The sequence below is a fragment of the Chlorocebus sabaeus genome, chromosome 7 (assembly GCF_047675955.1).
Source record: "Chlorocebus sabaeus isolate Y175 chromosome 7, mChlSab1.0.hap1, whole genome shotgun sequence".
NCBI lineage: Eukaryota > Metazoa > Chordata > Mammalia > Primates > Cercopithecidae > Chlorocebus > Chlorocebus sabaeus.
The window spans coordinates 26,070,647-26,142,735 of record NC_132910.1 but is presented as its reverse complement, the minus strand read 5'-3'; the positions used below and the strand labels follow the sequence as shown (position 1 = coordinate 26,142,735).

Below are 72,089 nucleotides of genomic sequence, written 5' to 3'. Positions count from 1 at the left end.
TAAGGGGGAGACTTCTTGAGAAAAAGTTTGAGGATGATTTTGAAAGAGAAGAAAATTGTTTAAAGAAAAGTAATGAGGATACAATATGCCCAGATAACAAACCTGCACACGTACCCCTGAATCTAAAATAAAACTTGATTTTTTTTTTTAAGTGGCAAGGAATTATGTCTGCCCTGAATGTCTTCCCAGAAGTCCTTCCTGCTTAGGCAAACTCCTCCCTTGTGATGTCCTCTGTAATCCTGATCACAGATACATGTCTACTTGCTGCCCTCTGCCTCTTTTCTACCTTATTTATACCTTTCTTTATGGACAAAGTGCACCATTTTAGTATTATGTCTTTACCTGACTCTCTACTCCCCTTCAACTATGAATGTGTTAGGCAGGCTTTGTGTGTGGCACACAGTGAGTAGTTTGTGTGCCACAGAAGTGATTGCCAACAAGTCAAGAGCAGAGGTTGCCGGATAGATCTATCAATCTAGGGTAGAATTAAGGAATGGAGTCCTGGGTCACTCAGTCTAATTTAAATGCCCAGGATATGAGTAAGATTGTCTGGGTTCAAATCAGGGCTTGAGTTAATACATAAACCAGAATGCCTGACTACTATGTAGTAAAAATTCAAAAAATTTTAGTGACTCTAATCATTCTTGTTATTATTACTATCATTCTGTTTGTCAGATCTTACGAAAACCTTTGTTTTACTCTTCTGTTCTTTCATTACACTGCCTTTCTGAGAGCAGAGGCTAGTCTTATTTAATACAAGATGCCCAGAACCTTTCAATATACTGTCACATAGTGGGTGCCTTCCTCTGACTGTTGAGTAATTTAATTAAATGTATCCAGGTGTGAAAGAGGTACCATGGGATGAGAGGTCAGAGGCCTCTTTTGGACCGTTTGCTCCAGATGTGTATTTTGCTAGAAGAGTTTGGGCAGAGGAAGCAGAGCTCGGTTGGGTATGTTATAACATGTCTGGCAAGATAAACTGAGGGTACAACTGGATCACATTTGGGAGAAATTTTTCAGCAGTAGAACTCATAGTACTTTTATTATTCCTTGTCTCTTGGCATACAGTTTGAAGTTAATTGACCTTCACACACAAAATCCTAGTAAAGAATTCAACTCATTTTTGAACAGAAGGTGATAAAAGTAATACTGTGCATCAGGAAAGTAAGAGAATTAATGAGGTAATTAACCTTAGTCAGCATGTTATATGTCCCTGGCCCAAGAAACAGATAACAAAACAAGGAAAAGTGCCTGAGCCAAGAACTTAGTTTATGATCAGCAGAAAAAAAAAAGAGATACTTGAAAACCATTCTAAAAGGGCACTGACAGAGAAAAAGCCTTATGGGATTAGTACTCAGCAACTGTTCCCATTGAAAGGAAGTGGTTTGAAATTTGAGCTAATAACAACCAGAGCATTGCAAGGGCAGTTCTGGTAGAAAAACCATGCCCCAACCCCCAACTTCAAACCCAATAATTCTTTTTTTTCTTCTCTTCTTCTTTTTCTTTCCTCTCTCTGGTTTTTCTGCTTGTTCCAGCTTGAATATTTTATCTAGCATACAATATTGGAAGCTCTGTGGAGTCATCCTCTTATGCGTGATCACCCTTCCCTGGCTTCTACACCTCTGCTGGCATGAGTCAAGAGAGACTCGCTGACGTTATTGTAATTCAGGAAATACCCAGAAATCTGGGTGGTCCAGATATGACCCTCCTTCAACTTCCATGTTCCCATCAATGGACAGGAAGACAGTACCGCTGGGCTCTGTGTGTTCCTAGCTAGACCCCTGACCTTTCTCTACCTGTCTCTTTCTGCCTTACCTCTGTTATCTTCCTTAAGAGCATCATCAGTAGTCTTGGGTTCATTTGAACCACATAGGCAGAATATTTGACCTGGAAGAGCTTTGACTTTCTAAACTTTCTGCTGTTATTAGGTAGTATGGGAATCAGCATATCCAATAGACATCTTTCAGGCATTCCTATGACTATTCAACAATACAGATTGAGTATCTATGATCCATATGGTCTATTTTGCACAGAACATAGTGCTGGGTATATGAGTAAGTTCTCTGCTCACATGTTGCCTACAATGTAGTCAAGAGAGATAGGCATGGAAACAAATGAAATCAATACAGTGACTTTATTGCTGAGCTAGAAATCGCTTCAGGATATACCAGGGGCACAGAGGAGGGAGAAATACCTTCTACAAGGAATTGGAAGGTTAAGAAAAGCTTCTCAAGTGAGGTGATATTCTGAAAACTAGGAGTTGTTTACCAGCTGAAAAGCAGAGCACAGGCATTCAGGTCAGCAGGAGATGTTTGGCTGCATGGCCGGGAAACTTCAAGTAGCTCAAATAGTTCAGTGTGTTTTGAGAGTGCACTGTGTGTGAGTCACCACTAGAGATCAGGGTAAGGGATGGGCAGGGGCTGGATCATTAGATGTAGCTGGCTAAGAAGTCTGGACTTAATTTGGCAGTGGGGAGATACTGAAGGGTATTCAGCAGAATGGCAACATGTTCATTAACTTGTTTATTCATTGCTTTATAGGATAAATGTATATTAAATATGTTACATGCCCAGGATTCTTCTAAGCATTAAGGATACATCAATAAACAAACAGATAACAATCTCTGCCCCTGTGGAGCTTACTTTTTACTGGGGATGGGGGATATATGTTATCAACAAGTAAATTATATAGCACATCAGAAGGCCATATGTGCTATGGAAAAATATAGAGCAGTTTAAGGGGTATCAGCACTACTGGGGTAGAGGAAGAGTTGCAGTTCTAAACAGGGCAGCCAAAGATTGGAAAGAGATAAAGGAGTAAATGATGGAAATTGTAGGGGAGAGGGGAGAAGATGCCACAGGAAGAGGGAACTGCTGGTCCAAAGGATCTACAGTAGGAACAGACTTGGCATATGTGGAGTATCCTGAAGAGGCTTGAGAGGCTGAGTTAAGTAAACTGCAAGAAGTGGAGGTGGAGGTGATGTCAGGAAAGTAAGGGAAAAAAGGTCATGGACTGTTCAGGACCTTGGAGACCACTGTAAGGACTTTAACATGTACTTGTGATGACATGAAGAGTTGAGAGAAAGAGGGAAAGAGAGCACAGAGAAGTGACATAATCCAACTTGAAATTGAAAAGGATCACTTGGCTACTGGGTTAACAGACCAATTTGGAGTCTGTTGTAATAATCCAGGGCAGGTGATGATGGTGGCTTGGACAAGAATGGTAGCAGCAGAAGAGAGGGGAAATGGTGGATTCTGGATACATCCAGATTTTCACTGTAGAATGTTCAGCCTTGGAGAAGCACAGAAGATAAAATGTCATATGGGGTTAACATTTATTGAGTGCTTACTATGTGCCAGACACTAGTCTAACCAGTTTCTATGAAGTCACTCATTTATTTTTCATAGCAATTTATAAAAGAAGGTGCCATTATTATTCTCTACTTCACATACAAAGGAAATGAAGCAGAGAAATAATATTGGAGTCAGGAAAATCAGCTAGCAGACTATTCCATGCATGAGATGATAAGGGTCTGAGTTATTGCAATAGCATTGGAAATGAAGTGGGAAGTCAGGCTGCGAGGGGGTCGGGGCGGGGGACATCATCTTTTCCATCTTTAGTTATTTCTTTCTTTCTGAGCAGGACATTTCATAAGTCCCTATTAAGATGGTGCAGACAGCTTGAATCTCTTCCCTGGACAGAAGGGTTTTGGAAACACTTTTTCTGAAAAGTCATGAGAGATATTTATTGTTGGCAGAGCTATCATTTTGATTCATAAGGGAAAGTATTTTAGCTGTTAATAAAGGAGATAGTTGAAAATAACTGCAGCATAAATAATACCCTTAAACTGAGAGAAATGATGAGGGAAGTTTTTTTAAATAATAAATGATTTAATTTCTTTACAACACTATCTTCTGATAAGTAAATTTCTAAAGAAGGGCATAATTTTTTTCTTATCCCTGAGATGTTAGGCAATGACAATCTGCAAGTCTGGATTGACTTGAAGGGTTTTATTAATGAAGTTGTCAACCTAAGGTAGGAGAATATTATAGTGTGCTACATTATATATTGGTTTCGGTCACAAAAGACCTTGATTCTGGTTCTAATACTGAGACTTTGGTTATAAAACTTATTTGTGTCTTATTTATAAAGCAAAAGCCAAAGACAGCAATAGAGATGAATGCTTCCCAAGGCTTATTGAGGATGAAGAAGATGTGAAATGAATAAAAGGTATATAATGAAAAATTAAAAACTCAAATTATAAATATTTGAGGGTAGAGAATTAAGGTTATTTAGTCACTTGTGTATTTTCTGCTGAATTTACCATTTTGACAAGGGATATAGCAGTTAGACGTTATTTAGAAAAAAGGGATATAGCAGTTAGAAGTTACTGAGATCTATAAATGCCATTTGTCATCACAGCTGGAAGTCTCTCTCAGTAACAGCTTTTCAGTGTAGACTACATTTAAAATCTCATCCTTCATCTTCCTAGGGCATTGATTGAAGTTATCATAGAAAGAATCCTTCCTTTAGATTCCTTTGTTTATGGCCATATTTACTCTGCTTAAATGCAGTCTTATGTTCTTATTATGGTTTCAAATCTCCATGTTGTGCCCTCAGCCATACATTTAAAAATATATTCTAGATGGCTTAAAGATGTTGATATGGACTGTATCAAAATTTAATGTGATCTAACTCACATTTAAGTGCTTTAATAATTGATATTAACCTGTAATTGTTGATAGGTTACAGAATGCAGAAATTGTTAAATTGTGTCCTTTATGAGACCAATAGACCACAATTTGAAATAAAAACACTTTAGAATTTATTTTATATTCCTTTAGGAGCAGATGAGCATATGAATATTACAGAATATTACAGACCATAAATCAAAAGTGCTAGTTTTAAAAAAAGTTGCAGTTAGAGAATAGTTTAGAACACAGGAAATTATCAGCCATTAGTATGTTAATGAATTTGAAAAATTATTATTATTTTCCTTTATTTTTAAAATTTGTGTAAGTTTAAGGTATTCAAGTGCAATTTTGTCACATGATTATCTGGTGTAAACTGGTGAAGTCTGGGCTTTTAGTGTATCTGTCATCTGAATAATGTACATTATACCCATTAAGTAATTTCTCATCATTCATTCCCCCAGTCCCCAAAATTATTTTTTCAGTGGCTGGTTTCATGGGATATTTAAGCAGAAATAATTTATTAATGACCATTTGGTCAGTTTAAAACTATGTTGAAGGAAGAAATCTTGACATGCATTAGCATTTTAGGACTGAAAAGGCTGTTTGAGGTCCTGTAGTCTTGGAGCATCCTAATGTCCAGTTTAGGAGGGAGATGAAATTATTTGAATTTCCTTTACAACACACAGCATGTGCACTTCCAGTGCCAGGGAACTTACTATTTCCCAAGGGAGTCTATTCTTTCATTAAAATTTTAGACAACTTTCTTATATTGAATCCAAACTCATCTGCCTCTAAGCGCTAGGTCCTTGTTATAACCACTGGGACTCAGCAGTTACGAATATAATTCATTTTCCATGTGACAACTCTTCAAATATTTGAAGACATCTGTCATGCAAGCCACTTTCCCTCCCTCTTTGCCCCGTCCTCTCTGCTTAAGGCTAAACAACCCAGAAAGAGCTGTTACTTGTGAAACAGAGGCAAGAATCTACCCCAGTCTGGTTAAGTTTAGCAACCTATCATTTATAAGATACATGTTCTTCCCTTTTGGGATCACTAAAAATATATTTCCTTATCTTCAGTCTTTTGGAACTGATTTCATATAGATTACTAAGAGCTTCTCACCAGCACCCCCTTCCCCAAGTGTCTTTGGAATGTATCCATAGGAATAAAAATTACTTGAATTCATTAAGGGAGTTGAGAACAATTTTAAAATCTCTACATGCATCGTGATGTTTCATACCACTTCAGGTGGTTTTTTCCTGCCCCTTTTTTTCTCCTTGGTAGAAAAAATAAAATCACAATACAGGTGAAAAGTTAAAAAATGTATGTGATTCACATATGTTGTGCCATTGGCATAAAACAGTAGGGTTAGGCCTTTTTTGGATTTTTTCATTATGAACATAATTAGGACAACCTTTCTCTGGTCCTGAATCATTTTCACACACCTCAGCCCCTTTCGATGCTATTTTTAGAGGTCTGTGACAGCCTCTAACTGAAATTGTTAATAATTACATAATTGGAATCATGTTTTCTTGAGCATTTTTAACTCTTGAAACATTCATTTACCTCTTTTAGCTTTGTGTGCCCTATTAATTTAACATGCCTGTTTTTCCCTGATATGCTTTCGAAAATCTGCCTTCTTTCAACTGAAGCTGCAGAGTGGACTCCAGCTTTACCCTATGTGGCCATCACTAACTCTAGGATTGTATAGTCATTTTTGTTCTATGATTTATTTCACCTTCACTGTACAACCAGTTCCTCTTGTGAGTTAGAATTACATCCAAAGCAGTAATCGTCCCATCTCTTCTCTACATTTTGAAAAGATACGATTTGTCAGGAAGGAAAGTGAAGAATTCATTAGATACACTGTTGTTCCCAAATGCGGCTTCCAGTGGGTCGTCAGAAGACTGACCTCACCCCACACTATTATTTGAGGTCTTCAAAGCCAGAGTCAGTGATTTACTACTAGGTCATTGGATTTGAAGTGTGTGTTCAGGGTTCAGAACTTGCACATATGTAGCACATATAGCAAAGCTCTACCGCATTTTACCCACGTAATCTTGGGCGAGTTATTCAACTTCTGTTTTAGTTTTCTCAATGGTGAAATGAGGATAACAATAGTATATAATTCACAATATACGTGGTGAACATTTAAAAAAGTTAATGTACATAATGTGCTTAGAACAGTGCCTGGTACACAGTAAGTGTTCATTGTTGTTATTATTCTAGCAGAGGAATAAGGCATTCACATACTCTTAACTGAAATAATTCCTCCCCTACCTGTTAAGGTGACATTCTATGGAATAGCTAGGTGGGCAGGAGCATCCCGTTTGTTCAGAATAAGTGTGTCTACAGTCTAGTGAAAGATGCTACAGGCAGAGGGCCCTCATATAGGATGTTTTCATTTGAGTACTAACAGAACTTCCTAACATAAAACCTAGTACAAGGTACTCAGTATATATTTGATAAGCTGGAATAGGGGAAAAGTAGAAAAGTTTCTTTCTAACAACTTTGCCATTATATAGGTTAGGAAACTATTTTTTATCTGGCCAATAATTTGCAAGATATTTTCACAACAGTGTTACTTCTGATTTCTATCCCCCACCACGTCTCCCAGCCCAGCTTTTTTTTGTCTTCACACTGATGCTTTCCACTAGCCTTCATAAGGTCTGCTTTCAGGACCTGAGAGTCTCATACAGCTGTAAATCTCTACAGCTTCTAACAAGACTGCTTCTTTCTAATATACTATTCCAGTGATTGCTATAATTGCACCAAATCTTGGGATAACTTTGAGGCTATCTTGAGCATCATTATAATAATGAATAGTGAATGTTTGTTATGTAACAGGCACCATGCTACAAGCCTTTAATTTCCCATTTGAATCTTACAAGAACCCTATGAGTAGTTCTGCTATAATTTTCAATTTAGAGCTGTGAAAATTTGGGTTTGAAAAACCTAAGTAACTTGCTTAAGGTCACATAGCTGGCAAAGAACAATGCTAAGTTTTGAACCAAGGTTGTGTCCTTACTTAAGATTTAAATTTTAAGACTATACTGTCCTCCTTGTTTAACTTGTTAGCTTACTTTTCTTATGATATTAGCACATATAAAGTAGTATTTTCTAAAAACTCCTCCCAATTATTTTTTTCCTCATGGGATTTATTATAATGCTTATGAATCAATTGTTGGTCACTTACATTACTCTCTAGGGGGTGCTCTGTGCATTCTTTCTTACATCATTCCAAAGGAGGAATGCTAACATGAGTCAAGGTTGTAATGGAATCCTCAGAGATCCACAGTTGGACCACTGTGCTAAGGAAAGGAGCGAATAGGGCAATGTTCAGAGGAGCAAATAGGGCAATATTTTCTTCATAGTACTGTGTATTTGCTTGGAGAAGACTCTGAGGCATTACAGAACCAGAATATTATATGGGATAAATGAGGCAGACAGGATAGGCTAGCTTTGCCCTATGTCTAGAGAATGTGGCTCTCTTGTCCCTGGGCTTTGTCTTCTTACCTCCTCTCAAAACCTGATAAAATCCAGAGAACAGGATCAGGATATGACCTGGAGGAAAGGCACCAGGGGCAGGTATGCCATTTTTTAGTGTCACTCTACTTGGCTCATTGTAGGTTCTCCAGGAAAATTTGCCAAATAGAATAATGAAATGATGAACTAATTGTTCTGACAATTCAGGTGAACAGGAGTTTAGTGATACTCAGTGTTTTACTTCTGTGTCTATGTGTTCAAAGTACTCTTCTTTTTCTTGATAATGAATCTAGAAGCTGGGATGGGTAATAAACTTTCTATTTTTTTTATAGGTTTTTCAGAAGTTTTGGTTCTTAATGGAAGAAGAATCAGTCATTGAGATTATTCTTGGTAAGTTCTCTAGATTTCAGTTGTCTTGATTTAGAATATCTCAAGCACAGACGCCTCCAGTTTTGTAGAGTCCTACCCTTTTTGTTGTAGTCTGTAAAGTTGGTCTAAGATTTCCAAGAAGGTTAAATATTTTTCTATCATGATTGCAGTGGTAGGATGCCATATCACCAATGTAGACTCCTGCACTCAGGCTCAGGTGAGCAAGCAAAACATATCATGGGCCTGGAGGATTCCATTGTCACAATGTTTGTCACCCCCTTCCAGAATGCAGAACTGGTTATTGCACGTATGTGGTTACCTATAATACCTCCCCTACAATTTTATTTGACCTGCGCAGCTTAACATCTCAAAAGAGAAACCTGGCATTGTGTTAGAAAATTCTACAGTTCTAAATCATAGGATTTGAGAGTGAGACCAAGTTATATCATGTACTCTCTATCTGTCCTTAAGCAAGTAATTTAACTTACTTTAGCCTTAGTTTTTTTATCTTTAAGATGGGAGAAATAACATTTCACAAGGTTATGATGAAAATTAAATAAGAAAATACAGAAATAGACGTTTTGTATATTATTTCCACAGAGGTGCTTTGTGAAATTGTTTAGTAGAAGATATAAGCACAATTGCAATGCGAATCAGATTTTGCCTTCACAAATATGAGGCAGAGAAAAAAGGCAGGGTTTGCTTTCTTGAGGTTCACTTCTACCCAGGTCCCCAGACCAGTGTTAGATCATTGAGATTTGTATTTCTAATGAAATTCTACAGATCTTTCTGCAAGAATAGACGAGCAGAAAGAAATACTATAATGAAGGCCAAAGTAGACAACACAATGGAGGGTAAGCAAAAATTGTCTCACTTTTCCCTCCTTTGCCTTTTGCTGTGATTTTTTCCCCCTTCTTCCTACTCAGTACATTTGCCTATGGTAAGCAGACCCAGCTTTGAGTTTGATATCCCAGCCTGTAGTCTTTAATGATACTTTATGCAGCAGTCAGAAATTTCCTGTCATGTCTCACTAAGTGACTGCCTATCTCTTACACTAAATTAGTTCATCTACTATTTAAAGGATGTTAATGTCTTAATGAGTTAGCTCTCTTGGATAACAACTTTACATTTTTTATGAGCTTCTCTAGGAAATGTACTTAAGGGAGAAAAGAATTTTAGTGAGAATTTTAGCAAACCAAAGAAGGGGATTTAAGCATATATTTTGGGCCACAGCTTGTGTTGCTCTTGAAATAACATAACTGAGGCATCAGCCAGCAATACCAAGAGTGCCGGCCCAGACTAGAGAATGTCAAGGAGTTTATAATTTTGAGTGCCAAATGCCATACTTTGTCTAATATAAAATACTATTTTTTATGATGTATCATTACATTATGAATGCTAAGGAAACAATTTTTTAATGAAAAAATTAAACAATGACCAACACTTTCTTATTACTTGGAATTTTAATTTTATCCTAATAGACAGAAATGTTTTAGATTAATACATAGATTATTATATATTGGTATTATGTGTGCATAAAAGGAAATAAATAGGCAAATATTAAATACCAAGTCTTACTTTTCCTAACCACTTTTTACTTTGAATTATTGCTATTTTTGTTATTTCACACAATTTTTTAATGCTTTTAAAGGTAATGGTGATACACCATTACTTAAAAGGATGTTCCATTTTGATCTGCAGGATTGTCTTCTAAGCCTTTGAGAGTATGCTCAAGCAATAACAACTTTATTGTAACTGCTGCCTGACAACATGGAGAGATGCATACTGATGTCAATGATGGTAAAGCATCAAAAAGTGTGCATCTTCGAATGAATAAATTCTAAGTTAGTTATGATTGTTGGGGCCACCACATTTTCAATATGTATTTTTTTCAATGCATGAAGCTAAAATGAAAAATAATTACAACACTTCACACTTGTTTACAACTTTACAGCCTCCAAAGCATTTCCCTACACATTATCTGATTAAAATTTCAGCCTAGAACCAACACGAGCAGCAGCATCATTATCTCTGGTAGTAGATGACATTTTTAAAACCATGTCAATGATATTATTTTGCAAATATGTTTTCACACACTTCTTTTCATTTCCTTTACTAGTTGTGGCAGACTGTGGTGTCCACCAAAATCCATTCTCCCTTTTTTCCTGGTACAACTAGACTGTATTTTCCAGCTTCCCTGAAAAGTGGTGGCTGTGTGACTGAGTTCTAGTCAATGGAATGTGAACACACAAGGTATGTACTACTTTAAGGCCTGACCCATACAATTATTCAGTACATGCTGTCTCCTCCATTTAAACAATGGAGACATTTTACTGGGAGACAAATGTGAAGATGGTATAGCTCCATCACTCTAGGTCTTTAAATGACTCTGTAGTTCCTGTTATCCCCACCCTAAGCAGATATGTAAAAAAGTAATAAACATTGTTCTTTAAATCACTGAATTCTGAAATTTATATGTAATCATATCTTAGCTTACTTTTTTTAACTAAATTTTTTACAACTTTTATTTTAGCTTCAGGAGTACATATGCAGGTTTGTTATAGAGGTAAATTGCATGTCATGGGGGTTTAGAGTACAGATTATTTTATCACCCAGGTAGTAAGCATAATTCCCAATATGTAGTTTTTTGATCCTCACCCTCCTCCCACCTTCCACCCTCAATTAGGCCTTGGTGTCTATTGTTCTCTTCTTTGTGTCCATGTGTACTCAATGTTTAGCTCCCACTTATAAGTGACAACATGCAGGATTTGGTTTTCTGTTTCTGTGTTAGTTTGCTTAGGTTAATGACTTCCAGCTCCATCATGTTGCTGCAAAGGACATAATCTCATTCTTTATTATGGCTGTGTGGTATTCGATGCTGTATATGTACCACATTTTCTTTATCCAGTCTACCATTGATGGGCATTTAGTCTACCACTGATAGGCATTGATGTCTTTGCTAGAGTGAGTAGTGCTGCAATGAACATACGTGTGCATGTGTCTTTATGGTAGAATTATTTATATTCTTCTGGGTATACACCCGGTAATGGGATTGCTGGGTCGAGTGGTAGTTCTCTTTTAAGTTCTTTGAGAAACCTCCAAGCTGCTTTCCACAATGACTGAACTAATTTACATTCCCAGCAGCAGTATATGTGTTCCCTTTTCTCCACAACCTTGCCAGTGTCTGTTATTTTTTGACCTATTAATAATAGCAATTATGACTGGTATAAGGTGGTATATCATTGTGGTTTTGATTTGCATTTCTCTAATTACTAGTGACATTGAGCATCTTTTTATATGCTTGTTGGCTGCTTGTAAGTCTTCTCTTGAAAAGTGTCTGTTCATGTCCTTTGCCCACTTTTTAATGGGTTGTTGGTTTTTTGCTTGTTAATTTGTTTAAGCTCCTTATAGATTCTATACATTAGACATTTGTCGAATGCATAGTTTGCAAATATTTTCTCCCATTCTGTAGGTTGTCTATTTACTCTGTTGGTACTTTCTTTTGTTGTGCAGAAGCTCTTTAGTTTAATTAGGTCCAATTTGTCAATTTGTGTTTTTGTTGTCATAAAATCTTTACCAGAGCCTATGTCCTGTCTTATCATAGATCCAGTTGCATGTTTTCCTCCAATGTAACCTGTATTCCATACACGACTGCAATGAAGAGCAAAGGAAAAATAACTTGTGCTCTATTAAAATGTGTATTCAGCAGGTGGTAACAGAGATACAAGTTGTTTTGTATTATAGAGCAAATATAAAATAATTCAATTAATTCACAACAATATAAATGAATGATTGAATAAATAAATATAAGAGAAGAGAAAAATCTTTGAAAAAAATGCCAAATAATTTATGTTGATACTCCTCCCTCAGAAAGGTAGAGCATAACTCTCCACCAGTAAGTATGGGCTGCACTTAGTGATTTCCCTCCAGAACGCAGTATGGTGAGTGGGAGGAGGTAAAGAATAACCTGCTATGGAGAAACTTGACAAAGTGAACTTGACCAGGTGGCCAAGGTTAATATCAAGAATAGTTATCATGTTGACATTATTCACCCTTCATAAAATCAGTAGAAATGATACTTTGTAATTGTGGTCTTCTTCCCCCGAGCCAGAAAACCTAACCATGAGAAAAACATCAGAAAAGACACAATTGTAGAACATACTATAACATACCTGATGAGTACTCTTCAGAACTTTCAAAGCCAGCAAAAACAAAGTCTGAAAAACTGTCACAGCCAGAAGGATCCTTAGGACAAATGACGACTAAAGGTAATGTAGTATCCAAGACGGGACACTGGAATAGAAAAAAAAAATTAGACAAAAACTAAGAAAATGTAAGTAAAATATGGACTTTAGTTAATAGCAATGCACTAATGTTTGCTCCTTAGTTTCAACAAATGAACCATATTAAGGTAAGCTATTAACAATAGGAGAAACTACATGCAAGATGTACAGAAACTCTCTGTAATATTTTTGAATTTTTCTTTAAATCTAAATGTTTTAAACATAAAAAGCTTTATTAAAAAGAAAAAGTGGAAGAGCTAAACCTGTTTAATTCCCAAACCCAAACTCTATGTTTTGAACTGAATGTTTGTATTCCCTCAAAATTCATACATCGAAGCCCTAACCCCCAGGGTGACTTGGGGATAGGATTTTTAGGAGGTAATTAAAGTTAAATGAGATTATAATAATGGAGTCCTAACCTTATAGGATTGGTGACCTCATAAGAAGAGAAAGAGCGAGATCTCCCTATCTCTTTTCATGTGCACATGATGAAAAAAGGCCATGTGAGCTCACAGTGAGAAGGTGGCCATCTGCAAGCCAGGAAAAGAGCCCTCACCAGGACTGAATCACCTGATCTCATACTTCCCAGCTTCCAGAACTGTAAGAAAATAAAATTTTTGTTGTTTATGCCACCCAGTCTATGGCATTTTGTTATGATAGCTTGAGCCTTACTGCCTTTAGACCTTGATTCTAGGAGTTACTTTGAATGTTGGACCAATCACTTGACTATACAGATGTCTATTTCCTCTCATTAAGATGAGAATTATAATACAGCCTGCCTATCTCAGCAGCTACTTTAAATTCAAATGGTTAATATATGGGAAAGTATTGTACAAATGTAGATAATTAATTCTTATTAAATTAAATAGATACTAGTTTTTCTTACCTCCCAAAAGCCTAAACATAGTAAATTTAGAGAGTAATGCTGGTTTTATTTTCTATGGTTTAAACTTCTTTACATTTGTGGATCATACTCCTTTGATCTCAAAACTAACTAGTTATTAGGTGGTAATCCTGGGGACAAAATTATTAAAAGTATCTTATAGAGATTAATAGGGACAATAATAAGAACTTTCAATATACCTTAAAGACAAAGGACAGTAACTTCAGAATATTTTGTAAGCATGATATCATATTTTCTGCTAAGTCATTTCTGAAGCATTTACATGAGCTTTAGCATTTTAAAAATACTGTATTTATGGACAAATGGTAGGGATATATTATAGGGCTAAAGAAATACTTCTGAAAAATTTACACTATAAGAAATATAAAAGTAATTTAAATGTATCATTAAAGGAAGACATGTAGTTATCTCTGAAAAAATCTTAAATTCCGAGGATTGTTAGATTAAAGATATAACTGAATTGTTTGGGGGAGTCATAAGGATGATTAAATTATTCTGAGGTTAATAATATGTATGTTGATGTCAACTTAAAACAAAGGAAGGGTGAGAAATGAAGATGACACAAAGGTAGATTTCAGCTTTTTTTTTTTTTAAGTCCTTTAAGATATCATTCTGCATCTATCAAAGATTTTTTGAAGAATTATTTTAAGCTCAACCTCCCTCTCTTCTCCAGGTTTGTTGCTTCTCATTTCTTACTCTTTCCTGTCTCCATTTCCCCTTACCAAGAAGTTGGGGGAAAGAGGGAAAATGACCACGTAAAGCCTTGTTAGTTTGCTGTAAACTCATTAAACATTCATTATTTAGCTGGGCACGGTGGCTCATGCCTGTAATCCCAGCACTTTGGGAGGCCCAGGTGGGTAGATCACCAGAGGTCGGGAGTTCGAGACCAGCATGGCCAACATGGGGAAACCGTGTATCTACTAAAAATACAAAAATTAGCTTGGCGTAGTGATGAATGTCTGCAATCTCACTTACTTGGGAGACTGAGGCAGGAGGATCACTTGAACCCGGGAGGCAGAGTTTGCAGTGAGCCACGTTGCACCATTGCACTCCAGCCTGGGCGACAGAGTGAGACTCTGTCTCAAAAACAACAACAACGACAACAAACATTCATTTTTTGACTTAATTGTTGAATTTATTTCTTTGCATTCTGGGAAACTAGGTAACTCATTTATTTAGGCCTTCAAATCACAGTACTTTGTTTATATTCAACACGTTTTTGTATCCTGGATTGCATGCTATCTTGGTCTCTAAAGAGAGTTGAAGGAGGAAGGAGAAATAAAAAGGATGGAGAATGTGGTCAGAGAGGTTTAAGGGCATATGAAGAGGCAAAATTGTACCGAAATCCATGGAATTTTAGCTCAGTGTTACTTTCCCAGCAGAGCCTTGCTCTGTGCTTTTCCTTCTCTCTACCACAACTATTAGTAAGAGAGGGTTAGTAAGGATGCCTGTTCCTACTGGTTCTGTGTACCATGTAAAATTTTATAATGACATAACAACTATTAGTGGAACATGGTGGCTCATGCTTGTAATACTAGCATTTTGGGAGGCCGAGGAGGAAAGATTACTTGAGGCCAGGAGTTCGAGACTAGCCACATAGTGAGACACCCGTCTCTACCAATACTACTACTACTATGACTCCTACTCCTGCTACTATCAACTATAATTCACTGAACAGTTTCTAATGTACCAGATTTTTTCCTTGAAGATATGTATTATTGGGGATCATAAAAACTGTGTAAGTCATTACCATCACATTTTATCAATGAGGAAATTGAGGTTCAGAGAGGTAAGTAGTTGTCATTTGGTCACTGGGTGACACAGATCCAAATTGAACAGACTGAACAGATTCCAAAACCAACTGTACATAATATTCCAGCTCTGTTGTCCCACCTAGAGGAGTGTCTACCTTGATGGGAGTCTGGGACCAAGTAGGAAGATATGAAGCCACTGTGGCAAGTACGTTAGGAAGAGATGTCTAGAGCCACATAGGTGTTTTCTCACTTAGCCTACAACTAGGGTCAGCACAAAAGCCCAGATAAATCAGAAATTACTTTTTGAAGTGTGTTTCAATATGGCCAAAGAAAAGGATCATCATGGTGAACTGAAACTAACAGGTATAAAGTCACGGAGACAATTATTTTTGAGGTTTATCAACACATGTTAAGCTGCCATTTAAAAGAGATAGCAAGTTGACTGGGTGCGGTGGCTATTGCCTGTAATCCCAGCATTTTGCGAGGCCGAGGTGGATCACCTGAGGTCAGGAGTTTGTGACCAGTCTAGCCAATGTGGCGAAACTCCGTCTCAAAAAAAAAAACCACAAAAAATTAGCCAGGTGTGGTGGCAGGTGCCTGTAATCCCCAGCTACTTGGGAGGCTGAGGCAGGAGAATCACTTGAACCCGGAGGTGGAGGTTGTAGTGAGCCAAGATCGTGCCAATGCACTCCAACCTGGGGGAAAAGAGCGAGACTTTGTCTCAAAAAAAAAAAAAAAAAAAAAAAAAAAGAGAGAGATACAAGTCAAACACATTGAGAAATACATATAAAAATGGATCCCCTAGACTGAAGAGGAAGACACAAGAAAGTAGGCAGGAAAAAAGAAAACAACAACCTCCCTCAGAACAACTAGATTACAAAATAAAATTACCTGAATACAACATTTGAGCAGTGATTTTTCATTGATATTTTCCTAGAGACCAATTTAGTAGTTTTAAATAAAATATTTGAAAGTTCTCTCTATATAACTGTATCACTAATAATCTACAATGCATGATGCTTATCATTACTATAAAAATTACAATTTTAAAAATGTCTTTCTTCATTTTCATTTGCCCACTCTTATTAAATTAAATAAAGTTAATGGTCATCAGGAAATCTTCCTATACTACTGAATGCCTTAAAGTCTTAATTTGGAGAATACATGTTGACCTAGAAGGAATGCATTCCAAAATTTTCCTTTCCATCACAGCGTGTGTCTTTTTATGTGTTGTGCCAGATAAGTAACTACAAGTTTATTTTGTCCTGTACAGAAGACAGGGAGGACTGTCCCAGCTGCAGGCTGTTCTGTGTGGGAAGAGAAAAGACTGATGCTTAAAGGCCCTCCAAAGGAATCTACTTAAGCCTCATACCAGATATGGGAGGACTGGTTATACCTGCCTAAACCCGGCACAGGAAAAACAGCACTCAAGCAATTCCTAGCTTGGGGTTACTAGGAATACAAGTTTTACCTTGTGACTCTGGTGTAACTTTGGTCTATTTTTCTCTTAGCAACAGCTCAGCTTGCAAACTAAAACATTGAGACACAACTCAGTTACATCATTGAGGCCCCAGGAAAATCGATTGTTACCTTCCACTCTTCCATACTTAATGGTTGTATTCCAGATGCCTCATAAGCAAATGACTTGAGAGAGACAGGTGGTTGGAGGGCAGGGGACGGGGGGTGGGGGGAGAAAAAGAAGGAGGAGAAGGAGAGGGAAGAAGGGGAGGAAGAACAGAGAGAAAGAGAGATAGAAAAAAGAAACAAGCAAGCAAAAAAGACAGGAAAAGTCTCCTAACCTTGAAGAGACTGGATATCCAGTGTCAGAAAATTTGGAAGGCATAGTCTTGGGATTACTTATTTTATTTATGGTGATAAATAAAGCCCTCAGGGAAGGTTATTAATTTATCTGTCCTATTTAGTATATTAAATTATACTACTTCACATTCTAGTGGCCTGAAAAAGTTAATTTACCACTTGAATGGCATGAATGATGAATACTTACACCAAGTCCTGGAATTTTCCAATGCTCAACAAACATTTAGTAGTTTTTGTTTAGGTCTCACTTTTTTGTTTTTATTGGTGTCTATGAAAAAGGAAAATAAAATTGTAACATTCTGTTGGGGCTAACAGGGCAGCTGTTGGCTAGGCTAAATGTCATCTTGGAGTAAGAAATACTTTAACTTAGGGCACTGATGCTGGGAGATGGAGAGAATATCAGCAAGGATAAAGGCAGGGCGGAAGTGTTGGGAGGGAGGGAGATGATGTCAAAATCCGTTGGCTTCCAGTGTTTCTGCTCTTTTTAGCCGGGGTGCAGTAACCTTCCATCTTACAACTTTGGGTTTCTCTAAACTTCATGCCTGCCTTCTCTACCAATGTTTTATGAGCTGTCACGTGGGACTAGAATAGGATTCTGAAAATTAAGAGCTGCTTTTTATTCCACTGGATATATCAGTTGCCTGGGGCAGTAAAATGATTTGAATTAGTTTTGAAATGAAATGTCATTCGTGGGAGAAAAATACACAACAATTTATTTAAACAACAGGATGGCGAGGAAGAAGCAGACACCCAAGCTACATTTCATATGTAAAATAAGACTTATGTGACTTTTGGATGCTATAGAAATAAAATTTCTGTACTGAGGGGCATAATTATCCACATAAATCTTATATGAGGAACACAGATCAGTACAAAAACAGCTGTACCTTTTGGTTATCTTGGAGGCAATATCTAACCACATAAGGTTAAATTGGATGCTGTTTGCTTTCTCAAACAGCTGTGAGGATGTCTTTCTGTTCCAGAAAGTGCTTAGTGCAATTAAATGAAAATATACTGAATACATGAGTAAATTCATAAATAGAAATACAAATGAAATTTCTAAAGTAGGTCCTGGTGAGTACAAATTTTACAAATTATTAGAAGACAATGCACCTAGAAACTAAGACACTAGCTTGAAGACTTTTTTCATTTCTTTTCTTTCTATTTTGTTCCTTTTTTTTTTCTTTTTTCTTTTTTTGGTTGTCATTGTTTTGAGACAGTGTCTCACCCTTGCGCCTAGGCTGGAGTGAAGTGGCTCGATCTCCGCTCATTGCAGCCTCCATCTCCCAGGCTTAAGCGATCCTCCCGCCTCAGCCTCAGGGAATAGATGGGACTGCGGGTGCACATCACCATGCCCGGCTATTAATTTACCTTTGTATTTTTTGTAGAGACGAGGTTTCGCTATGGCTTCAAGACTTTAAAAGGCAACAATGACTTTTGAAATTGCCTGCATTATCAAATGCCTGAAGTCAACCACAATGAATGGTGGCTATGGTTTCTCCATGACACTAGCAATACTCTGAAATAAAAGAAGTTAGAATTCCAGAACACCTTTGGGTCTCTGACTCTTCCTCAGTGGCTTCCAGGAGTTTAGGTCAGCCTGCAGGCCCGACGGGCACCCCCGACACCCCTCCACACGGATTCTTTACATCTCCCTCCCTACCTTGTTTACGCTCTAAGGGGGAGGGAAATGAGCAGTCAGTCAGGTGAGACCCAGCAGGGGGAGTGGTGAGCTGGTCCGAGGGCAGCCCGAATATGTCCCTGGGTGTGGGTATGGGTGTGGGGCAATTTGGGTGGGAGCAGCGTGGAGGCTCCCAGGACCAAGTCCTGCGCCTCTTTGGCGGGGTGTGTGCAGGAGGAGCGGGGATAAATAGGAGGCTCCCTCCTCCCGACGACATTCACGGAGCCGGCCGCCCGCCCTGGGTGTTTCCCTGCCCTGTAGCCAGGGTGCCAGCCTGGGAAGTAGTTTCGTTTCCTTCTGGCTCCGGGATTAGTTTCCAGGCACCCTCTCAGGCGCCCGAGGCCCGGGAAGGGGGCGAAGAAGGAGGGAGACTTGTCTAGGGACTGCCCGGCCCCGCAGAGCGGGTTTGATGGACCGGGCCGCCCCGGGCAGCGGCGCCAGCTCCCTGCCACTGCTCCTGGCCCTTGCCCTGGGTAAGTGGCCGTGCTGGGCACTGGAAACCATCAGGAAAGTCTGGGGCTGGAGTCGCGGGGAGGGTGAACCCTGAACCGAGCTGGCATCTGGACAAGAGGGCGCGCTCGGGCTGGCAGGCGCGGGTTGGAGAACTTTGAAGGCTGGGAGAGCGCGAGGTTAAAGATCTGGCAATTGGGCACCTGGGGCTGCACCTGTTGGAGGCAGTCCCTAGACGCATGAGGAGGCCCGAGGGCGGAAGCGATTCCGAGGTCCTCGCTGCCAGTGCTGCTAGTAGGCCGCCAGCTGTTGCCTTGTGCACACAGCAGAGGGCCTGGCGGTGCCGGCGGGGTATTCACCGCGGTGAGGCGCTGTGCCCACGAGTGAGGGCGGGGTGGGGGCGAGCAGGGAAACCCACTAAATAAGCTCACGTGGGAGTATAGACCAAGAAGCATATCCTGCAGGAGGCAGAAGAACGGGAACTCTTTGACTGGAGGTGTATCACCTGGCGTTAGGGAACAGTGCCAGCAGGAGGAGAAGTAGCAGGATGCCTAGAGCCCTCCAGAGGGTCTCTCCTGCCTTCTTAGGAGTCAGAACTCACAAAGCAGAGCTAGAACTTCAGATGCCAGTGGAAGCAGGCCTCCGCTTCCCCTCCCCCGAGGAAAGGTAATGAGAAGGCTTCTAGGTAGGAAAAATCCCAACTCCTCAAAGTATACTCTGCATCATGGTCATTTTGCGGGGCAGGGAAGGGAACCCAGTGACATTTTCTAATCTTAGCTGGGCTGTAGACATATCTGGGTTTGGAGTATTTATGTGGTAGGAGGAGAGTCTCCACAGCTGTAGTGTCACCACGATATCACTCCTACCCTCAAGCCTGGGAAGGGGACACCACAAATGAAAAAGAATGGGAATTCCTCTTATGGAGGAAAAAGAGGGGGAGCCTAAATGAAAACTTTCATTTGACTGTGTCCTTAGAGTAAGAGAGGTGGCTAAAAAGGTACAGTGAACTTGGTTGGAGGTGGATCAGACTTAGGACCAAGGTTAGAGAAAATAAACTTATTTAACAAACCCTGAAGGGGAAGGAGTCAGTAGCAATTTAGTGGTAGAGTGAATGTGTACATTCATGAAGAAGAGCAATGGGGCTGAAACTTAACCGCAGAAATCGTCCTGATGCTTTTGCCAGCATTGCTTGCATGTAGCTGACATTCTCTTCCTCCACCATGTCTAAACTGTACAACAATCAAAGTATTCCCTGAGAATCTGTCATAGTCAGCGTGGTGCTGAGGTATGTAGGAATGGATGTGGGGAAAGGGCTCATGAGATTCCTAAAATAAAACATGATTCCTGCCCTAGAACTTACACTGAATTTGGAAATGCAAGCCCAGCAGTGTAACCTGTGGAAAAATTCATGAAATCAGAAAAGGGAGAGAAAGGTCAGCAGTGGGGCCTGAAATAGTGGGGAAAGGCTGAATGGAGGGCACCAATGCGTGCCTTGAGGCTTGGGTAGAGTTTGCAATAGTAGAGAGGAAAGAGGGAACAGAGACCAGGGAGAAAGCATTAGTGAAGGGTTGGTGATGTGAATGAGTGTGCTTTACTGGAAAGAGTAGAATTTTTGAGAGGCAGACACGTTATGAAGAACTGAAAAAGCCAGATTAGAATATTTGGAAAAGAATCAATAAGCTATTACACACACACACCATCACAGGGCTTGACTAGGGAGTGATATGATGCAAACAATGATTTAAAGGTGATAAATCTGGCAGTGAGGTGCAGTATAGGAAGGGGGTGGTGCCTGTGGGCCAGAGGACCTAATTGTCTCATAGGTGTAATATGGGCATGAGCTAATTGGGGCCTAAATTAGGGTGATGTTTTAGCAGAAGTGTCATAGCAGAAATGACTATTTAAAGTCGATGGACATTCTTTCCCCTTTAATATCACACAATATTTTCTTCTCAAAACTTGTCAAAAGACAGAAATGAAAAACAAAAAGCAAAACTCTAATTTAGTGTTCTTGTACACTCAGGGTAACCTAAATGTACAACCCTCCTGTTAAATGATTGGCTTGGGAAATTGAATTTGGTCTCTAGATCCCCTTAAAGCTCTACTTCTTGCAGAATGCCAAAGGATGTAATTTGTTGGCATCACTGTTTCCATTAAGTGGTCCTATTTCTGTCACACACACTTTACTTTGAAGTCCCTTTCCTAAATTATGTCACGTGTTGTTCCATTGACTTTTTGAAAACAATGTGAGCAATAAGATGCATGAGGCACTGGTGTGTATGTGTGTGTGTATGTGTGTGAGAGAGAGATGGTGGAAATGCGATGAGAGTGGCCATTGAGCAGACATGAGCCCTGGTTCCAGTTCTGCCATTTCATGACTCTAAGATGTCTGTAAGTTACAACTTTCTGGGCATTGTTTTTCTCATTTGTAAAATGAAGAGGTTTCATTAGATGGTGTTGCCCTTTCTATGTCACATTCTTTTCAAAAAGTAAACAAAACAACATGTGATGTAAATTAGAAATGGCTTATGTTTATTATAAATGTAGATGCTCCTTAAATACATCTGGCATTTAGTAGACGGATCTTTACAGGATAACTTCCATTCTAACATATGCAAATTGTGTACTACTTTCTTTGGGAAATTTTATAAAGACAGAAGTGGGTTTGGAGATATAAAAAGAAGGTATACCATAAGCAGATTAGATGGTACAAATACATTTAATATAAATATAAATTATATGTTTATGTGTTATTGATATTCTTTATATGCATTAATTTGGTTTTATTTTCTAAAACTATTTAAAGGTGTTTTCTAAGTCAGTAGAAATCCTGAGCCATTTAATCTTACTTTCTCAAAAAATGAGATTTTCCAAAAAGGGCTCATATTTCTCTACCATATTTTCTCTTTCTTTCTTTCTTTCTTTCTTTCTTTCTTTCTTTCTTTCTTTCTTTCTTTCTTTCTTTCTTTCTTTCTTTTTTAATTTTTTTATTTTTTTGAGACAGAGTCTTACTCTTTTGCTCAGGCTCGGGTACAGTGGCATGATCTCTCAGCTCACTGCAACCTCTGCCTCCAGGGCTCAAGTGACCCTCCTGTCTCAGTCTCTCCAGTAGCTGGGAAAACAGGCACTCACCACCACACCCGGCTAATTTTTGTATTTTTTGAAGAGATGGGATTTTGCCATGTTGGCCAGGCTGGTCTTAAACTCCTGGTCTCAAGAGATCTTAGCAGCTAAATATTTGTTGCTGAATTAGGTAGGGAGAGATAGGACATTCAAGTGCAGAATGTCCTATCTAGGGAGACATAGGACACTCAAGTGCAGAGATGTCACATTGCGTATAACAGGAAAAACCAATACTGGAAACCAGTTCTTTCGACTTATTTAAAAAGCATGTGAGCTCATCCTAGCTATCTCCTACACCTTTGCTTCCCCTACTGCCTACCCACACATCTGTGTCATCCCTGGCTCTGGCTATTCTCTGGCAGATTCTTGGACTCCTGGCTCTTCCTTGCTTCCAGGAAACCCTGCTTCTCCTAGCCCAGGGCCAGGCTAGCCTGGCTGATAATGTTCAGTTGGTATTGGTCAGACCAGGTGCTTTATTTTGGACTATGTCTGGCCTGTGTCAGTCTGGACATCCTAGTCTGATTCTATCCTTGAACACGTGGGTGACTCCTGTATATTCTCTAGTCTGCTTAGAGCACCAACACCTAGGGGATGCTCCTTTGGGCAGATGGAGAAGGGGTGACATTGCTTCATAGTCTCTCTGATAGAACCCACATGGTAATTACTGAAAATTGGTAAGCAGAGCATATCTTGAGGCAGGGTCATGTAGTGGTCAAGCCTGTGGACTTTCAACCAGACCTTTGGGGCATGGCCCCCTGGTGCTGTGACTTGCTGGCTCTGAAACTTCGGGCAAGTCTCTTAAACCTACTTGGACCAGTTTCCTCACCTGTAAAACCTAATAGTAATAGGACCAATGCAATTATGTGAATTAAATGCATTACTATGTAAAGCACTTAAAATGTGCCCAAAACATAGAATAAGCATGAGTTATTATAACAGACAGTAGGAAAGCACAGGACAAATCATTAATTGTTATCAATACCTCTTAAAATTTTTTGACATTTTGATTTTCGATACTTCCCGAATGTCATCAGGTTCTACTAATTAATGGGAAGACTTTTTGTTGCCTTCATTTCTCAAATTCCTGCTCCCACTAGTTATGAAATAGGTAATAGATAAAAATCCTCAAAAAAAGTTTTAATTTGACTGGTTTTGTTAAAAAGGAACAAGTGTAAAAAATAAAGCTGCAAAAGTAAAATGCATATCTACTCTTGAAAAAATAAATGCCTCTATAGATTCTTCTTCCCCTGCCAATTTTGATCCTAATTTTATGCAATGAAGAGCTTTACTGCACTTGCTTAGCATGGATATCAGACAAAAAAGTTAGACTGCACTAGCAGAGTAAAATAAAATATTTAGAAGGTAATTTTAATATTTTAGGAAATCTCATCAAAATCGGGTTGTCAGACTTATTTGAATTATATAAGTAATTGCCTTAATTAAAAAGAAATAAAACTGTCATTTTAGAAAAATGGATGATGATGCAATGCCAAAAGTTGTTTCCATATGTAAGAAAAATACATTAATTTAGGAAAGTTTTCTTAGGACAAAATAATTTCTTCAGATGCTTAAGAACAGATAGCCATGCATAAATATTGTTATTCTATTTGTTGCCTTGTAACATTGAGAAAGTTGCTTAAACTCCTTTTGTGTAATTCTCTCACCTATAGAATTTTAATAAAGGTAACTATCATTTAGAGACACAGAATTATTTTGAGGATAAAAATGAGGAAATGCAGGAAAAGATTTTAGAAGAATAATTGGCAGGTAATATTCAATGTATTATTACTATTTTACCTCTGTGAATATTCAGATAATTTTTCAATTATTTCATGGGTATTTGTCTAAAAAGAACTAGAATCAGTGTTTATTAAGCCAATTGAAGTGTTAGAGTTTGTACTTTGATCAAAGGAAACTGCCATAATAGTCAACACTGGAGGCAAGCAAAGGAAAATAGGGCAGGAATTTGCCCACCATGGCCACACTTTCAAAAATGCTTTGAATTGTTTCCTTAGAATGTAAGCTCCGTGACAGCAGGGGTTGTTTACAGTTAGAGCTCAGTCCCTATGTATATAGTAGGTTCTCAATAAATACTGGTTGAATGAATGAATCTCAGTGGGGATAGTCCAGGAAGTCCTTCTAGGTCAGTGGCTTCTCAGAGCGTATCACAAAGATGTTGATGTGAACTCTTCTGTTTCCTCACATACATAGTCACATCCACTCCCTCTCTCCCTGACACATACTTTCCTAGTTTTGATAATCAAAATGTAAGAAACTCCCTTTCTCCCAGAACTCTTTGTATCCTATCTTTAATGTCTTCAGATTTGCTAATGATGACTTACTTTTGATACACAGCTCCTTGCTGAGATGGCAGCTGACTCTGGTTTTGCCAAATAGGCTGACCTGGTATGAGTTTTGTTCATGAAAGGTGGTTACTGACTATCGCCATTAGCAAAACATTAACTTAACTAAATGCATAACTCTTTTGCTCATGGCACAGTACTTGGCAGGTTGATGAAAAGTACTATCATTATTTCTAAACATCTAAACATGTGATACTGAGGAAGACAGACCTAAAAGTTTTTACTATTTTAATTTTACTATTTTAGAGTATGTCTAATATTGTTTACAGTGTGTCTAAACTGTATTAAACATTAATGAGAAAAGTCTAAGTGTAAGCTATTGTCTTTCTAGAAAGACTTACATAGGATAGAAATGTTTATTCCAAATGAAATATTGTATAATAGTTCAATCCTTAAGGAAGTTTAAATTATATAGTACGTATTAAATATGATCTCAGAAAAGGAGAATTTATTATGGGCTGCAGAGATTAGGGGAAAATTCACTAATAGTGACAATTCTTTCTTGGTTGTGGTGAAGGAAAAAATGGGAGAAAAATTAAAAGGTGGACAAATTAACAAATTAATAGTTATCATTTTTTTGTGTGTAGCAGTAAGTAGACCCAAATATCTCAAACCAAAAGTTAACTTTGTGCAGTTTTGAAGGAAATAATGTCTGGTTAAGAAAGCACGATTTCCGCCGGGCGCGGTGGCTCAAGCCTGTAATCCCAGCACTTTGGGAGGCCGAGACGGGCGGATCACGAGGTCAGGAGATCGAGACCATCCTGGCTAACACAGTGAAACCCCGTCTCTACTAAAAGCACAAAAAACTAGCCGGGCGAGGTGGCGGGCGCCTGTAGTCCCAGCTACTCGGGAGGCTGAGGCAGGAGAATGGCGGGAACCCGGGAGGCGGAGCTTGCAGTGAGCTGAGATCCGGCCACTGCACTCCAGCCCGGGCGACAGAGCAAGACTCCGTCTCAAAAAAAAAAAAAAGAAAGCACGATTTCCAAAATGAGGGCATTAGTCAGAATCCTGAATTCTTGATACAGTTCTATCTCTGTAGGATATCCTGGGAATTGGAGGCAGGGGATTTTATAATTTAGATAAATTCATGCTTTTTATTACAAGTTAGACTTAAAATATTATGTGGTCTCTTATCTGGGGAAGTTGTTAAAATACTCTGGAAATATCTAGACTTCCTTTTACCTTATTCCCTACAGCTTGGGGACAAGCTGGCCCTCCCTTTTGTGTAAGGTCCAGATGAGTGGTTTACTGGTTTGCTGGTTTGCTTCATGTTTCTTTTTCCGTGTTCCCTAATCATGTATTGCTAGGCTTTCTTAGGTTGGAGATGGCTCATAATCAGGAGGTCCTCCAGGTTCATCTTAGGGTAACAACAGCACCTGGGAAAAAAGACTTTACAGATGTGGGAACTAACACTGTGAAAGATTAAGTAGCTTCCCTAAAACATAGTATATGCTTAGAACTCAAATTCTGATCTTCATGACTCCACATGTGCTTTCAACCCTACCGTGTCCTGCTTTTATGCTTATTGATCTTAGGCTATGCCAGACCCCAGCTGGTACTGGATCTGCAAAGAATTATACAAAAGTTGTCCAAGAATGCTCTCAAGTCAAATTTAAGAGGAAAGCAATTTGATTAAAATTCATATGTTTTATCTTGCTCAAGATGGCTAGCCTTTCCAGGCATATTTATATCTTAAAAAAAGAAATCTTAGTATTTCAACGGTATATCTAATTGTTATAATTTAAAGAAACAGTGAAATACTTTTTTAGATGGTTGGAGGGAGATGCAATATTTAATCTTAATTCACATCAATTAAACAAGGTCAAATAACCATGAAATACTTTCATTTATTCTCTACATTTTCTTTCCTGAGGATATGTAGTATATTACTTACCTGACTCATAGACTAGAGGTATTAATTACAAAATGGGAATTGGAAGTTTAACAGTATTCATATTCAGTTGCCTTGTTTTAAAGTGATGAGCTAGTTGCATAACAGGATGAATTACTAATATAACATTTTCCTCTTTGCAAGACTGGATTTATTCACTTGTTTATTTAGTTTTGAAGAGTTACATAAGGAGTGCCTGACACATAGTAGGACCTCAAAACGTATTAATTAAATGAATGAATGAATGTAAGTGGCTATTGGTAGAAAATGCCCAGTCAGTAAAATGACAACAGGTTAAGTAAAAAAACAATTGTATTTCTTGTTGGCAAAACACTGACCCCAGATTCAGAGATGTGGTAGAAGGTTTATCTATCCCTTGTTATATGGGACTTGCTGCTAGCAGTGCTAGAGATTCTTTCACAAAAGGACTTTTCTTTTTCATGTAGCATTTCTTCTATTTCTTATGTTTTGTATTGAGGATTCAGACTGCTACATGTTTGGTTCAGGGCAGATTTTACTGGTCAAAATGTAAACTTTAAAAATAAGTGTCTAAGTTGGGGAGGGAAGGGCAATGGACTCAGGGCACTCTCCAGTGGTTTATTTTAAAATACCCTTGAATTCGGTAAGATGTCAGATGATATTTCTCTCTTGTGTGATTACAATTGTTTTTAACAGAAATGGTTTTCATGAATGGTGAATGATCAAGTTGTTGTATTCATGGGTTTATGTTTAGCATTAAACAGAAAAACAAACTTTTGGTGGCTCCTATAGAAATAGAAATAGCTTTGCTTTGGAGGCTGACTGCAGCCTGAGTTGTTAGTGTTTAGAACCCCTAACTTATTTAGTATTATATATAAAGATTTCATAACAATCAATTGTCCGAATTTTTTAGTAGTTAAATTTAAGCACATTACACACGGATCTTTGTTCTCTACTCTTTGGAGTGAGCTGCAAAGTCCAGGCCATCCTAGAATAGGCGAGAACCACTTCCCTCTGTCTTCTAGTGCAGAAAGCCTGTAGCACCATCAGGAAATTGTCATCAGGGCTGAATTAAGCACTTTCAGGACACTTACACTTGACTTGTTCACGATCACTTTCCTACTGAAATGCTTTCTGAGTTTCTGACACTCAACTGGTCTCATCTCTTAGGGTGACAGACACAGGATGTTACTACGTATTCAGGTATCTCCTTGACCTTCTCTATAGAGTATCAATGTAGTTACTTACATTTTGGGGAAGTTTATAATTGTAGAAGCATTTTGCTACCCATTATCTCATTTGATCTTCACAATAATAATAATAGCAGAACAGTTGTGTATTATGTGAGAGGCACTGTTCTAAGAGCATAATAATTCATTTCATCCACATAACATTTATCTAACACAGGAGCTAGGTTGATATCATTATTATTCCCATTTATAGAGTAGGATATGAAACACAAAGGGATTAAGCAACTTGCCCAAGGTTCTGGCTCTAGGAGAACTATGTGTGTGAGGTGATAGTTTTTTCTTAGTCCTGATAGATTTACCACAGTGATATGAGATGATAACATTAGAGGAAGCTGAAAGGTGGTAAAGGGTGTGTAAAAATTCCCTGCACTTTGTAACTTTTTTGTAAGTATAAAATTGCTCCAAAATAAAAAGTTTATTACAAAAAAAAGATTCTGCAGGAAATTCCAATTACTAGCCAGTTTAGGTATTCACCTGCTTAGAAAATAGGACTTGACACATCAAAAAATCTAGAAAGATCTCAAGTTAACACCCTAACATTACAACTAAAAGAACTAGAGAACCAAGAGCAAACAAACCCCAAAGCTAGCAGAAGACAAAAAATACCCAAGATCAGAGCTGAGCTGAAGGAGATAGAGACATGCAAAACCCTTCAAGAAATCAATACATCCAGAAACTGTTTTTTGAAAAAATTAATAAAATAGCTAGCTAGACTAATAAAGAAGAAAAGAGAGAAGAATCAAACAAACACAATCAGAAATTATAAGGGGGATATCATCACTGACCTACAGAAATACACACAAACATCCGAGAATATTATAAACACCTCTATGAACATAAACTAGAAAATCTAAGATAAATGGATAAATTCCTGGAAACATACACCTTCCCAAGACTAACTCAGGAAGAAATTGAATCCCTGAACAGACCAATAATGAATTCTGAAACTGAAGCAGTAATAAATAGCCTACCAACCAAAAAAAGCCCAGGACCTGACAGATTCATGGCTGAATTCTACCAGAGGTACAAAGACGACCTGGTACCATTTCAACTGAAATTATTCCAAAAAATTAAAAAGGAGGGATTACTTCCTAACTCATTCTATGAGGCCAGTATCATCCTGATACCAAAACCTGGCAGAGATACAAAAACAAAAAAAGAAAACTTCAGGCCAATATCTTTGATGAATATCTATGCAAAAATCAACAAAAAACTGGCAAACCAAATCCAGTAGCACATCAAAAAGCTTATCCATGACAACCAAGTTGGCTTCAACTCTGGGATGCAAGGTTGGTTCAACATATGCAAATCAATAAATGTGATTCATCATATAAACAGAACTAAAGACAAAAATCACATGCTTATCTCAATAGATGCAGAAAAGGCCTTTGATAAAATTCAACATCTCTTCATGTTAAAAACTCAATAAACTACATATTGAAAGAACATATGTCAAAATAGTAAGAGCCATATATGACAAACCCACAGCCAGTATCATACTGAATGGGCAAAGGCTGCAAGCTTCCCCTCAGAAAGCAGCACAAGACAAGGATGCCATCTCTCACCACTCCTACTCAATATAGTATTGGATATCCTGGCCAGAGAAAGAAATAAAGCATATGCAAATAGGAAGAGAGAAAGTTGAATTATCTTTGTTTGCAGATGACAAGATCCTATATGTAGAAAACCCCATCATCTCAGACCAAAAGCTTATTAAGCTGATAAGCAAATTCAGCAGGCTCAGGTTACAAAATCAATGTGCAAAAATTCCTAGCATTCTTTTTTTTTTTTTTTTTTTGAGAGGGAATCTTGCTCTGTCAACCAGGCTGAAGCGCAGTGGCACTATCTCGGCTCACTGCAACCTGTACCTCCCAGGTTCAAGCAATTCTCCTGCCTCAGCCTCCAGAGTAGCTGGGATTGTAGGTGCCCGCCACCATACCCAGCTAATTTTTGTATTTTAGTAGAGACAGGTTTTCATCATGTTGGCCAGGCTGGTCTTGAACTCCTGACCTCAAGTGATCCATGTGCCTTGGCCTCCCAAAGTGCAGGGATTACAGGAGTGAGCCACCACGCCAGCCTAATCCCTAGCATTCATCATATACACCAACAACAGTGAAGCCAAGAGCCAAATCAGGAATGAACTCCCATTCACAACTGCTACAAAAAGAATAAAATACTTGGAAATATAACTAACAAGGGAAGTGAAGGACCTCTTCAGGTAGAACTGCAAATCACTGCTCAAAGAAGTCAGAGAGGACACGAATGGGAAAACATTGCATACTCATGGACAGGAGGAATCAGTAACATGACAATGGTCATACTGCCCAATGTAATTTATAGATTAAATGCTATTCCCATTAAACTACCATTGACATTCTTCACAGAATTAGAAAAAACTATTTTAAATTTCATATGGCACCAAAAAAAAAAAAAAAAAAAAAAAAAAAAAAAAAGAGAGAGAGCCAAATAGCCCCAAGATATTCCTAAACAAAAAGTACAAAGCTGGAGGCATCATTCTACCCAACTTCAAACTATACTGCAAGGCTACAGTAACCAAAACAGTATGGTACTGGTACAAGAACAGACACAGAGACCAATGGAGGAGAATAGGGAGCTCAGAGATAAAACCACACAGATAGAACCATCTGATCCTCAACAAACCTGACAAAAACAAGCAATGGAGAATGGATTTCTTATTTAATAAATGGTGCTGGGAGAACTGGCTAGTCATATGTAGAAAATTGAAACTGGACCCCTTCTTTACACTATGTACAAAAAATAACTCAAGATGGATTAAATACTTAAATGTGAAACCCAAAACTATAAAAACCTAGAAGAAAATCTAGGCAATACCATTCAGGACATTGGCATGGACAAGGATTTCGTGACAAAAACACCAAAAGCAATTGCAATGAAAGCAAAAATTGACAAATGGGATCTAATTAAACTAAAGAACTTCTGTGCAGCAATAGAAACTATTATCAGACTGAACAGACAACCTGCAGAATGGGAGAAAAACTTTGCAATCTATCAATCTGACAAAGGTCCAATATCCAGAATCTACAAGGAACTTAAGCAAATTTACAAGAAGAAAACAAAAAACTCTATTAAAAATGGGAAAAGGATATGAACAGACCCTTCTCAAAAGACATACACGTGGCCAAGAAACACATGAAGAAAAGCTCAATATCACCGATCATTAGAGAAATGCAAATCAAAACCATGATGAGATACCATTTTCACACCAGTCAGATTGGCTATTATTAAGAAGTCAGAAAACTACAGATGCTGGTGGAGTTTCAGAGAAAAAGGAATGCTTTCACACTGTTGTTGGGAGTGTAAACTAGTTTAACCATTGTGGAAGACAGTCTGACTCTCCCTCAAAGACCTAGAGGCAGAACTACCATTTAACCCAACAATCCCATTACTGGGTATACACCCGAAGGAATATAAATTATTCTACTATAAAGATACATGCATGCATATGTTTAGTGCAGCAGTATTCACAATAGCAAAGATATGGAATCAGCCTAAATGCCCATCAATGATAGACTGGATAAATAAAATGTGGTACATATACACCATGGAATACTATGCAGCCATAAAAAGGAATGAGATCATGTCCTTCGCATGGACATGAAAAAGTTGGAAGCCATTATCTTCAGCAAACTAATGCAGGAAAAGAAGACCAAACACCATCGTTCCCACTTATAAGCGGGAGCTGAATGATGTGAACACAAGGACACATGGTGAGTAACAACGCACACCGGGGTCTGTTGGGAGATAGGGAGAGCATCAGGAAGAATAGATAATGGATGCTGAGCTTAATATCTAGGTGATGGGATGATGTGTGTAGCAAACCACTGTGGTACATGTTTACCTATGTAACAAACCTGCATATCCTGCACATGTACCCCTGAATCTGAAATGAAAAAAAGAAAATAGGGCTGGAAATACACCTGAATCATTTTACTGATTATAATTTCAGGGTCTAGCACAGTGCATGCATGCAATAAATCCTCAGTAAATGTTTGATCAAATATTGATTCCATGGATGTTTTGTGAGACTATGTGACGTTACAAAAATGAAAATGACTCTGACTTTTTTGGTCATGTCTGTGACGGAGACAAAGTCATAAAGACGGAAAGCAGAATGGGAGCTGGGAGGAGGGGCAAGTAGGGAGTTATTGTTTAATGGGTATAGAGTTTTAGTTTTGCAAGATGAAAAGAATTCTGGAGATACGTGGTGGCGATGGTTGCACAACGTGGATGTATTTAATGATACCTTAAAAAAGGTTAGGATAATAAATTTTTTGTTATATGTATTTTACCATGACAAAACAGTGAAAAAAAAAAGACAGAGGTAGATTATTTGTGGCACACATATTTATGGTGTGGGAGTCAGCAAAAGAGCTGGCGAAGTTGAATAAAAAGGAGAGGATAAGTAGGAGGCCAAGAATGGGGGTGGATTTTAGATGGAAGATTTGGGAAAGTCAACCATATCAAATACTCTAATGTGGATGTGAAGAAGGATGAGGCTAAAGAAGAGGCCACTCTTGAGTGAGCGATGAGGAAATGATTGGTGCTCTTGAAAGACAAGGGACAAGAGATTATTGGTAACTGAAGCCACACACACACACACACGTGACTGAGAGACTAGAAATTGGGGTTGTGGATGGAAAAGAGACAAGATTTGGCTTATGAGAATCAACTTCAAATATGTGAAAAGTTATTTCAACCAAGGTTTCCCCTGTATAGTTCAGAGAATACAGCTTATATTAGTGAACTAAAATTCCAGGAAGGCAGCACTTACCTTCATGTGGAAGACATTTTTTCCCAAATGGAGCTTTGAAAAAAGTGGAGCCACCTGCCTTGGGATGTGGTGAGCTTCCCCTGCCTGTACACACGTGTGGTCTGGATGGTACATAAATGGAGTTGTGTAAAGGTGATTCTTAAGGGGGGTAGGGAGTGGGCTATGATCATCAAGTTTTCTTAGGTTCTTATGAGTACAGGATGATATTACTGCACTTTGGCAATGTTTTTGAGGTTGAAAGATAAAATTTCAGAATAAGAAACTCTCAGTAGATTTCCCTGGGAAGGACAGAAGACACAGGCCACTTGGAACCTGGGAAACCAATAATGAAGAATTTTTAAAAAGACAATTGAGTTTTTCCCCCAAAATTGAATTCAGTAACTATGTTCTCTTATGGTCCTCATCTTGGAATACAGCACCAATTCTATGCCTCAGGCTTAGTTTTTGCGTTAAAGACATTGCATATTTCAGATCTTACCATCTATTAAAATAAGAATGACAGACTGATAGCTTACTATGAAGGGGAAAAATAAAGCGCAACTACAATAGGTAAATGACATTGACAAAAATTTCAAATACTGTTACATCAGTAGATAGTTATCTGTAACACTGCCATCCTGTGATTGAAGACTTCTGTGAGGAAAATCCCTGCTCATTTTTAGGTAAAAGACAATCATCATGTAATGGAGGGTCAGAAGAGTGATTGGAAGTTTGGTTGAGATATGAGATGAGACTACACACAAAATAATAAACTTCACTTCCATTTGCCTTTGCAGAAACATAACAAAGAATACACACGTCACTCTTAGTGATTTCCACACAGCAGTTGTCTTCACTATCAAATACTTAGTGAGTGGTTTTCTATACTAGTCAGATTCTTAATTGGGAATCTGTCTTTCAGGATGTGGTGGGCAGGCCTCGAGAAGCTTCAACTGGCAATATGTGTTGTGACTATTTCTTAATGAGTCTTCTTTTCATAGGCCACACAACAAAATCAATTGAATTATTTCATAGTCACACCAAACACACCAAGAAGGCCATTGTTTCTTAATACTTTTTTGTATAATTCGTCACTCCAGCTGAACAGCTTTACTCATTGTCTCCCAAAGACACCAAGCTCATTTCTATGTCATTTCCGTTGGTCCTCAGTTTTTAAGTTCTTCTATGAAACTTTTCTTTTTGATTTCTCCAGCTTAACACATTGCCACTTTTTGGAATTCCAATATAATTTATGTTCTGAATACCTGATGCCTAAAATATTCTGTCTAATCTTTCTTTCTTTATATTCCTAGTCTCTGCAAATGGTTTTATTGATAAAGATGATAACAGATTCAATGCTAAGTTGTGTTGGCTTACTTTAACTCATTCAAAGGGTTTAAGTACTGGGGCTTTTTCAGGTTGGGTGAACATCTACTCTGAAATCTTGTGTTCTTTTCTTTACCATTATTAAAGTTTGATGACTATTTCCTCATGGGTCAGAGACCGTGTTATCACTAGATCCAGAAACCAATGCCACAGTTTCACCTCACTTTGCACTTGGATAATCCTCCTTGAAAACAAATTGTCCTTTTTCTTTGGTTCTGTCACCTCCTCTCTTTGAATTACTATGGAAATTCGGTGAGCCCAAAACTTTTCATTCAAATTGTCACAATGTCTAACTGCCTGGTTTGGCCTTACTATAAAAGAATGGGAATCAAAAAGTCAAATTTTGACAACTGATGATTTCTGAGAAACTAGCTTCAGGTTATTTTGGAGTTCCTATTAAATTTAGTCATTCAATCAATTTGTCACAAATTTAATAATGGTAATAGTAAAAAAAAGTGGTGATTTACCGGCAAAGGCATTGTCATGTTGACAGTTTTCAGATACCTGAATTAGTTTGTATATGACAGGTTGTTAAATTACTTTCCCTTCTGGGTTGTAAAAATATAAGATTGTGAAGTACTTTTATGAGTTAAAAACCGTATTATCAATCACTTTTAGCCTTTCCTAAACACCAAGATATTATTTCTACCAATTCAGAATAGAGTTTTACGTTGGAGGAAGAAGGAGTTCATATTTTATTTTTCTGAATTTGAATGCACATACACTATTTGTAAAGACCCTCTTCTTTTTTTTTTCTTTGCTCCTGTCTCTGCTTCCCATGTTGGCCCTGGAAACCCCGAAGCCTGTCTTTCAGTTTTAGAGAATAGGCAGTTCTCCAGAAGACATGATTTAAGAGAACTTGGAAAATCCCTCTTTGTCCTGGAAAACTGTTTCCCAGGAGATGTACTGATACCCAAATTGCTCACTGTGTTGGGACACAAATATTGTGCACTTCCTAAGAGTCTTTCAACCATCTTCATTGCCTCTTGGTCAGCTCCTCCCCATGCCAGGTTGCTCCACTTTGAAACTTGGATAAAACACCATGTCCCAGGGCATGAGTTCTGGCCTCTCAGTCACTAAGGGGTCAGAATTGAGAGAGTTAATACTCAGTGGGGTGAATTTTGTCCAGTAGGAAATTGGTGATGAAAGTGATTGGGTCTGATACATTCTTCCTTCTTTCATTTTTTTTTTTTCCAGTGGACTGCTTCAAGGTGTGAGTCTTTTTCTTGAACCATTCATGTGGCCTACATACTAGTGAACTTGCTGTCTGAGCAAATTTCTGTGTTTCTCTGCATCTCGCTTTGGAACTACACACTGCATGATAGATGCACACGTTTTATTGTCCCTCTTTTTTTTTTTTTTTTTGCTTCATTTCCTTTCTTCCTTATTCTCACTACCCCAAGCTTGTAACTCTCAAATAAAGTGGTAATCCCTTAGTCTGTATATCAGGTTCTGTTTTCAAGGAAACCCAGGTTGAGACACTCTAGATTTTAGAGTGTTTCTTTTGAGTTAAATAATTTCTCTCTTTGCAGGTCTGCTTTGAAAGCAAATACATTTAGAAAGAAAAATCTGTCCAAGAATTATGTTCTCCTTGGGGCCATGTTAAAGCAGAGTGAGGACAATGGTTTATAGGTGGGCAAAAGACAAGAAGAAGAAAAAGTAGAAAAGGAGTTAACAAAAAAGGAGAACAACACTGTCACGTTTCGCCCATTTCACAGTTTTCATCTCAGTAACCACAAACCCAGTGTTAAACAATATTTTCACTCCCTATTTTTTTTTTCAAACTCCACATTAGATAGGGTCTCTTTTTGGACTTGGAAATTACTCCGTGTATAATATGCTTATTTAAAATTCTGTTTTCTTCCTAACAGTGAAGATGTAATAAGAAAGTTCCCCAAATGCTTATTGCTTTTACTCCTAGTGTTGATTTAAACTTAAAAACTTTATTTTTTACAAATTAGAGATATGATTTGTAATTCACTTGATTTTTAGTTATTACTCTCTATAATCTGACTTTATCAGCTATATTTGTATTATTGAATCATTTAACCAACCAACTGAATCAGTAATCCCAACTGACATAAATGGTATGCTGAGTCACTGGCCGAACTATTTTGAAAACACAAAGAACTATGCATATAGAAGATGTCATATTTCTATTAATTAGCTGAGGCATATTAACTTCAATTTTTTTTCACAAATTAGAAAGAACATGCAGATAGACCAAGATATAGTTTTGTCTCATTAAGTACATAGGAAAAAGCATACTGTTCAATGTATGCATATATATGTGTATTCATCTTTCATAGTGTATATCAGAAACATATTTTATACACAGTGAAATCACAGTATAAATGTAGAAATTTGTCAATATCCACTTATGAGGCTGCGAATCTAGTTTCTTACCAGGGTAATTTAAATTTTTGTTCTTTTACTTCTGGTCACTTACAGCTACTATTTTTTGAGCGCTTACCCTGTGCAAGGCATTACCTAGGTTCAAAATTCATAATTTCTACCCTCCACCTTGTTTTAAGCACACAGCTAAATTTTTACCAGGCCATGTAAGTTAGGTATTATGGGCCTCGGTTTACAGAAGAGGACCCTGAAGCTCAGTGGTTGAGAAACTCTATCCTAATTATAAATGTGATGCTTAAAAGGTCTTAGGATTCAAAAACAGCTTCATTGGACCCCAAAGTTGCCTTTTCTCCATTACTCTGCACTGCTTCTCTTTAATATAAATAAAATTATAGTGGCATGACTATGAAATATTCTTCTAATTTCTGTTTATGTTCATAGGTTGATAAATTCTTCTTTGACTTAAAGCTAGATTTTCTAATGAGACATGGAATGTGATTCTAATCTTAAATGATACGATATGACAAGGAATCACTGGATTTAGTATACATAAGTGGAAGTTTGGAGTGTATCTAGGAAGATGTCCTAAATCATGAGAATATAAATGAATGGACATTTTGTGATATTATATTTATTTTTAAAATACAAAATGCACTTGGCTCTAAAAATGGAAAATTTGGCTCAGAGATGAGGCAAATACAACATACATGACTGTTTAAGTTGGTCATATATGATCTTTTTAAATAGTTGACCCAGCTGGTGTACTACTTACCTCAGCATTAGCAGTGACTTTGAGACAGCGTGTCATGCTCCTTGTCAGGCTGCCTCTTTTTGAATGCTCGTATTGTTTACGCTGACTTCATTCCCCGTGCTGACTGATGGGGATAATACTTTTAATACATTCTGTAATATTTAACTTGAGAATCTCAAAATGCATAAAAGTAAATACAGCCATGATTCACTGAAGTAGAATTGGGTTTATTTTCCTTTTGTCTTTAATTTTATGAGTGGAGTTGATGTTTTAAAACTATCCCCAGAAATAGGGACTAATTTCTAGTCACTTAGCAAATGCAGTTAACATTATTTTATTTTGTTTTTATTGCTTTAATGCACTTGAGAAATTCTTCAGGTCATGCAAAGCAGGGAGGTATGGACGATAGGTTGAATGAAAGAATCAGACAACAAAAAGACTGTGAAATATTTGACTGATAGGTGAAATCCGATAAAAAAAAATGTAAAAGGAAAAAGTGTAAAAACCATTTTCTTAAGGTAAAAAAAATGCAACAAAACAGAACTACAGCAATGAAAAAAGAAAACCATAAATACATTGCTTTCCAGCATCATAAAAGATAGAGGAGCTTCATTTTATGGTAAGGAGAATAAAACCCCGGTATTAATGTGACAGGCAAAAAGGGCTGCTATGTTATGGGGAGCTCCCAGTGTAGGGTCTGAAAGCCCCACTTTATTCTATCTCTACCAGACCATGTGGGATGGCACTTTATTTTGACTTTGCATTTAGAACAGGATGACAAGGCTTGTGAGGGGTCTTGATGATACCATAAAATATGATTGAAGGAACCAGGATGTTTAGCCTGAAGAAGTGAAATTCTTTCAGGAAGACTTGATAGCTGGCTTCAAGTATATGAGAATCTGTCAAGGAAAAGAGAGCTTAGACTTATTTTAGGTGACTCCAAGGAGCAGACTAAAATAACAGGAAGGCAAAAAACCAGCTCAATATAAAGAAGCATTTAGAGCTTTAGAAGTAGGTGGTTAATTTTTTTGAATGAATGAATGATCATGATTGAAAGAATTGATGAATTGTCTCCTTGAAATGGCATATTTTGGAAGAGATTGTAATTTCTGTGCTGAAATTTTAAATACAAGCTTGATGAACTTTCCCAGAGGATGATTTCTGGGGAGCTGAGAGTTAATTGGTGGGAAATTTTAAACTTTTAGTTTTCATTAATTCTAAATTTTAACATAACCTATGATGTTTTTGAGTGGAAATCTTACTATGTTTTCTACAGCTGAGTATCATATTTTCCTTCATTTTCTTTAAAATATAATTCATACTTTCCCTGATAAAGATGATTATTTTAATAATGTACGTTCCTTTAAACGTTCTTATTTCACTGGATTTTCAGAATTCTGCTCTTAATCAGCCTTTTCTTTTCACATTGCCTTTTTTTTTGAGAAGTCTATTCTCATGGAATTAAATTCCAGTTTATTTTCCATGATTCCCTAAAATAGAACCTGTAGCTTGACTTTGCTCCAAAGTTCTGGATCTACACCTCATCTACTGTCTTCTAGATGAGCCACAGTCATCTCAAAGTCAGTGACCCAAACTGAATTCCTCTCTATACCCAACCTGTTTCCCTTCTGTGTACCTTGTATCTTTGTGATTGGTACCACAATCCAGACAGTTATTCAAGCAGCAGACTCTGGGGTCATCCCAGACTCCTTTTTTCCACTTCCAGTCACCAGGTCTTTCATATTTCATTTATGCCTATCCCCTATAGGCCTTTCTTCTTTTCTGCATACCTGGAGCTACAATCTTGGTTTAGGTGTGTCTGAATCACCCATGCTGATATTAAAGTAGCCTTTTCAAAATGGAAAAAATAAAAAGATGATTCTGTTGCTTCTAACTTAAAACTTTTCAGTGGTCTCAACTTAACTGCATAACAGAACCCCAAATAATCCACATGGCTTTTAGGCCTTTTGTTGCCTACTTGCTTGCCAGCCTCCTCTTCCATCACAATCCCTACCCACCCACCAAACAAGCAGGAAAAGTTGTGTTGTTTCATGCCATGTCTTTTAACAAGGTATTCCTTTTGCTTACTACAAGTTCTTCCTCTCTTCTTTTTTTTTTTTTTAAGAATGCCCTGGTTAACTATGACTTTATTTATCCTTTTCTTAAAAATTAATTATATTTTTAATAAAATGATAAATATACATTTTTTAATTTAAAAAATCAGTACTAAGAGGCTTATAACAATAAATAGCAGATCTTTGCACCATACTTTTCTGCCTCTCTACTAACCACTTTTGACTCTTTTTGATGTTTCTTCTGGTATTCAACTGTTTACTGCAAATCATTTCCTTATAATGCTACTTCTTGACTTGTCAGGTTTAGACTTTATCTGCTGACCTTATCTTCTCTCATAATTCCAGGACCGATACTCAAAACATTCAAGAACTGGCACAGCACACACTGATTAGTCACAACCAGTTATCCCATATGGTATATGTGGGCTAATTACTGGCCCTGAATTTATGAACATATTTTGTTAAATTATCAATATTGACATTATTATAACCACATAAATATTATCCACTGTTGAAACAATTAACATATTATGATTATTATCTTGTTTACACTTTTTTTTGTTTTTTATAAAAGTTATTAACTGATGCTTTTAAAAATCATTTATTCCTCATTAAGAACTCATGGCAAATCTCAATTTCTCCATGAAGTCTTTGCCACTAGGCAGAGTTGATTATCCTATTACTTCTGCATTATCATCGTTGTTGTACATATTATGCTGTACCTTAAAGATTTGTGTGTCAGGCCAGGATTGGTGGCACGTGCCTGTAATCCTGGCAGTTGGGGAGGCTGAGACGGGTGTATCACTTGAGGTCAGGAGTTCAAGACCAGCCTGGTCAACACAGTGAAACCCCATCTCTACTAAAAATGCAAAAATTAGTCAGGCATGGTGGCAGGCACCTATAATCCCAGCTACTCGGGAGGCTGAGGCATGAGAATCGCTTGAACCTGGGGGGTAGAGGCTGCAGTGAGCCTAGATTGCGCTGCTGCCCTCTAGCCTGGGAAACAGACTGAGGCTCTGTCTCAAAAAAAAAAAAAAAAAAAGAAAAAGAAAAAGAAAATAAAAGTATGTGTCTATCTTCCCAGAATGTGATCTCCTTGAGGTTAATGATAATACCTGTGTCTGTTATCTTAGAGCCTTCAGTGTCTTGAGTCTTGCACCTGTGTCAAACACATAGTCTTAATAAATATTCATTGTATTATGAATGAACAGGAGTGTCCTTTTTCTTTATAGCAGCCTTTATTGTTTAGTAGATAGTTTTGTGAGCATTTATCTGGTTTCTGAGTCTCTTTTTACAGATCACAAACTCAAATACCTGTTAGGGCCTGAGTAGTTAAAATAGATAAGTGCAGGAAGTCTCATGGGTTCTGGGGCACTTAAAGGGGTCACTTGCTTCTTAGTTTCAGCCAGTTGTTGCTAGGAAAGTATTTTAGATCTGTCTTGGCAGATCTTCCGCTCTTTCAATGGAAGAAGAAAATTCAGGTTTAATATGAACTACCTTGATTCAATTATTAAAAACTGTGAAGGTCAGGCAAATGCTTCTTCAGGCTCACTTTGGTTCACACCCACCAACCTGTGACCTGTAGGTTGCTGGGGTGGGCAGGAAGAGGAGCAGTGTATGCTCTGCTTGGTTTGGGAGCTGGCTTGGCTTAGGATACCTCCTCCCCATACTTTGCCTCCACCTGTGAGGACAGTAACCTCCTTTTGCCAACTGACACCAGCATGTGAAACTAGGCTTAGCAGAAGGAGCCTGGGCCGCAGCCCCCAGCCTATGGGGATGTTTGAAGGCCTCAGCAGGGTTTCAAAGGAATTGGAACTCCCTCTGTGAGTGGAATTGGAGAATAATGGGTTAAATTATAAGTGATAGTGAGGAGGCGTGCAATTGGACTGCACATTGTATAGCATGTGCCAAGTCATGTGCTCTTTTTAAAAATAAATAAGTTTTACAATAACCCCGAGAAGGAGATACTACCATCCTCAGGTTGCAGATGCAGAATCTCTATAAGATTTAGAGATTTTTTATTTTTATTTTTATTTGTTTAGTTCCCATCATTAGAAGAGATTAAGGCCTCCTATTACTGCCCATGAAGAAAACCCATGGATGGGATTTTAGAAATGAATTAAACATATTTTATTATTTTCCACTAGAAATTGCTCCTGGGATTTCTGAATATAAAGAGTTTTTTTCTTGTTCATTTATAGATTGATTCATTCAGTCTTTTAACATTTGTTGAATATTCGTTAAATTCTGTATTAGGCACCAGGATTACAAAGATGAATGATATAAAATTCCTGTGTTTCAGAAGCCCTAAATGATTGTTTGTTTCTATTTGTTCCAAGTGTGAAGGAAAGGGTAGGTGCTGGGAGAAAACGTGTAAATAATCTAGAAGTTTGGTAGCCAAATTACAGTTTACAAAAGAAATACATGAGTCACCTCTTTTTTCTTGTTGCAACAGATAAAATGTGCTTTTAGAAAGCTTCGAAAATACAAATAAGGAAAAATTAAGAAAAGTGTTGCCTTAAGGAAATTGTGAGCAACTCTCTACTTATTCACCTTTTGACTATATGGATAGGTTTTTACATATGTTTGAATATCATCTTTTAATGGCTGAATAGTATTTTGTTGCATGAAGATAGTTCAATGTACTTAATCCTCTATTGTCAGTTATTTAGGTAATCTATATATATTTTTAAACTCAAGCCATTTTGTAGCTAAATGTCTTTATTTAACGTGAATTATTTCCTTAGGAAAAACCATTAGCAATGTAATTACTGAATTTAAGACTTATACATTGTGTTTTCATTTGCTTTTGTGTTTTGTATAGTGCTAAATTGTCCTCAAGGAAAGCAGTACTAATTTACCCATCACCAATGGATTTGAGTCTCGGTTTCTCTTTACTGTTACCCATGCTAGGTACAATTTCTTTCTTTAAAAAAATGTTCCGGCCGGGCGCGGTGGCTCAAGCCTGTAATCCCAGCACTTTGGGAGGCCCAGGCGGGCGGATCACGAGGTCAGGAGATCGAGACCATCCTGGCTAACACGGTGAAACCCCGTCTCTACTAAAAAATACAAAAAAATTAGCCGGGCGATGTAGCGGGCGACTGTAGTCCCAGCTACTCGGGAGGCTGAGGCAGGAGAATGACGTAAACCCGGGAGGCAGAACTTGCAGTGAGCCGAGATCCGGCCACTGCACTCCAGCCTGGGCAACAGAGTGAGACTCCGTCTCAAAAAAAAAAAAAAAAAAAAGTTCCAATTAGATAGGTAAAAAAGAGTCTCTCTTTTAAAAGACCCGTTTGAAAACTCTTGACCTTTGAATTGGCTAGCCACTGTTGCTTTCTGGTACAGTAGTAGCACTTTGTGTTATGGTTAATTGGCTCCACAGCTTGGGGGCAACTTGAGGATTTTGCAATCTAGCACATCCTATTCTCCTGTGTGTTCCTGTATGTCCATGAATGTTTGTTGAACGAAATTGAATTGGAGAACATCCATAAGTTTAAAAATCATTAGATGTATAAATTTCAATACAACTGGTGGACAGGCTATTTTATTCTTGTCAGTTGCATAATAATAAGTAATTTTATTGCATGTTGCTTACATACCAGCACCGTGTTAAGTGCTTTTCATAGTTATCTGGCAAAAACAGCTCTTAAACTCAAGACCAGCTAATTCCTAAGCCATCTTTCTCTTTCTTGACTTTCCTCCCTCCTCTCTTCTTTCTTTTTCTATTCTTTCCTCCTATTATTACGGACATGTTTAAACATATACGAACTAGAGAGGACAACATAATGAACTTTGATATACCCACCATCAGCTTCAGCAATTATCAATATGTAGCCAACCTTATTTCATCCATGCCTTTTCATCACTTCTTTGTATCCTCCTTCTCATTTCATCACTTCTTTCTATCCTCCTTCTCGTTGGATTATTTCAAAGCAAACATCAGATACATCAATTTTATACATAATTACACACACACACACACATACACACACGATATAGACCCTGTTTTTTAACCTAAACCACAATATCATTATCATACTTTAAAATATCTATAACTTTTTAAAATATTATCTAGTGTCCAGTCAGTGTCAAATTTCCCTGATTATCTCATAAGTGACCTTTTCTGGTTGGTTTGTTTGAATTAGTATCTACACAAGTACTGCACATTGTATTCTGAACCATTCTAACCACAGCATAGCATTCTTCTCTACCTTGTAAAACATGTGGCCTGTCCTTCTCAGAAACAGAGATTCTTAGCTGAAGGGATCTAAATAAAATTTTTAAAGAATTCCCATGGATCAAATATCTCCCCAGAAAGAAGCATACTCAGTTGTTAACACCTGAGAAACAGTGAGTCTGTGTGGAATGGAGAAGGCACTTTGCTTGCCATGGAGGTTCACCATCCACTTTCCCTGGAAATTCATCAGTATATTCACTGACGGACTGGGAATTCAGCTGCTCTTACTTCTGCTTTTGTTACAAGGCTCTTTCACAAGCTATGACCAAGTTTCCTCCTTAAGATCCATAGTTAGATGTAAGTGATGGTGACTTGAAAATTCATTCTTTAGCAATGAGCTGAAAATGTGCAGCATGCTGGCCTCTGTATCCCTTCTGGGAGTGAATGACTTGGAAATGGAAACCATAGGTTGTTATTTTCATAAATGGGTGAAATGGGTGATGGCTTTGATAGACTGTTTCACAATAAGCAAATTTTCATGTCTGGTTTTGGTTGTGTTTTGAACTTGAAGGTCTAGTGATCCTCCACTGTGTGGTGGCAGATGGGAATTCCACCAGAAGTCCTGAAACTAATGGCCTTCTCTGTGGTGACCCTGACGAAAACTGTGCAGGTAATGTTTCACAAACTTTATATTCAAATCTGAGTTTTAATTTTCTGATAATAACAGTACTCATAATACTAGGTAATTATTTGAGCACATTTTGAAGGACCAGCCACTGTGCTAAGTGCTTTATATGCAGTAATTCATCACTACTCACCAGAGCCCTCTGAGCTAGATAATATTTTTTATTTTATTTCAAGGAAAAACCTACAAAGATTAAGTAACTTGCCAAAGGTCATACGACTGGAAAATAGCAAATCTGGAATTCAAAGGCAGGTCTTTCTGATTCTAGTGCCTCTGGACAGCCACTGTATTTTGGGTCACAGATGCATGTTCCAGACTCTAGCCTGTGATATCTTAGTTTGGATTCATGAAAAGCTGACATATTCTACTCAAAGTTAAATTCCTTTTTTCTTTTCTATTTCTTAGTTAAAAGAGGGGACGAAGGCAAGGATTTTACATATTTTACCTTGGAGATGCTTGAATTAGTGTTCTGAAACTTATCAGTCTAAGGCAGGAGTTGGCCTTAGTAAAGGGTTAGGTAATAAGAGTTTTAGGCTTTGTGGGTCATGATGTCTTTGTCACAACTACTCAACACTGCCATTGTACTGTGAAAGCAATCATAGACACTATGCAAATGAATAGGTTGGGCTCTGTTCCAATAAAACTTTAGTTAGAGAAACAGGCTGTGGGCCGGATCTGATGCTTGGACTACAGTTTGCTGACCCCTGGTCTAAGGTTGTGTTTGTTCTGTATAGATTGTATGGTCTGGTCTTCTACAGGGGTTTTTCTGACTTAAAAGAAAACAAAACACAGGCCAAATTAAAAAGTAGGGTGCAGTGGAGAAGAGCCTCCTGTATTCCCTGGAAACTTCTATGAACTGGGAGTATGGTGACTTGGTGTAAACTGCTCCTTTCCTAGCACTCTTGGGAAGTTGTAACAGAGCCAGGAACACACTGAGCAAGTCTTCCTGATGTGAGTCATCAGTTCCAGCCCAATTTTCTCCTTTCATCCCTCACAGTAGTGGGTGGTCAGAGGGTGCTCATCGGCTGTAGAATCTAATGGTGTCTTAGGTCATGTTTGGGTCTTGTCATCCTTGTAGACAGAAGAACAAGGCCAACTTTATGTGTTCATGTGTTTTTCTTCAGTCTGGTTTCAAATGTCTTCAATGATGGCATTTTTTCATATTTCCCTTGGAAAATCATTCCATAATTTGATGACAGACAATGTTCAAAAATCTTCCTCATCATCATCCTAAATGTGTTTTCTAATTTTATTTTTATTGTAGTAAGAACATTTAACACGAAACCTACCCTTTTAACAAATTTAAAGTGGGCAATACAATATTGTTAACTACAGATTAGCAGATCTCTTCAAATTTATTAATCTTGCACTAACTGAAACTTTACGCATTGAATAGCAACTCCCCAAGCCTCCAGCAACCACCATATTACTATCTGCTTCTATAAATTTGGCTATTTTAGATGCCTCATATAAGTAGAGGCATTCATATTATATTTGTCTTTCTTGTGACTGTCTTATTTCACTTAGCAAAATTTCTTGCAGGTTCATCCATGTTGTCACGATGGCAGTATTTTTCTCTTTTGTAAGGCTGAATAATATTCTGTGTAGGTACCATACTTTCTTTATCCATTATCTATCAGTAGACTCTTAGGTTGCTTCCACCTTTTGACTTTTGTGAAATAATGCCACAATAAACATGGGAATACAAGTATCTCATTGAGATCCTGATTTTTATTAGGTTATTTGTTTTCTTGTTATTGAGTTGTAAGAATTCTTTATGTATTTTGGATATGTGTAATCAATATGTTTTGTACAGTGCTAAATTGTCCTCAAGAAAAGTATTACTAATTTACTCATCACAATGGATTTGAGTTCCCATTTCTCTTAACTGTTATAACTTCTAACCCTGTCTCTGCACAGCCCAAACTCTGTTGTTTCTTTTGCTGTGAAGAAGCTTTTTCATTTGACATAGTCCCACTTGTTTATTTCACTTTTGTCACCTGTGCTTTTGGTGTCACATCTAAGAAATCATTGCCAAGACCAATGTCAAGAAGTGTTATCTTATGTTTTCTTGCAGGAATTTTACTGTTTCAGGTCTTAAATATTAGTCTTCAGTCCATTTTGAGTTGATTTTTGTGTAATGTAACAAGCAAGTCCAATTTCATTCTTTTGCATGTGGATATCTAGTTTTCAAACGTCATTTATTTAAGAGACTACCCTTTCCTCTTTGTGTATTCTTAGCACCCTTTCTGAAGATCAGTTGTTCATATATTCATGGGTTTATTGTTTGGCTGTCTACTCTGTTCTATTGGTCTTTATGTATGTCTTTATACCAGTACCATGCTGTTTTAATTATTGTAGCTTTGTAATATGTTTCAAAACCAGGAAGAATGATACCTCCAACTTTGTTCTTGCTCAAGATTGTTTTGGCTATCCAGGGTCCTTTGCAGTTTCCTTTGAATTTTAAATTTGATTTTCCATTTCTGTAAAAAAAAAGTCATTGGAATTTTGATAGTTAATCTATAGATCACTTTGGGTAGTATGGACATTTTAACAATATTAAATCTTTTAGTCCACAAAAACAGGATGTCTTTTTATATACTTTTGTCTTTTTAAAATTCTTTAATATTTTATAGTTTTCAGTGTACAAGTCTTTCATTGGTTTAGTTAAGTTTATTCCTAGGTGTTTTATTCTTTTTGATGCTATTGTAAGTTAGTTCATTTTTTACTTTGGTTTTTGAACAGTTTGTGATTAGTGTATACAAATACAACTGTTTTTTCATGTTTATTTTGTATCCTACAACTTTGTTGAATTTGTAAATTAGTTCTTACAGTTTGTGTGTATTTGTATATGTGTGTGTGTCTGTGTGTAGTCTTTAGAATTTTATATGTTTAAGATCATGTCATCTTCAAGCAGAGATAAAATTCTTTTTTTCCAATTTAGATTCCTTTTATTTTATTTTTTCCTAATTGCTCTGAATAGGACTTCCTGCACTATGTTGAATAGAAGTAGTTAGGCTGGACATTCTTGTCTTGCTCCTGATCTTAGAGAAAAGCTTTGTAATTTTTTACCATTAAGTACCATGTTAGTTGGGGGTTTACATATAAGGCCTTTCTTATGTTGTGGTAATTTCCTTCTATTACTAGTTTGTTAAAAGTTATTATGAAAGGGTGTTGAATTTTGTCAAAATGAATTATGAATGAGTCTATATTCATTAAGGACATTGCCCTGTAGTTTTCTTTTCTTATAATGTCTTTGTTTAACTTTGGTATCAGGGCAATCCTGGCTTCATAAAATGTTTTTGGAAGTGTTTCTTCCTCTTCAATTTTTTGAAAGAGTTTAAGGATTGGAATTATATATTTAAATGTTTGATAGAATTCACTAGTGGAGGCATCTGGACCCGGGCCTTTATTTGTGGAGGCTTTAGATTATGACCAATTTCCTTATTAGTCATAGGTCTGTTCATATTTTCTGTTTCTTTATGATTCAATCATTGTTGGTTGTTTGTTTCTAGGAATTTATCTGCTTCTTCTTGGTTATTCAATTTTCATAGTAGTCTAATATCCTTTTTATTTCTGTGACATCAGTTCAAAAAGCACAAAAAAAATAGAAAAAGCTTATAGAATAAGATATAAAGAAAATATTTTTGTAGAGCTGTACAGTGTGTTTGTGTTTTCAGCTGTTATTACAAGAGTCAAAGGAAAAAATAAAAAAGTTTATACAATAAAAAGTTAGAGTAAATTAAAGTTAATTATTGAAGAAAGAATTTTTTTATAATGCAAATGTATTGTAGCCTAACAGTACAATGTTTATAAAGTCTACAGTGGTTTATGATAATGTCCTAGGCCATCATGTTCACTCACCACTTACTCACTGACTTACCTAGAGCAGCTTCTAGCTTTGCAAGCTCCTTTCATAGTAAGTGCCTTATATAGATATACTATTTGCAAACTTTTATATCATATTTTTACTGTACCTTTTCTGTGTTTAGATACAAAAATATTCACCATTATGTTATGATAGTCTACAGTATTCAGGACAGTAACATGCTGTATAGGTTTGTAGCCTCAGAGCAATAAGCTATACCATATAGCTAAGGTGTGTATAGGCTACACCATCTAGGTTTGTGTAAGTACACTCTATGATGTTTGCTCAATGAAAAAACTGCCTAATAATGCATTTCTCCAAACATATTCCTGTCATTAAGTGATGGATAACTATATATCATCCTAGTCCTTTCTGGCCTGCAAGGTTTCTGTTGAGAAACCCACTGAGTGTGATGGAGGTTCCTTTGTGCATGAAAAGTAATTTTCATTTTGCTCCTCTCAAAATTGTCTGTTTATTTTGAACTTTTGACAATTTGATTGTGAGGTGTCTTGGTGTGGATTTCTTTGGGTTTATGTTTTTGAAATTTGTTGGTCTTCTGAATATGTATGTACATTTCTTTCCTTAGATTTGGTAAGTTTGGGACATTATTTCTTTGAATAAGCTTTCTGCCCCTTTCTATTTTTCCTCTTGGACTACTATCAGATATATATTGGTCTGCCTGTATTATGGTGTTTCATAAGTCCTTTAAGTTTTTTCACTTTTTAAAATTCTTTTTCAATTTTTGTTCCTATGATGGTATAATTTCCAATTATCTGTCTTGAAGTTTGCTAATCCTGTCTTTTGCTTGACATAGTCTGCTGTTGAACCCATCTATTGAATTTTCCAGCTTAGTTACTGAATTATCCAGCTTGAAAATTTATGTTTGATTAAAAAAAAATTTTCTACCTCTTTGTTGAAAATTTCACTTTGTTCATGTGTTGTTCTCCTGTCTTCATTGAGCATCTTTATGATAGTTATTTTAAATTCTCTGTCAAATAAATTATACATCTTCATTTCATTAGTGTTTTTTTTTTTTTTTTTCTTTAGGATATATTTACCTGTTCGTTCATTTTTCTTAACTTGCTGTGTTGGTGTCTGTGCATTAGAGAAAACAGCTACCTCTCTTCTCTTCATGGACTGGCCTTATGAAGGAGGAGACTCTCATTAATCAGTCTGGTTGAAGACTTGGGGGCCTTTCGAGGCTTTGTGCTAGTCCAACTCTCTTTGTTCTGAGATCTGGGAACTTTTCTTCTGATCATGTGGTGCTGTGTTAGGGGTAGGGATTATGATGAGAGACTGTCTCAGATTTTTTTACCTTCTTCAATGTGGCTGCTTTTGCATTCACTTAGAGGACAGGAGCTTCTCAACTATTTTCTGAATTTCTTACAAGAGAATTTGTCTTTGTTTTGTAATGTTGACTCAGTGTGTTTGTGGAGGGTAGGATAGTTAGAGGCTTTCTATTCTACCATCTTGATGATGTAACTCCTCTTTTTTCTTTTCTTTACAACAGTTTTTATTTCAATAGTTTTGGGGGAATGCCCATCAATGATAGACTGGATAAAGAAAATGTGGCACATATACACCATGGAATACTATGCAGCCATAAAAAAGAATGAGTTCATGTCCTTTGCGGGGATGAAGCTGGAAACCATCATTCTCAGAAAACTAACACAGTAACAGAAAACCAAACACCACATGTTCTCACTCATAAGTGGGAATTGAACGATAAGAACACATGGACACAGGGAGGGAAACATCACACACCAGGGCCTATTGGGGGACAGGTGGCAAGGGGAGGGAGAACATTAGGACAAATACCTAATGCATGGTGGGCTTAAAACCTAGATGACTGGTTGATAGATGCAGGAAACCACTGTGGCATGTGTATACCTATGTAACAAACCTGCACATTCTGCACATATATCCCAGAACTTAAAGTAAAATAAAAAAAATAGTTTTGGAGGTACAGGTGGTTTTGGCTGCATAGATAAGTTCTTCAGTGGTGATTTCTAAGATTTTAGTTCACCCATCACCCAAGCAGTGTACACTATATCCACTATGCAGTTTTTTATCCCTCACCCTGCTCCCAATCTTCCCCTCTCAGTCCGCAAAGTTTATTATAGCTTTCTTGTGCCTTTGCATCTGATATTGTTCGACTGTGTCCCCACCCAAATCTCACATTGAATTGTAATAATCCCCAGGTGTCAAAGGCAGCAGGGCCAGGTGGAAATAATTGATTCATGGGGGTGATTTCTCCCATACTGTTCTCATAGTATTGAATAAGTCTCACTAGTCCTGATGTTTTTATAAATGGTAGTTCCCCTGCACAAACTCTCTTGCCTGTTGCCGTGTAAGACATGACTTTGCTCCTCAATCACTATCCACCATGATTGTGAGGCCTCCCTAACCATGTGGAACTGTGAGTCAATTAAACTTCTTTCCTTTATGAGTTACCCAGTGTTGGGTATGTCTTTATTAGCAGCATGAGGACAGATTAATAGAGCATCTTCATAGCTTATCTCCCACTTATAAGTGAGAACATACACTATTTGGTTTCCCATGCCTGCATTACTTCTCTTAAAATAATGGCCTCGAGCTCCATCAAAGTTGCTACAAAAGACATTATTTTGTTCCTTTTTATGGTCAAGTAGTATTTCATGGTGCATATGAACCACATTTTCTTTATCCATTCATTGGTCGATGGGCACTGTTTTCTAATTTTTTATGTACTACAAATGGATGTAGTTTTTATATATCTCTCTAATACCCTTTAACAAAAAGAGGGGTCTAAGAAAATCCTTGAACAGAATAATCCCCAGTCTCTCACTCTAAGCCATTTTGTTGTCTTAGGCACCTTTCTGCTTCCAGCACCAAAATTTTCATTTTCGAAGTCTATGCCCATCAATGCAGACCTTCCCATCACACGTCTTCCATAGTAACTCAGTGACAAGTTGCAGCCTGCATGGTCTTAGTGTGCCACAGGTCTAATCACTCACTGTGTAAAAGCCGGTTTCCCACAGTGTAGAGGCTACAGTATATGATCTTTATTTTTAATTTTTTAAAATTCAACTACTCGTTTTTACATTATTTGCATAGTTTCAGTTTTTAAATTTATCTCTAATTTTTTCTCTGGAGGATCACTGAGGAAGTAGTTATTTTTGTTCACCCACTCAAATCCATAATTTTCTCTGAATTAGTTGTAATTTCTTTTCTGAGACATAGTCTGGGGACATGTCCAGATAATTATTTTTTGGTATATTTTCTGTTTTCTTTAAAATTTATTATGATTATTTTTAATTGACACAATAATTATACATATTTATAGGATACAGTGGGCTATTTCAACACATGTATACAATGTGCAATGATCAAATCAGGGTAATTAGCACGTATCTATCACCTCACGCATTTATCATTTTTATGTGTTGAAAATATTCAAAATCTTCTCTTTCAGTTATTTCAAAATATGCAGTAAATTATTGTTAATTATAGTTACCCTACAGTGTTAGAGAACATTAGAACTTTATTCCTCCTATCTAACTATAATTTTGTATCCTGCAACCAATCTCTGGCTATCTCCCCACCTCCTCAGCATCCATGAAAAGCGAAATTTATTAACCTCTGATTCTTTTTTATCACTATTGCTTGTATGTTCCCTTTCCCTCCCATTCAGGAGGTTAAGCCTGCATTTATAGATCTTATAAATATTTTAGTAAAATTATTGTAAATTTTGTGAACTATTTTACAAATATTAAATATAAACGTATTATTTACAAATAATAAATGTAAAAACTGAAAACTATGCAAATAAGGCAAAAATGAGTTTTTGACTTAAAAACATTAAAAATAGAGACCATATACTGTAATCTCTACATGGGGAAACTTTCTTTTACACCATGAGTGATTAGGCCTGTGGCACGCTAAGACCATGCAGGATGCGACTTGCCCCTGACGTACAATAATTTTAAGAAAATATTATTTGTAAATTATTTTAGTAAAGTTATTGGCATAATTAAGATACAAATACATTAGTGATTTGGTGGAAGATCACTTTGCTTAAATATCACAGTAATAATATAATGTCAGAAAAGTTATTTTATATTTTCCTGTATAGGATATAGAATTTTTTCTTGCAAATGGGCTTAAAAACATAGTTATACATTTTACTATTTGAGGAATATCATCTAGAGATGGAGAGAAGACAGACTTCAACATGGCTATATGTTGAGAAATCAATGAGAAACCAGAAATACAGAGCAAAAATGCTTAATGATTTCTGTGGTTTACTCTTCTTCTCCTAGTAGCCTATTAGAAAACAGAAAACAAACAAAAAACATCTCAAGAACACAATTTTAGAGGTGTTGAAAATCAATTGATTTGATTTTAAAAGTTTTAATCAAGGATGGAGCTTCTTGAACTTTTCGTGGCATTGAGTAGCGTTATTTATGTTACTACTGTCATTTCACATTATCAGGCTAAAATAACTGCATTACCTTAAAATATCAGGTAAAATTAATAGGTAGACTATGCTCAATATCTTTGAGCTTGATCTCTCAGAATCTAAGATAGATGGGCCTACTCTTATATGATGGTCACAGTAGCATTAATTAACTTATTTAAATCAATTTTCTTCCTCTTTTCACCCTCCTTCTCATTCTCCTTCCCTCTTCACTTTTTTGTTTCCTTCCTTCCTTCAGCCCTTCTTTCCTTCCTTTATTTGGTGATTTATTTTATTATACTTTATTCCTTTGGGGTATAGCATCATCATCAACAATTACACTTTTAATAAAAAGATAGCATCCATCATCTATTTATCTCCCACTATGTGCCACGGACTGTTCTGAGTGTTTTATGTATGTAAATTAATTTAATCCTATGGGGTACCTACATTACTCCCTTTTTCAAATGAAGACACTGCTGCACAGAGAGATAAAGTAATTCGTTCAAGATCACACAGTAAACAAAGTAGCCTGACATGAATTCAGAGACATCATCTCTCTAGAAAGTGTGTTGTTAATCACCATGCTAAACTGCTTAGAATCATGTGGGAAGATCAAAATGTGGAACGTGTGAGAAAAATGCTAAAAATAATAAGAATAACAATCATTTCCTGAAGGTAAAGTGCAAATGAGAATAGTAGGTTCTTGAAAAATAAATGAATAGGCTGCCGGAACAGATCTTCTGTACTGACTGTATCATTTTCTAACTTGGGCGATGCATTCATTCATCTTACTAATATGTATGAGAACCTACTATGCAGCAGACTGTCGTCCAGGTGTTAGGGATGCAAAAATGAACAGTGGTCAAATATGAAGTCAGAAAGGTAACGGAGAAAGAGAAGTAATGAGTACTGTATAACAGTACACATTGCCAAGGAGTATAAGGCCTTCAGCTTTTTCTCTGAGTGAGTTTTAATGGCATTACTCTGGTTTTTGTATGCAGATTTGATAGTCAAGTGGGCAAAGGCAGAAGGAAAGAGACTAGCTAAAGGTATTATCATAGAAACGATTTCCAGCCTGAGACGCTACTGGGCTCAGATCAGGGTAGTGGAGATCGTGGGATTATTCTGCATACATTTTGAAGGCAGCCAATAAGGTTTGTTGATGCATTGGATGTAGGGTAAGAGAGAAATAAGTCAAGATAATTCCAAGATTTTTGGCAGAAATAATATAAGAATGGATATTATTTACTGAGATAAGGAAAGACCAAGTTTCTACAGGAAAATCAAATATTCTGGTTTGAAAGTGTTAAGTTGAAATGCCAATTAGATATCCAAGTGAAGATGTTAGTTGGACAGTTGGGATTGAAGGATGATATTTAGGTTGTAAACTAAATTTAGAAATTGTTATCATAAAGATGTGTTTAGGACAGGAGACTTCATGAGCTTACCCAGGAAGGAGAAGAGATGAATGAGTATCCAGCCCTGCTGTATTTGCAAAATTTTAGAGGTTGAGGGAGGCGAGGAGGAACCTATAAAGGAGAATGAGCAAAGGATTCATCAGGCACACAAGAATTCTATAGCATGCATTCTTGAAAAACAAGGGAAAGATAAGTTTTCTTCCTGTCCCTTCATCTTTATTTGCCTCTAGCCATGAATATTTTTAAACATATGCAAAGATACCCATGCTTCAACATTGATTCTTTTATTTCCACCAAAGGGATTAAATGAAAAAGGGCAGCTCTGGGTGAAGGCCCATTCCTATAAGCTCAGAAATGGTTGCCAGGGCCTTCTTAGTTAAAAGACATGCTATTCTGTGCATATCGCACCACTGAACTCCTATATAAGCAAATTCTAGTAGCTCAGAAAAAGTTAACATTACCTCTGTGAGATGTAACGTCCCCTTTCACTTTTCTGGAGGAAATGTCATTGGATGTAAGACAAATGGGAATCATCAGTTAAAATAAATTTTCAAAGTTTGTATTTCTTCAAGGACACTGTGAATTTACATTCCCCTGACCAGAGATAGCTGGCAAGACAAAAAAGAAAATTAACTTTAAATATATAAAACTTTCTTCTTCACATTTTGGCTTAAGAGGTTTGTAAAAGGAGGAAATCCCTATTGGGAAGATGCCTGGAAACCAAGGAGTAAAATAATAAAGCCCTAGGCTCTACTTCCTATCTGTGTGGGAGTATGAATTTATAGTTGTTTTTCTTTCTCAGTCTCCTTGTTAACACCTGTGAGACATCTATTTGAAAGTTTAGCCTTTCCCTTTACATTTGTACATAGAGATTTAACTATGCATCTAACTACGGAGCTAGAGACACTATAAGGCTATAACCATTGCAATAGGTATTACAAAAAAGCACTGTAACAACAGTTGTAGTATTGATTGACCTTTGAGTTGACTTCAGAATACAGTTGCTGATATTAATGTCAACTACAAAATTATTAAATACATTTGAATGAACACTGTTAAAATAAACAAGCAAAGGTTTTATGAAAGATACACCTAATGGATCTACTCCTCAAGAGTTTTAGTCACAAAGGCATCACAAAGCCTCTTTTGTCTTGAGAACTAGAATCATATAGAGACTAAGGAACTATCCTATGTTTAATCAAAATCTCCATCAAATTGAGGAAAATTCCATATGGAAACTAAGTCATTTAGGTGTCTACTGTATTCCTCCACTTTGGCTTAGCCCAAGGGAATCTATTACATCTCATCTAACTACCCATATGACCCAAGGAGGATGACTACTTCTTGTTTAATTGCTTTGTGATCTAAGAAAGATGTCCCTGCTTCCGATTCCTTTTGCAAACCTTAGAGTTAGGTTTTTGCATCCACTGACCTGCAGTAATCCTAATCGTTTCTTATTTAATTGGTGTTTAGCATCTTTGGAATATAGAGTCTTATGAAGAGATCGATATATATTACTTGTGGTGCCCATCCACTTATGAGATTGTGTTGCAGCCTGACCCACTAGTGGACGTACTTTTCCAGTGAAATTCTCTGGGACAGGGGTATGTTTTGTTTTTGGAATTTGAGTTGGAAAAGCGTAATGTGGGAGGAAAAAAGATCAATTGCGTTCCACCACCTCTAGGATCAGAGGGATATTTCTGGTTGCTACCTTGTTACATTTTCAAGACTATGTCATTCACTTTACAACAGAGAAACACAACACTTAGGACATATCCCTCTTTTGTCATAGGATTAACTTTTCCTTCTTCTTGATAAATATCTCTGGAATGGAAGGGTATATTCACCCTCCTGTGCCCTATATCATCAGGTCTCATGATGTGCAGAAAGCATTGGGTTCTGTAGTTCAATTTTTAGACAACATGAACTTGATGAATACTGGAGTATAAGGAACTGAAATTTTAGGTGCCGTTCAAAAAAAAAAAAAAAAAAAAAAAAAAAAAGAAAGGTGATAAGCTTTCTCATTTTGACAAGGACAGGATGATCCCATCTGGGTTTGTATGTGTGTGTGTATGTATATTTATGTGCATGTGTGGCAGTATGTGTGATTTATTTTGCTTTCAGGTTTTAAAGTTCCATAAAGAAATCACTGGACATTTTCTGCCTGGTGGCATGGAAATGTTTTAAGATCTAAATAATGTTGGGAATATATAAGAGCATGCTTACTTGGCAAAGGAGAGAGCTCTGTGAGCGATCAAAACAAGACCTGGCAAACATTTCCTTGGCATAGATTTGTGCTGCTTGGATGAACGAAGGCTGATCAAATCACTGCATTCAGCAGCTGCTGGTTAATTTGCTTTTTGGTATCATACTCTGCATGGTGTTTATCAAAAGCCTGGGTGCATTTAAAGGGGCACAGCAACTAGAGAAATAAGTAAAGATTAGGATATATAGCCAAATGACTTTGATATTTAAAGATAAGTATGCTTTGCAAATCAGGAAAGGTCTTTCCAGTTCGTACAAGATCTGTCATGAAGTCTGCTGCCTCTTGAGTTAATCTCCTTCCCCTCCATCTCCCTAGCCCAGACTCTTATCGCATGTGTCTCTTTGCCCCCACTAAGAGCCCAGTCTATACTCTCCTATATAATATGGCGACAAAATGCTCCACAGTTTAAAGTATTTTTATATATACCGTTTAATTTCATCCATAGGAATCATCTTCAGCTCTCTCTTGCTTTGTGTTTCAAGTGTAAACACTTCAGCCTACTGACATCTGAGGTTTCTAACTTTCATTCGCAGCCATTCTTTGCTGTTCCCCTTCAGGATCCTTCCATTTCAGTGAAATGTGCCTCCCACTACCTGCACTAGACCTGCGTATTCTTGACTCTGTGCCTTTGCTATTGACATTCTCCATAAATCAATTGCTTGTTCACCTCCTCTAAAAAATCTACATTTTCCATTCATTTCTCTTTGATTAGGTCAGCATTCTTCATACTCATACGAGATTGCTGTTAGAACTGCCAAGATTTTAAGATTCTGGGATTAACTCATTTACTGAGGGGATTGCTGTCCCAGGAATTCTGCTATGAACTTCTACATATCTTTTTTTATTGCATCTCTCAACAGCCCTTCAATGTAGATGTTATCATGTCTATCTTACGGATGAGGAAACAAAGGTTCAGACAGCCTAATTAGCTTGCCCAGACTCATACAGCTAATGAAAGGCGGAGCTGAAAATTAAACACAAATTTACTTTCTCCGAATCCACTGTTCTTTCCACTGTTTCCAGTGTACTAAAACTATTATCTGGTTATGATGGTTGTTTTTGCCAGTTAATTGCTTATTCTTGTTTTTTGTTTGTTCTAATCTACCAATTTAAATAATAAGATAGGGTATCCTTTATTTCTTTGATGTTTTCTACTGCCTTTTACAGAGCTCTGGAAATGGAAACACTCAACAAATGGAAGCTGACATCAATTTATTTGTCAAAATACACAGGTCTTTGTCTTTGATACATTTTGTAGTTATTTCTGGAAGAAATTCCAGTCCTTCTGATGAGTCTCACTGGTCGACATGTATCAAGCAAATATCTGGCATGTAGTTCAAGCAGCCAGCATAGGTGGTTATCAAGTCACCAATCAATCCAGGTTAGCCAGTTCCTCAGTGAGATTCTGCCATCCCCTGAAACTCTGCACTGTGACCTGGAATCACAGGAATTTTCAGTGTATAGATCATCCTAAGTCCTTTGAGATTCCTCTCTCTGGTGGCCTGGGGCAATTATATGTACCCTTTTCATAATATTAATTAAGATGTTTAGTAGTCATTACTATTCATAAAATGATTATTCAATGTCATTGGGATGACAGGTGCCATATCAAACCTAGCATGACATGCCCTTTGGACATGAACACACTATGGTCCTCCTGGCTCCACAGGCGCCTGGATCCTGCAAGCTGTTGGTTATACCATGAACATGGAAACTTTGACCCTGGGCTGGAGCTGGCTTGTTAGTTGTTTTCTGTGGGTGTGGGCATACATCCCTTGTAAATTAACAGACGAAACAGCTAGTTAGTATTTCTGTTCTGTTTCTCTTGATGATTGTTATTTACTGAAATTTTACATGTCAGTGATGGGGAAATGCTACATGTTACTACCCTCAGTTGAAAAATTAGGCAATCAAACCCCTAAAAGGGTAAGGCAAGGAAGTCAGTTCAGGAGTGAAATCCAGAGCATGAAGCTTTCAGTATTTTCCTCCTCCTTCAGAACAGCAGAAAGAATTCATGGGCCAAATGAGAGACACAATTGCCCACGGAGGCAGGTGTGACTTCTGCTTGCATCAGACTGAGAGTCAGTGACAGACACCTGGTGAGCAGCTGGCTTAACAAAATGCCAGAGTGTCTGTGGCAGTCAAGATCGTGGACTCAGTGGCACACTCCCTGGGTTTGAGTCCCAGTTCTGCCACTTTCTATCTGTGTGATCTTGGAAGGTGACTTAACCTCCATGTGTTGTGCTTTGTACGTCCGTAAATTGGAGATTAAAATGGTGCTTACCTCACAAGGCTATTATGAACATTAAATGAACAATATACAGAAAGCAAACAGACCAGCATCTAGCACCCAGGAAATACTATGGAAGTGTTTAAGTTAAACAACCACAACAAAACCCCAAAACCAACCAAACAAAAAACCTCTCTTCTCTAGCATGGCTCTGATAACGTTCATGGAATGAAAGCCTTCTTCTTCTTGTACTTGTGTTTTACCCTTTAAATGACACTAAAGTTTCTGAAAGGTGGGTTGAAGTCAATTCTTAATTAAAGTAGGTAACATTCTCACCATGATCCCCATTGTCCAATCTCCAGAGCTATTTTGGAATCACAAAAGTCTGAATTTTATCCCAATGCAGAGAGAAAGAAAAATGAGAGATTCAAGTATATTCTACAGAGAAACTGGCAGCAAGATAGGAATATGATTCTATTTACAAGCGAATATTTAAAAAGAGTTGATTTATTGAACTTTTTCTGATTTTCCAGCTACCACCACACAATCAAAGCGGAAAGGCCACTTCTCTAGGTGCCCCAAGCAATACAAGCATTACTGCATCAAAGGGAGATGCCGCTTCGTGGTGACCGAGCAGACGCCCTCCTGTGTGTAAGTGGAGTGTCCTCAGCCAGCAAGCAAAAGGGTGCAGAATGGTGCCCGCCTGGGGCTTGCCAGGACTGGAAAGTGTGAGCTAACCATGCCATCTGTCCGAACACAGTTCTGCCTGGTTCTGCCCCCAGCCACTTGTTTAGGGGCCCACTCAGCAACTACTTATGGAGAAACTGACGCACACTTTCCTCCTGAAATATGAGTATGTGAGAGTTCAGCTTCACTTCCGGGCTGGGCAGTGTCCTCTGATTTCTTGCGCAAGCAGAACTGATTCTTTTCGGCTCAAATAATCTCCTGGGTGGTTCAAATGGAAATGAATTATTCTGGCAAGCGTTAGGTGGTTTACAGTTAGTGTAAATACGAGGAAATTCCTGCCAAATTAAGAGCTACTTTAGTAGGTGTCAGTTAAGTGCAAGGAATTAGTCTTATTTATAAATAAGAGATTAGTGAAGCCTGTTTAGTACAGTGGGGAATTGGGAGAAGAGTTTTCTTTTCAACTCTTTGTATTTGAGCCTCATTCAGTTTTACTCAGGCATACACAACTTTCTTTTTGCATCTTTTAAATATGTGTTTTCTTCTAAAAGGATGTCCCACTAATGTGCTTCCTGGGACCTTTCCTTAGAGAAGTGGAAGGTGATTCTCCAAGTGCAATTTTGACTTAAAGTTCATAGAACGTTTGTGTTCTTCTGCATAGTTGCCCCAGTATATAAGTTTTCTTCTCATAAGTTTCTCAGAAAAATGATTCCAAATCCTAATTTTGTGGAAACTTTAAGGGTCATAAACTTTTTAAAAACTTAAATATATTTAATTTAAAAAAGAAATATGCGTGGATAATACTTGGAGGCAGATAACAATTGCTAATGTAAGAAAATAAGGAAGTGTGTGTGTGTGCATGTGTGTGTGTGTGTGTGTGTGTGTGTGTGTGTGTGTTGAGAGGGATAGATCTAATTTTTTAAAAAATTCATTTAATTGCTCCCTGGTTTGGAAGCATATATTGAATTTTAAAAATATTAATGATCTTTAGCTTAATACGTTTTCGTGATTGGTTCCTATGTCTGCAGATTTATTGTTCTTTGATATTGCTGCCCTCTAAAATGAAAATCACAATGTGTAATCTACCTGCCTAGGATCAACACACAGATTATTCCCTTCAATGTAAAGTTTACACTCGATTTCTTAGCCTTCATAGATCACCTGATCCTGGCTTTATTTTTTAGCTATATCTCACCATATTCCTAAATGCTCTTCTAAAATTCTACATTTCATTTCATGATTTATTATATGCTCTTCTCGTAGCCTAGAAAGCTTATTCTTGCTATGGTTTAAGATGCACTGCACTCATCATCTCCTTGTGTACCCCTTCACTGACTTCCTCCTTCTCAGGCATACACCCAGGTCTGAGTTAGATGGCCTTCCCCTGTGATCTAGCCACACTTCTATGAAAGCTCTTATCCACTGGAGCATAACTGGTGGTTTCTTTAAATGTGCCTTCTGTGACTGTGAGCTCCTAGAGGGCAGGGCTCATGGCTTATTCATTTTTGTATTTCAGTGTCAAACACAGCCCTCAGAATTTACTAGGTGCACAAGAAATGACTGATGCATGAACAAATAGTGCCTCTATTACAGTCCATCTAATGCTACACTAAATTTCCAGACCAAGGCCTTAATCTGAACGGAACATCTCTTAGTAGAGGAATAATACACAGTCAATGGGAAGCAGAAGATCATAACAGACGGGGCACAGATTTTGGAGTCAGATATACCTAAAGTAAGATTTTGTTTTCCCCAGTTATAAGCAGTGTTAACAGTGGGTCAGTTACCTTTTATGAGCCTCAGTTTTATCATCTACAAGGAGTAATAATACTGTCCTGTCAAGTGGTGAAGATAGCAAAATAATAAATGCAAAAAACACTAATTGTGGTACCCAGCACAGAGCAAGAGTTTAATAATTTTTAAAGTTCCAACTTTTTAAGAACGTATTTAAGTATGCCATTAATAAAAAGTTCCACTTTTTTTTTTTTTTTTTTTTTTTTTTTGACGGAGACTTGCACAGGCTGGAGTGCAGTGGGGAGATCTCGGCTCAGTGCAAGCTCCACCTCCCAGGTTCACGCCATTCTCCTGCCTCAGGCTCCAGACTAGCTGGGACTACAGGTGCCCGCCACCACGCCTGGCTAGTTTTTTGTATTTTCAGTAGAGACGGGGTTTCATCATGTTAGGCCAGGATGGTCTCAATCTCCTGACTTCGTGATCCGCAAGTGCTGGGATTACAGGCGTGAGCCACCGCGCCCGGCCCCAACTTTTTAAAAATAATTTTTTTTTTTTTTTTTTGGGGGGGAGAGGGTCTCGCTATATTGCCCAAGCTAGACTCAAACTCCTAGGTTAATGTGCTTCTCCTGCCTCATCCTCCCAAGATAGCTATGAGATGGGTAGTAGAAAATCAACCTAGGACTGATGTTTCAGGTGATATAGCACAGATTCAGGCAAAACTCCCTTGCCATTGGTGATAACGCTGTCTTGAGAAACCAGAAATATCTCCTTTTCTTGGGATCATGGGATCCCACAAACATGGGAGTTTGTGGGCTCTTGTTTTTACATGAAAAACCAAAGTGTGCACATCTTCTCCTAGTAATCTTCTCAGTACTTCCTTTGAAAAGGAACAATTTGTTTCCAGATACATAATTTTTATTTATACATGCAGCACAGCACATCTACTATGCAGTTAAGAGCATGAACTTGAGAGCCAGACTGCCTGTTTGAATCCCCATTGTCTTATCTTCTCTGTGCATCAGTTTCTTCATCTATAAAATGGTGTTAATGATAGCACATACCTCAAAGGTGGTAATAAGGATCAGGTTAATGTTTATAGATCTTTTACAACAGTTTCTGGTGGTTATTTCAGAATAGTGATCCCAACGCCCAATTTTGCAGTACCCTTAAGGATCATGAACATCTCTTAAAATTATTTTTGATTTTAAATAGTATAAGATGCTTATTAAATAAAAACCCACTTAATCACCATTTAATAAAAGAAAAGTTAGAATCTGCTCTCTTTGCCTCTTCTCTTACATAAGAGATACACTCACTGAAAATAAACATCAGCTGATATGTCATTGGTTTGCTGAAGAGCATAAATATCATAAGAACCACTATAACCAGCTATGTTAAGGTTTGACCTTTTAGCATGGATTCATTGGGGTACAACTTACAGGAAGTACTGCTTAATGAGGAATTCAGTTAAAGCATTGTTAAGCCACCAATCCCACAGCATATAATTAGGAAAACATTCTAGAAGAGTAGAAAGTAATTGTCGTGCATTTTATGGGCAAAGCTATCGTTTAAAAATATCACATTTAGTAAATTTGTTAGAGGAATATTTAAGCTAGTTGGGAAAGATTATATTTGTAAGAGTTAATTCCAACCTTTTAAAAACTCTGACAAATCCTTCTCCTATACATGCAATTAAAAGTGATTCCCGGTCAGTTGGGTTGGCTCACACCTGTAATCCCAGCACTTTGGGAGGCTGACCGGGGCGGACCATGAGGTCAAGCAAACTATCCCAAGAACAGAAAACCAAACACTGCATGTTCTCACTCATAGGTGGGAACTGAACAATGAGATCACTTGGACTCGGGAAGGGGAACATCACACACCGGGGCCTATCATGGGGAGGGGGGAGGGGGGAGGGATTGCACTGTGAGTTATACCTGATGTAAATGACGAGTTGATGGGTGCTGATGAGTTGATGGGTGCAGCACACCAACATGGCAGAAGTATACATATGTAACAAACCTGCAAGTTATGCACATATACCCTAGAACTTAAAGTATGATAATAAAAAAAAAAAAAGAAGAACTAGAAAAAAAAAAAAAAAAGAGATTGAGACCATCCTGGCTAACATGGTGAAACCCTGTCTCTACTAAAAACACAAGAATCAGCTGCGCATGGTGGCGCACGTGGTTTCATCCCAGTTACTCTGGAGGCTGAGGCAGGAGAATCGCTTGAACCCGGGAGGTGGAGGTTGCAGTGAACCGAAATCGCGCCACTGCACTCCAGCCTGGTGACAGAGTGAGATACTATCTCAAAAAAAAAAAAAAAAAAAAAAAAGGTGATTCCCCCCATCCCTAGTTTTAGTCTTACGTATGATAGATTTTTGATATCGCATGCAGGAAACAATTTTCTTTCATTCATCCTTGCGTCCTTTTATAATAGATGCCTTTAGGTGTCTTTTCTCCTTTGCTTGCTTTATGCCTCACCTTTCAACTGATGGCTGTTACTGAGCTTGTTTTTTGTTTATTTGTTTTGAAGCACTGTCTCAGCTACAATATTGGCATTAAGGGATCTCTTCACTTGAGAAATACAGGCTTTGTGAGGATTGACTGCGTTGGCTTTTGTCGAGCATAAAGTATAGAACAGCCCTGAAGTAAATCCTTTCTTAAAGGAAAATGGGGGTGCACAGAAGTTTTCTAAGGAGAAGAATTTAATCTTTTTGACATTTAAATAATTATGTATAGGACCAGTATCACTTTGTGTTTTGACTTCATTTGAAATATTCTCTTAAGGAAAATATTTATTAATATTTTCTACTACTATTTTCCTAATATTAATAAAGGAAAATATTTATTAATACTAAGATACTGAGGTTACAACACATAATTTTGGTTAAAATGTCCCCAAACTTTTAATGTACCTTAATTCTCTGATGCAGTTCAGATAATTCTATGAGGAGTACTCAAATCACCGAGTTGTTAGCCCTGGGCGTTACTCAGACAAGCCCCAGCTTGGTCAAGTGGATACATAACTATAATCTCAGATTTGGGACATCTGTTTATGTTAGATATATCCTAAGGCAGATTGATAGAAAGCTGAGAGAATGAGGGAAATGAAGAGAGATTGTTGATTTCTGGTCATTCCCTTGAAGAGGGCCATGGAAACAAGGGAGGCCGTTGAGAGGAGAGTGAAGGGAATGGTGAACAGATCTGCAAATGTGGTTTTAGGAATCAGATAAAGGAGCTAAAGAGGACAAGAACTAGGTGTTTGCAGGGATGTAATGAAGGAGGCAGTGAATAGAAGAGTAATAGAAGGGCATGACCTAATCTGTGATGCCCTCAAGCAGTAGAACTAGAATCAATGGATAGCACTTACAGAGGAGGAAGGAGGAAAGAAATTCTGTAGAAACAACATTTATGGAACATTCTCTCTATCTAACGTTTATGGAACATTGTGTTATGAACTTTCACCTGCATTAGCATGTTTGATCATATAAAACCATACAATTTTTATAAAATTTATAAGAGAGCTTGAACACATCACAACTATTTGCGTTATCCTGTGATGAAATGGGAAGTCCTGGAGATTTCTGAGTTCCTTGTCATGGAGGTATTTAAGCACTGGGAATGCTGTGGAGGAAATTTTATCCTCTTTTCCTTTTTGAATTCAGAGACTAAAGTTTTAAAATACATTTTAGTTAATTGTCATCATCCTTATGTAATTATATTAGACATATTAATAATGTCTAATGATCAAGTGGTGACAGGTTTTCAGCAAAGCAAAAAAATTGAAATTAGTAGTCAACAAAGTAGTGTACCTTTTTTTAAAAAAGGAACTGTGTTCTTTGTTAATTTCAAGTAATGAAAACTGTTAATTTCTTCAGAAAAGAAGTAGAGATTCTTAAAAGTCTTGCATCTTTTACTTCCTTGCCCTCTTCTTGTTTTATAGCTGTGATGAAGGCTACATTGGAGCAAGGTGTGAGAGAGTTGACTTGTTTTACCTGAAAGGAGACAGAGGACAGATTCTGGTGATTTGTTTGATAGCAGTTATGGTAGTTTTTATTATTTTGGTCATCGGTGTCTGCACATGCTGTCAGTAAGTATATTTAAACTTAATTTTAAGTAAATTTGAGAAATAGTATTGCTCATAGTTTTTCTTCTTTTCTTCCTTCCTACATTCTCTTTTGCTTTTTCTTTGATTCAAATAAATCTACTTTTTGAGCTTTGCCATTGTTAATATAGAAGTACTCATAATAAAACACATAATACATGATTTTTATCATTTACTGAATAAAAATTGTTATAATTTAAAATAAAATCTGTGTAAATTTTCTAGTTAAAAAAGACAATCATTTAGTCTTAAAGCCTATATTTTATGTTTGTTAGTAGGTTACATAAGACTTTTATTTTCTAAAACTGTACCATAACACAATAACATTGAAAGATAAAAATAATTTTTTTTGCTTTGCCACATTAAAATAATAAACTTTATGTGCAAACCATATTACTTTGTTTTTCCTGTTACTTTCTATTATATATCAGAACTTTGAAAATCAGGAAACATCCTGTTTTTTTCTCTGAGACAGAGCGGCTTTGCACAACTTTTATTTGTATTCATTTATTTATTTATTTATTTTGTGACAGGGTCTCACTCTTTTGCCCAAGCTGGAGGGCAGTGGTGCGAACATAGCTCACTGCAGCCTCAAACTGCTGGGCTTAAGCGATCCTTACACCTCAGCTTCCTGAGTAGTAGGGAATACAAGTGTGTGCTACCACGCCAGGCTTTTTTTTTTTTTTTTTTTTTTTTTTTAAGAGACTGGCTCTCACTATGTTGTCCAGGCTGGTCTTGAACTCCAAGCCTCAAGTGATTCTCCTGCCTCAGCCTCTTGAGTAGCAGGATAACAGGCGTGAGCCACAGTACCTGGTTCTGGGACAATTCTTAATTAAATTGGTTTCTTTTTGTAAACTTTATTTTTATTTTTATTTTTATTTTTTGCAGAACAGGACTACCACTAAGTATGCTACCAAAAAAAAAAAAAAAGTATCATATTAAAGTGGTATCTTTTTGTCTTAAGAAGCTTGCCCAGATTCCTAAACTCTTGGATCTACCCTTCACTGTGGACCACACATAAAGAGGGTTCTCGTGATTCCTTTCTTTGCAATGTGCTAGGGAAAAAAACACTACCGTAGAGGAAGTCTTTCTTTCTTTCTTTCTTTCTTTCTTTCTTTCTTTCTTTCTTTCTTTCTTTCTTTCTTTCTTTATTTAGAGACAGAGTCTTGCTCTGTTGCCCAGACTGGAGTGCAATGGCATGATCTTGGCTCACTGCAACCTCTGCCTCCTGGGTTCAAGCAATTCTCCTACCTCAGCTTCCCGAGTAGCTGGGATTACAGGTGTCTGCCACCACACCCAACTAATTTATGTATTTTTAGTAGAGATGGGATTTCACCGTGTACACCAGGCTGGTAACTCCTGACCTCAAGTTGATCTACCTACCTGGGCCTCCCAAAGTGCTGGGATTACAGGCATGAGCCACTGTCCTCGGCCAAAGTATTTAATTTTTGTCTCAGCTCTTCCATTATGTATCTTTGAGACTTTGGGCAAATTTCTCAACATCTTTGAACTTTTATTTTCTGTAAAACAAGAGTGTTAAACCAAATAATCTGTAAGATACTTTCTAACTATAAAATTGAAAGCTATATTTTTATTTTACCTACTTAAGGTAAGAAGAAATACTATGCCAGGTTTGGGGCAGAGAATCAGTTGGGCAAAGCTGGGAAACAGCCTATTTTGTTATATCAACTTGGAGTTGTACTTTAGGAAAACAGGAATGCAGCCTGGAATATCTAACACATTTTTTAATATATCTAGAAGTCTAGTTAATATATCCAAAGGCTACGTCACTCTTGTTTTTCTTATGCCTGTTTCCAATTTGTACTGTTTCTTGTACACCATATGTACACTATGTAATACTCATTAGTCTATTTTGTAGAATAACTTGGCCTGAAAAATTTTCTTCTGCTAACTAGACTCCATCAATATAAGTGACATATTCTTTCTGTTTTGATAACTATTTTCTACCCACACTGTTGCCTATTATACCTATCATCTGAACCTAGAGAAGGAGATGGGTTAAGAGAGAACCCTAAATATATATTTTTAAAAGAAACATATTCATTTTTAACAGTCTGTAAATAAGATCATAGGATCTTTTGATGTATAATTTTGTGTTCACATGAACTACTACACCCATACTAATTTCTAACATGTATTTTCTAAGTCCTCTTCGGAAACGTCGTAAAAGAAAGAAGAAAGAAGAAGAAATGCAAACTCTGGGTAAAGATATAACTCCTATCAATGAAGATATTGAAGAGACAAATATTTCTTAATGTAAGTGAGATAAACTTGCTGATAGAAAACTATTCAGGTGACATTTCACTGGTGAGACTGGGCTTACTTGCATCTAATAAATCATTCACTAGAGTTTGATTTTATTTAAAAAACATCTAAAAATAAATCAATGTTTTTTTCATAGAATCTGAAACCAAATAAAATACTCTCTCGTATCTTTTTTCTGCATGTTACCATGGAGATAGGCATTCTAATACTGCATGGTTGTGGGGACATTTATATAATTTTTCTCTCTAAGTTTTGGGCACAGGAAAGAGGTATTTTAATATAGACACTTCATATTGAAAGGAAATAACAATAGCAATAATAACTACATATATTGAGCATTTACCACAATGTCAAGCACTGTTATAAGCTCTTTAAATGTAACATCTGTAAGGATTGTGCAGGAATCACAAATATTCTCAGATGATCCAATAGAGAGATTATGAAAGAACCATGGATCAAGGTTAAAGAAAAGTACATTGAGGCTCCCTGAGCTTGGGAATGGTTGGGAGTTGTTGCCCTTCCTATAGGAAGGGCCAAGGTAAATATTACCTTAGCATTCAGAGGCACGTTGCAGGAGGGTCCCCTAGGCAGGATCTGTGGTTGTGGAGGGAATAGCCACTGTCAGATATAAACAAGGACAGAGGGAGGAAATAGGGAAAGAAGTATTCCAAACTTTCTCTCCTTTTGCCTTCGGATCTTCAGCAGGTGCCTCCTACTAGTTAAACCCACCAGAAACCAGAGGGCAATGGAGCCCTGGTGATGGAATCTGAAGTGGTCAGTCTCCTGGAGACAGAGCAGGGCAGAGAAAGGCTCCAAGAAGGCACATGACGCATAACTAGCACAACAGAGCAGGATAGTTTGTAATAACTTAAAATCCAACTCAAACTGGCTTAAAGTGAAGGCAACGTGTTGGCTCACATGAATGGTAGTCCAGAGGTAAGGTGGGCTTCACACTTGTCAAACCAGAGGCTCACACATAAGGAAACATATTATTTCTTTCTTTCTGCTCACTGTTCTGAGTTGGCTTTCATCCTTGGTCAGTTCCCCTTAGGTTATAAGAAAGGTCAGTAGCAATTAGGGCTACAAGCTTCCTTGTTGACATCCAGTATGAGAGAGTAGTGTCTTTCCACTGCTCAGTTGTACAAAGAGTCACTCCCAGACAATCCCAGCAGCTTAATGGGGTTGGTAAATGCTTGATGAAAAATTGTATGTGCTCCTAACTTATTCCAAAAACAACATTACTGAATTGAAAACAAAATCACTGGCTCTGGATTTTTAAATTATTATTATTATTGCATAGTCCATTTTTTTTAAGTGACGTGTTGTTATTTTCTTCATTCTCAGAGGCTATGAAGTTACCTTCAGGCTGGTGGCAAGCTGCAAAATGCCTTGCTCATTTGAAAATGGACAGAATGTGTCTCAGTAAAACAGCTAGTAGACATGAATTTTAAATAATGTATTTACTTTTTATTTGCAACTTTAGTTTGTGTTATTTTTTAATAAGAAGAATATTAATTATATGATTATTATCTAGTAATTGGAAAAAAAGCAACTGGTTATGTAGCAACAACACACAAGGGAAGTTTCAATAAACTTTCATTTAAGTATTGTCACCAGGATTACTAGTCAAACAAAAAAGAAAAGTAGAAAGGAGGTTAGGTCTTAGGAATTGAATTAATAATAAAGCTACCATTTATCAAGCATTTACCATGTGCTAATAAGTTTGAAATATATTATTTCATTTAATCCTTTCAGCAATCCATGAGATAGATATTATAATCCTCGTTTCCTACATATGGAAACAGGGCCAAAGAACTCAAGTCAAATAATCGAATCCAGATTTAGGCAGTTGGAGATTGTTGGAGACAGAATAGAAATCAAGCTTTATCTAAATCAAAATCTGTGCTTTTAACCATCATTTTTGTTCATCTGAATCGGTGCAACCTAACTCAATAACATAACCCAAGGTTTTATACTGAACTGTGTTTTGGTATAATTGTGAGATGTCAAGGCCATCTTCCTACAGGCACACAGACTGAGAAATCCTGGCCTATATTGCTGTTACCATCATGCTTTCTATAGAATTGACTTTTATTATGTTTCTTTACTCCTTTATAAATTCTCAATGACGTGACTACATTTTTACATTATTAAAGCAAACAGATTGGCCCCATAACTAAGGAAATGAATAGAGATGGAAAAGTAAATGCTTGGCATTCCTTAAGCCCTGGGTAAGTGTTTATGCTTGATAAAATATAAATAATATTACTGAAAGAGGCTGTTTATGCGGGAGTAATGGTCAGTGACAACACTGGGGAGACCACGTAGGGACTGGTTGTGACCATATCCTCATTTGCGTTCTTCTTGATGACAGCATATATGATTGCCCTCAGGTAAATTTTGATGCAGTAAATTCATGACCATAACATCTATTACTTGAGACCATCTTGCCAAGTGCTCCTTTACTCCATGGTATATTTAATAAACACTGCTTTAAACCTGGAAAAGCACAATCTACATTTAGTCAATAGTTCGTGGAATATTTAATTTTTTACATTGATTAGGTGGTTCACTTACAAAAATTGATGGAAGATGCCCCCCAAATTGTGTGTGTCAGCCAAGCAGCTTCTTTTTTAGAATCTTTGCAAATTTTACTTTGCAATGTAGATTCCATAGTGAAGTGGAGAATTCAGACAAATGCTGAAATCGTATATCACCTTCTAGCATCTGTGGTGTTTTGAGTGAAGCTGGAGCTGTACTTATATGTAATACAGAAATAGCTTCCCTATCAGTAAGAGCAACTGATATTTTTCAAAATCTATTTTATTCTCCTGATTTAATGATCATACTTGAAGCACAATTATATCCAACTGATCCATGTTGTATATGCTTTATTTTCAAAAGCTCATTCGTGCCCTTTCTCTTATGTAGTCTTCTTTGATACAAAAGGATCTTGAAATAAATATCCCTTAGAGTTTTTAAAAACACAAAACAATGCTCTAAATGTTTCATTTTTTCCTGGACCGAGTTTGGCTGACCAATAAAATCTCTCAAGCCATTTTGTTTTGATCCTAAAATGTCAATTGTGGCTCTCAAAATTTGGTAGATCTGGTATCAAGAAAGAATTTCAAAGATGTTTATATATTTTCAAAATGTGTTTTATAGTTGCTTTGCATACACTAAATAACTTTGTTTATGTAAACTGTCAATATTATCATGTAATAAAATAAATTTATTTTTAAAACAAAGTAAACGTGGTTACTTGGGAATTTTTCATTTTACCATGAATTACTAATGAAAATAAATTTGAACACTATTGCTTTTAAACACCTTATGCTTTGTAAACCCTACCCATTAATGTTCTTGAAATAATCCATCCTGACCATGTGTTTTCTTTAGGAACTAAAACATTTGGGAGTGTGTTTGACATCTATGGGTCTGTCTTCCCAATACCCTGGCCATATTTTTGAACTCCACCTCCAGCTGCGTTTGATTGGTCTGAGGTGGGCACTTAATAAACTTGGGCCAATTAGAGTCATTCCCAGAGAAATTGGAAACTTGAACTGAAGTCAGTCTTCTTAAGGTTCTTGGGGTATAAAAATGTGCATTTTGAAGCTATTGGCATTTACCTTTTGCTTCATGTGGAACAGAAAAAACAAAGGAATCTGGTCAGCCTACAGCAAGTGAAGCTTTAAGCAAACGCTAAGTGAAAAACAGAGACAAGGCACAAATTTCCCGACAGAACGTGAGTCCTGGTTACAGGCATTCTCAAAGTTTAGCACCATTCCTGTCTATGGGCGCCATGAGACATGTTAGTGTCTTCATAATAAATTCTTCATTTGTCTTAAGCTAGTTCCGTTTGGGTTTCTGTAACCTGGAACCAAGATCCTGAAGAACTCAGGTGCATCCTGAGATTGTGGACAATGGTTTCTTAAAGAGGAAATGACATCTTCTGTAAAACAAAATATCAAATTATTATTTTCAAATAGTGCCTTTTATCATATTAAATGAACATTTCCAGCAACAGCATTTTGTTTGTACCACACAGACATTCATGGGAGCATGGAGAGGGAGCAGGGACTTCAGCAAGCATTGATTGGGCACCACTGTATTTCAGGTACTGTTCCACCCACTGTGACAAATGCTAAGGAGGAAAGACTCTTAGAAGTTTAGAGTTTCTAAGTGGGGGAAACAGCTACTCACTGAACATTTCAATGCAATTTGTTGCTCTGAGAGAAGCTCAAGGTATTAAGGAACAGAGAGGAATGTCACTTAGCCCTGCTTAGTAATAATCAGGGAAAGCTCCTGTAGGAAATTACACCTGAACTGATGATTGGCTCTGAGAAATAAAGGCCGCTGTCCCAAATCTTTGGTAAGCTCAAATATTTCTTTTCTTTTTGTTTTCTTTCTTTCTTCCTTTCTTTCTTCCTTCTTTCCTCCCTTCCCTCCTTCCTTCCTTCCTTCCTTCCTTCCTTCCTTCCTTCCTTCCTTCCTTCCTTCCTTCTTTCCTTCCTTCTTTCTTTCCTTCCTTTTGAGACAGAGTCTGGCTGTCACCCACGCTGGAGTGCAGTGGCGACATCATAGCCTCAACCTCCCAGGCTCAAGCAATCCTTCCACTCAGCCTCCCGAGAAGCTGGGGACCACAGGCATGTACCACTATGCCTGGATTTTTTTTTTTTTTTTTCCTTGAGACGGGGTCTTCCTATGTTGCATAGGCTGGTCTCGAACTCCTGGGCTCATCAAATATTTCTTAAGTCTTTGTCAAATTCTACGAAGTTCCTCTGAA

At 37.3% G+C, this 72,089-nt stretch overlaps 1 protein-coding gene across 1 annotated transcript; it reads left to right on the top strand.

The window, feature by feature from the left end:
• Positions 1 to 19,049: 19,049 nt before the first annotated feature.
• On the top strand, positions 19,050 to 70,551 carry BTC (betacellulin). Its single transcript, XM_007998900.3, has 6 exons — positions 19,050 to 19,462; positions 44,153 to 44,251; positions 59,023 to 59,140; positions 64,856 to 65,002; positions 67,185 to 67,294; positions 68,648 to 70,551. Exons 1-5 carry the CDS (start codon positions 19,399 to 19,401, stop codon positions 67,291 to 67,293), a joined length of 537 nt encoding a protein of 178 aa, XP_007997091.2. The 5' UTR covers positions 19,050 to 19,398; the 3' UTR covers position 67,294; positions 68,648 to 70,551.
• The last annotated feature ends 1,538 nt before the right edge of the window (positions 70,552 to 72,089 follow it).

Coding starts and splice junctions, on each gene's coding strand:
- BTC (XM_007998900.3), top strand. CDS start 19,399: ATGGACCGGGCCGCCCCGGGCAGCGGCGCCAGCTCCCTGCCACTGCTC. Junction 59,141..64,855: donor GAGCAGACGCCCTCCTGTGT/GTAAGTGGAGTG, acceptor CTTGTTTTATAG/CTGTGATGAAGGCTACATTG. Junction 65,003..67,184: donor GGTGTCTGCACATGCTGTCA/GTAAGTATATTT, acceptor GTATTTTCTAAG/TCCTCTTCGGAAACGTCGTA.